The sequence below is a fragment of the Humulus lupulus genome, chromosome 1, assembly GCF_963169125.1.
Source record: "Humulus lupulus chromosome 1, drHumLupu1.1, whole genome shotgun sequence".
Lineage (NCBI taxonomy): Eukaryota > Viridiplantae > Streptophyta > Magnoliopsida > Rosales > Cannabaceae > Humulus > Humulus lupulus.
The window spans coordinates 273202834-273274922 of NC_084793.1; the positions used below are offsets into that span (position 1 = coordinate 273202834).

The 72089-nt window shown below is 39.0% G+C and overlaps 4 protein-coding genes, 1 long non-coding RNA gene and 1 other non-coding gene across 8 annotated transcripts; 1 reads left to right on the forward strand and 5 right to left on the reverse strand.

The window, feature by feature from the left end:
- Positions 1-2832: 2832 nt before the first annotated feature.
- On the reverse strand, positions 2833-3771 carry LOC133834738 (uncharacterized). Its single transcript, XM_062264450.1, has one exon. The coding sequence runs from the start codon at positions 3769-3771 to the stop codon at positions 2833-2835; it is 939 nt and encodes a 312-aa protein (XP_062120434.1).
- A 1083-nt stretch (positions 3772-4854) lies between these two features.
- Positions 4855-4961, forward strand: LOC133813152 (small nucleolar RNA R71). The gene has a single exon (XR_009884191.1). It is a non-coding gene; the product is annotated as a small nucleolar RNA R71 (small nucleolar RNA).
- Positions 4962-22625: 17664 nt separating this feature from the next.
- On the reverse strand, positions 22626-23624 carry LOC133834747 (uncharacterized). The gene is made up of 2 exons (XM_062264463.1): positions 23426-23624; positions 22626-23134 (listed from the first exon to the last, which is right to left on the reverse strand). Exons 1-2 carry the CDS (start codon positions 23622-23624, stop codon positions 22626-22628), a joined length of 708 nt encoding a protein of 235 aa, XP_062120447.1.
- Positions 23625-24305: 681 nt separating this feature from the next.
- LOC133834755 (uncharacterized mitochondrial protein AtMg00860-like) lies at positions 24306-24878 on the reverse strand. Its single transcript, XM_062264475.1, has one exon. It carries the CDS (start codon positions 24876-24878, stop codon positions 24306-24308), a length of 573 nt encoding a protein of 190 aa, XP_062120459.1.
- A 667-nt stretch (positions 24879-25545) lies between these two features.
- Positions 25546-27808, reverse strand: LOC133806826 (uncharacterized). Its single transcript, XR_009879084.1, has 4 exons — positions 27683-27808; positions 26902-27245; positions 26491-26597; positions 25546-26175 (listed from the first exon to the last, which is right to left on the reverse strand). It is a non-coding gene; the product is annotated as an uncharacterized LOC133806826 (long non-coding RNA).
- A 370-nt stretch (positions 27809-28178) lies between these two features.
- On the reverse strand, positions 28179-31288 carry LOC133806810 (probable cadmium/zinc-transporting ATPase HMA1, chloroplastic). 3 transcript variants are annotated; one of them, XM_062244907.1, is made up of 6 exons: positions 31143-31288; positions 30877-31061; positions 29989-30135; positions 29505-29607; positions 28444-28867; positions 28179-28318 (listed from the first exon to the last, which is right to left on the reverse strand). In XM_062244907.1, the coding sequence occupies exons 1-5, from the start codon at positions 31228-31230 to the stop codon at positions 28710-28712; spliced, it is 681 nt and encodes a 226-aa protein (XP_062100891.1). In that variant the 5' UTR covers positions 31231-31288; the 3' UTR covers positions 28179-28318; positions 28444-28709. The 3 variants fall into 3 exon arrangements, with proteins under 3 accessions (XP_062100891.1, XP_062100883.1, XP_062100887.1); XM_062244899.1 differs by having other exon boundaries at positions 29412-29607; XM_062244903.1 differs by having other exon boundaries at positions 28437-28867; positions 29412-29607.
- Between the last annotated feature and the right edge of the window lie 40801 nt (positions 31289-72089).

A 72089-nucleotide genomic window follows, 5' to 3' on the forward strand; every position in this document is an offset into this window, starting at 1 on the left:
TTATGGGTACTTGGTTTTCTGTGTATATCTCTCTGCAATATTCCTTCTCTCCTTTTGCAGCTGAGTTAATGTCCTTCTTTCTCAAGCATCTTTCAAGGTGACGGAGGTCTTTGTTCTGTCGACCTCCCCTCCAAATTAGTGTTTCAGACGCTGCCCATTCACTTTAAATACCCTACCGGACTGATCTTCTTTTACATCTACGGATCCGTGAGGGTACACTTTGACAATGGTGAATGGTCCCGACCATCGAGACTTAAGCTTTCCGGGAAACAACTTCAGCCGCGAGTTGAAAAGAAAAACTTGCTGTCCCTCCTCAAACACTCGATGTTGAATTCTCTTGTCATGCCATCTCTTGGTTTTCTCCTTGTACAACTTGGCATTTTCATAGGAAAAGAACCTCATTTCTTCAAGTTCATTCAGCTGCAACATTCGAGCTTCTCCAGCAGCATGGAGATCAAAATTAAGCTTCTTTATGGCCTAAAATGCTCGATGTTCCAGCTCTACCGGCAAGTGACAAGCTTTCCCATAAACCAACCGATACGGGGACATGCCTAGAGGTGTTTTATAAGCTATACGGTAAGCCCAAAGAGAGTCATCTAACCTTTGAGACCAATCCTTGTGACTAGGATTGACAACCTTTTCGAGAACACCTTTGATCTCTCGGTTAGAAAGCTCGGCTTGACCGTTGGTTTGAGGATGGTAGGCAGTAGCAATCTTGTGTTTCACATTGTATTTGGCCAACAAGGCTGCTAAGATCTTGTTCACAAAGTGGGTACCTTCATCGCTTATCAATGCTCGAGGGGTTCCAAAACGAGTAAACACTTGCTTTTGGAGAAACTTCATAACCACCTTGGAGTCATTTGTGGGACTTGCTACTGCTTCGACCCATTTAGAGACATAATCCACCGCCAACAAAATGTAGAGATTGCCAAAAGATGGTGGGAATGGTCCCATGAAGTCGATTCCCCAAACATCAAAGAGTTCCACCTCAAGAATGCAATTCAAAGGCATCTCATTCCTTGCTGAAATATTTCCAACTCTTTGGCAGCGATCACATCTCCTTGCAAAGTCATGAGCATCCTTGAAAATGGTAGGCCAATAGTACCCCGATTGAAAAACTTTAGCGGCTGTTCTTTGTCCACCAAAATGTCCACCATAGGGAGATGAATGACAGTGTTCTAGAATGCTTGAAACTTCCTCTTTCGGCACACAACGCTGCATGATTCGATCTGCACACTGCCTGTACAAGTAAGGATCATCCCAATAGTAGAATCTCACATCATGGAAGAACTTTTTAAGCTACTGCCTATTCAAATCAGGAGGCTGCAATCCACTCACCAAGTAATTAACAAAATCAGCATACCAAGGAGTGGTATCTTGAGTTACAACCAACAGCTGCTCATCCGGAAAGGTTTCTTGAATTTGCATCTCATCTTGCTTGTCACAACCTGCTTCAAGCCGAGATAAGTGATCAGCCACTTGGTTCTCCGTTCCTCTTCTATCTCGAATTTCTAAGTCAAATTCTTGAAGAAGAAGAACCCAACGAATAAGTCTCGGCTTGGCATCTTTCTTGGCAATTAGATACTTGATTGCTGAATGATCGGTGTAAACAATCACCTTTGTTCCCACAAGATAAGACCTGAATTTGTCAAAGGCAAACACCACAGCCAGCAACTCTTTCTCGGTGGTTGAGTAATGGATTTGAGCATCAACTAGTGTCTTGCTTGCATAATAGATGGAGTGAAAATTTTTCTCTCTTCGCTGCCCAAGTACTGCACCAATGGCGAAGTCACTAGCATCGCACATTAATTCAAAGGGAAAAGACCAATCCGGAGCAACAATGACTGGAGCAGTAACTAAAGCCTTCTTCAAAGTAAAAAATGCATCATGACATTCTTTGGTGAATTCAAACTGTCGGTTTTGCTCCAGCAATGAACAAAGAGGCTTTGAAATCTTCGAAAAATCCTTTATGAATCTTCGATAGAACCCCGCATGCCCCAAAAAGCTTCTAATGCCTTTGACCGTGGTGGGCGGTGGTAGCTTTTCAATCACTTCCAGCTTTGCTTTATCTACCTCAATGCCCTTGTGAGATACTTTATGGCCCAAAACAATGCCCTCTTTCACCATAAAATGGCATTTCTCCCAATTTAACACCAAGTTGGTCTCCTCACATCTTGTCAACACCTTCTCCAAATTAGCTAAACAATTGTCAAAAGACTCCCCAAATACCGAGAAGTCATCCATGAAGATCTCAAGAATGTTTTCTGCCATATCTGAAAAAATCGCCATCATACACCTTTGGAAAGTGGCGGGAGCATTGCATAATCCAAACGGCATCCTTCTAAAGGCAAAGGTGCCGTAGGGACAAGTGAATGTTGTCTTTTCTTGGTCTTCCGGAGCAATAGAGATTTGGTTATAACCTGAGTATCCATCAAGAAAACAATAAAACTCTTTTCCTGCCAACCGATCAAGCATTTGGTCAATAAATGGCAGCGAAAAATGGTCCTTCCGAGTGGCATTATTCAGCTTCCTATAGTCCATGAAAACTCGCCAACCAGTCACCGTTCTTGTGGGAATCAATTCATTGTTGTCATTAGTCACCACTGTAACTCCTCCCTTTTTAGGGACACATTGAACCGGGCTGACCCATGAGCTGTCTGAAATCGGGTACACAATGCCATAATCGAGCCACTTGATCACTTCTTTTCGAACCACTTCCTTCATGATGGGATTCAACCTTCGTTGTTGCTCAATAGAGTTACTACAGCCAGCTTCCAGCAGTATTTTGTGCATACAAAATGTCGGGCTAATGCCTTTTATGTCTGCCATAGTCTAGCCAATTGCCCTCTTATGCTTCTTCAACACCTCTAGCAATAAACTTTCAGCTTCATCTCCCAACAATGTAGAAATAATCACAGGCAGCGTTTCATTATCCCCCAAGTAGGCATATTTTAAGTGGCTTGGCAAAGGTTTCAACTCTAGCTTTGGTGGTTCTTGAATAGAAGGCTTTGGAGGCTTAAAATTCCCTTCTGATAGGTTTAGAGACTCAAAAGGCTTGCTGAATTTGATAGCTGGCTTGCTGGATTCTATCCATGTGACTTGGGACTCCTCCTCTTTGCTAAATTCTTCATCATCTTCAAAGATATTCACCCCCAATTCAGCCTTGCAAGTTTCCTTATGAAAAGTTTCAGCCACAAGTGACTCAATTACATTCATTCTAGAGCATTCTTCGATGTCATCCGGAAACTTCATGGCTTTAAAAACACTAAAGGTTACTTGTTGATCATTCACCCTCATGGTAAGTTCTCCATTTTGCACATCAATCAAAGTCCTCCCGGTAGCAAGAAATGGCCTCCCCAATATGATTGGTACATCTCTATTCGCTTCATAATCAAGAATGATGAAATCAGCCAGAAATATGAACTTGTCAACTTGCACTAGTACATCTTCAATTTTTCCTTCCGGATAAGCCATCGACCGATCCGCCAATTGCAAGGTAACAGTGGTTGGCCTAGCTTCTCCAATGCCCAATTTCTTGAAAATCGACTTAGGCATTAGATTAATACTAGCACCCAAATCACATAAAGCTCTTCCCACATCTCTCCCACCAATGGAGCATGGAATTGTGAAGCTGCCCAGATCTTTTAATTTAGGAGGAATTTTACTTTTCAACATAGCACTACAGCCCTCTGTTAAAGCAACTATTTCGAATTCACCAAGCCTCCTCTTTCTTGTCAAAATGTCTTCTAAAAACTTCACATAATTGGGCATTTGCTCTAAAGCTTCCACCAAGGGAATGTTGATATGGAGCTGCTTCAAAACATCCAGAAACTTCCTGAATTGGCCATCTTGCTGTTATTTTTTGAATCGTTGAGGAAATGGCGGAGGTGGCTTGTGTAAAGTCTTTTCTGCAGTAGAATGCTGACCCGATGCTGTATCAACTGGGGAGAATTCAGCAGCTGCACTTGCTGGTTTTTTACTCATTTCCCCCTCGGTTTGGATTGAAGTGGGCTCCTTGCTGCCCTTTTTTTTCTCCTCATTCACTTCCAGATTTTTCCCACTCCGTAGATTGATTGCCTTGCATTGTTCTTTGCCATCCCTCCTTGGATTCTCGGTATCACTAGGCAAGGAACCTTGGGGCCTATTTTTCAAATCATTCACCAAATGCCTAATTGAATTTCAAGATTCCAGAGAGAGGCTACTTGACTCTGAATTACAGCATCATTCTTGGCCATATAATCTCTCATTAAACTCTCCAAAGAACTTGATTGAGAGCCTTGAGGTTGGTGAGGTTGCTGAGCTCTTGGTTGTTGAGGAAACCCTGGTGGAAATGACTGTTTTCCTTGTGCTGGTGCTCCACTTGAACTTGCTCCTTGACCCCCCCATGACAGGTTTGGATGATGTCTCCATGCTGGATTGTAAGAGTTTGAATATGGGTTGTTGTTGCGATTGAAATTTTGATTACCCACATAACAAACCGAGGCTGGATTCGAAGGGCAATTCTCAAAAGTATGTCTGTCTCCACAATAAACACATGAGATTTCTGCAGTTTGAATGGCAGCGGCTGGCTGTATGTTCCTTCCCAAACTCATGTTCTTTAGAATGTTGGTCATTGAGGCCATTTGAGCGGTTAGAGCGGTTAACGCATCAACTTCAAGAACTCCCGCCACCTTTCGACTTGTAGGGGCTCTAGTGGTTGACCATTGATAGTTATTGCTTGCAATCCTTTCCAAAATCTCGAATGCTTCATTGTAAGACTTGGAAAGAATGGCTCCATTGGCTGAAGCATCCAATACCATCCGAGAGGCTGCATTGAGACCATTGTAAAATGTCTCTATTTGTATGCAATGAGAGATACCATGGTGCGGACACTTTCTCAACAACTCCTTGAATCTTTCCCAAGCTTCGCTAGTGGACTCATCTTCCAATTGCTGAAAAGACATAATCTCACTTCGAAACTTTGCATTTCTAGTGGGAGGGAAGTACTTCCTCAAGATTTTTTCAGCCAAGTCGTTCCAATTTGTCACCGAATCAGGAGCAAGGGTGTTGAGCCATGATCTAGCTCGATCCCTTAAAGAGAACGGGAACAACTTCAATCTTAGCACCTCTTCACTTACTCCTTGTAGCTTGAAAGAATCACTCACCTCCAAAAATGAGCGAAGATGGAGATGAGGATCTTCCGTTGGCAGCCCACTAAATTGACCAACTGTTTGGAGCATTTGGAACATGACAGGTTTGAGCTCAAACTGAGGTGCTTGAATTTCGGGCCTCACAATGCCCGGATTGAGCTCGTTGAACATAGGAGCAGCATATTCCCTTATTGCTCTGGCTCTATCATCCGCCAAGGCAATAGGATTAGCCATGTTATGCGCACCCCCTTCTTCTCCAACATTTTCAGCCATGTTGCAGCGGCTTTTAGACTTTTGTGCCTTTCTCCTTTGTCTAAAAGTGCATTCAATTTCGGGGTCAATAGGAGCAAGTTCAAATTCTTCTTGTTCGTTCATGCACTAGATTAATCCTGAAAAACACACAGCCCAAACAAGCAGAATTAGAACCAAACAAACAGAATAAATTGCAAAATAGTTGATAATACACAATTTTAATTTCAATCCCTGGCAACGGCGCCAAAAACTTGTTGTGAAAATTAATATACGCAAGTATACGCAGTCACACAAGTAATATAATGATAAGTAAGATCGTCTCCACAGGGATTGCAAACAAAATTCAATGTAAAACCAACTAATTAACAACTTAAAATAAATGGAAAATATGGGAATGATTGAGTAATGAATCTAAATTTAAATGACTGTAAATAAATCCTGCTTAAAATGTGGCTACAATTACTGGAAAAATAATCACAAGAAAAAGTATCTATGGAATGATAGACTTGAATAACTAAATCCCCCCTATGTCTAATCTGCCCAGTTGTTACAGCATTTTGTTCAGCAAAGTTGCACAGAGTTAACAGAATTCTAGAATTGCTCGTGAGATTTTTCCAAAACTCACTAATTATGTTCTAATACTTAATTTAATATATTCCTATATTTAATCAGGTTGCAGAACATCAATTAAACACCAATTCTCAAGTTATGCAAGGCAGTAAAATATTCCTATCTTACTTACTAAGAACAACCTAAACATGGAAACTCTCTTGCATCATCCAAGTTCTATCCACTAGATTTAGCCTTTCCAGAACCAGATCTAGCTTAGCAAATTGTTACTCATGGCCAATTAATAACAATTAAATAACAGTAAGCTCACTTGAATGAACAAAGGCAAAATTTCTAAACTCATGCATTCACATTAATTAATCACAAGCATAGGGGTTCATAGCTATTCAAATCTCAAAAGAGCTTAACTCATGTTCAAAACAGAAAATAAAATATAAAATAAAATCTGTTCTCCCATGGAAACTACTTTGTCTTTACAAAATTATCAAAATCCAAGTTTAAAAAGAAGGGAAGAAAATAGAAGAAGACAAATAGAAGGTGGACTAAATGAAGTTTTGGCCTCCTCCTTCTTTTCTCGATGGTTTCCTCTTTTGAATACTTGGTTTTCAGTACTATCCTTTTCTGTAACTATTTTCTCCTCTAATGGCAGCAGCACACATGTGTTCTCTTCTTTGAATGCATGATGGTGGCTGGTACTTCCTTTCCTTCTATATCTCCAGGGTACAATTTCATTTACCCTAATTAGAAAGCCCACTTTCTTCTCTTTGGCCCACTAGTCCAATCCACATCAGCCAGTTGACATAATTTTAAGTGACTGCCACATAGGCGCTGAATTAGATGAAGAAATTCTTGCTAGTATTTTTTCCACGTCATTTCCCAGTGCCCAGAAATGCTATAGCATTTTGTTTTCCAGCAAATCAGAAGCATTTCCAGCTTTAGTGTTCACTTTGGCCTCGAATTCCTTTCTTTCCCTTGGCAATTAAAAAATTCCTTTCCTAAACAACAAAACAAACATAATTAATTAATTAATTACATTTAACACTAACAACTTAAAAGACTCCTGAATTAGTACACTAACTAGAAAAGAAAGATAAAAACTAACCAAACTTACAAACAACATCACATTCATTACTCTTTTCACGAAAAATCAAGTTTAAAGTTAATAAAAATAACTCTATACCATAGAGTTATCACAGGGATTTATCTGTTTATATGAAATAGTTTGCCATTGGTTATCAGGCATAACCATAAGTTTGCTAGGATGCTTTTGCATTCTTGAAATTGATTGCGTAGGGTCCGGATGTATCTGGGACCCTAATTTTTGTGAGCTGTTGTTATCTGTGGATAGTAACTTGGTCAGTGACCACCTGTCTTCTCTGCATGCTTTTGTTTTAAAGTTGAACTTGCTAAGCGTTTTCGCTTACCTAGTTGTTTATGGTTGTAGGTAAGAACAAGGGCAAGGCAGAGCAGTGAGCACTGGAGTCTACCTTGTGAATGTACATGTGGACCGACCTTTTGGGAAGCCGTTTTGTTTCTTGGAAATGTCGTGTTATTTTCATAAACTAGGCTCACTTTACTCTTCATAAATTATGTTTGTATTAAATGTTAAGTATGGCCATACGACTTTTAAAAAGTTTTTTTTATACGGATTTTTGAGACATTTTGTTAAATGAAAACGTGTATATTTTCGCATTATTGAATCTTGAAAATTCGGGTCATTACAGAAAAGCTTTTAAATCCCAAACCCTAGTGTTTTATCTCTAGAATAAACTTAACAACTTGGAGCCTCTGAAGAATGCTTTGAATAATGAATGAAATGGCTGAGTACTAGGTCCTATTTATAGAGTTCAAGGAGTAAAACTAACTCCTTTTAAAATGAATACATAAATAAATAATAATTGAATAAATTTGAATTTTCGTTTCAACAAATGCCCAGAACTCGGTCAAAAACGTTCAAAAGCAAGTCCAAGTGGTTGAGGGCTGTTTCTAATTTATATCCACAAAGTTTCAAAAATGGCTCCAAGAGCCGATATATCGCCTACCCTAGGCGATATATCGCCCCTACTTATGCCCTGAGCTTTCATGGTTTTGTTCGTGCAAAATCGACGTGTTTTACGTATCATCCGTAGGCGACATATCGACCCCTATAGCTGCGATATATCGACATACGATGATATATTAAAAACATGTTTTTTCACACTTTCAACATATTTGAAGTTTGTTAAAACAACTTTGACTCAGTAAAACGTGATCCAAACAGCTATTAGAAGGTTCTAGAGTTTCTAGATTTATCCTTTATTAAATTATTCATCCAAAATGCTTAAATCCTCAATAAACGTGCTTGTGACAAGTGTCACGTTCTTATTAGTTCTATCTAAACCTTAAGTTATAATAAATAATATTTCTAGTACCAGCTATATTAATAAAACCCTATGTTATAATTAATATTTCAAAACTATAGGTTAAACTTATAAAATCCATAACTATTTCTATGATTTTCCAACTAAATCCCTACTACTACTACTACTACTACTACTACTACTACTGCTACTGCTACTGCTACTGCTACTGCTACTGCTACTGCTACTGCTACTGCTGCTGCTGCTGCTGCTACTTCTGCTGTTGCTACTGCTACTGCGGCAGCAGCTGCTACTTACTGCTACTGCTACTACTGCTACTAGTGCTACTCCTACTACTGCTACAGATGCTACTACTGCTACTGCTACTGCTACTGCTACTGCTACTGCTACTACTACTACTACTACTACTACTACTGCACCTACTACTGCTACTGCAACTGCTACTCCTACTGCTGCTGCGACTTCTACTGCTACTACAGCTACTACTACTACTACTACCCCTACAACTACTACTGCTGCTGCTACTACTACTACCACTACCACTACTACTGCTACTGCTTCTGCTCCTACTACTGCTACTGCTACTACTGCTACTACTCCTCCTGCTCCTACTGCTCCTACTACTGCTCCTGCTACTACTGCTTCTACTACTACTGCTACTACTGCTGTTGCTGCTACTACTTCTGATACTGCTGCTGTTGCTGTTATTGTTACTGCTACTGCTCCTCCTCCTACTACTCCTCCAGCTCCTACTGCTACTGCTCCTGCTACTTCTACTGCAACTGCTAATGCTACTACTGCTGCTGCTGCTGCTACTGCTGCTGCTACTACTGCTACTATAACTCCTACTACTACTACTGCTCTTACTACTGCTACTACTACTACTGCTGCTACTACTGCGACTGCTACTACTACTACTACTGCTACTACTACTACTACTACTACTACTACTGCTGCTGCTGCTGCTACAACTGCTGCAGCTACTGCTGCTGCTGCTGCTACAACTGCTGCAGCTACTGCTGCTACAACTACTGCTAATACTACTACTACAGCTGCTACTACTACTGCTACTGCTACTCCCACTACTGCAGCTGCTACTACTACTGCTACTGCTGCTGCTATTACTCCTGCTCCTGCTACTGCAACTTCCACTGCTACAACTACTGCTACTGCTATCGCTACGGCTACTGTTACTGCTACACGTACTACTACTGCTTCTGCCGCTGCAGCTACTTCTACTGCTACTACTACTGCTATTGCTACTGCTATTGCTACTACTACTGCTACTGCTACCGCTACGGCTACTACTACTGCTACTGGTACTGCTACTGCTGCTGCAACTATGCTACTACTACTGCTATTGCTCCTGCTCCTGCTATTGTTACTACTACTGCTACTGCTACCGCTACGGCTACTACTACTGCTACTGGTACTGCTACTGCTGCTGCTGCAACTACTATTGTTGTTGCTACTTCTACGACTACTACTGCTACTGCTACTGCTTCTGCTGCTACTGCTGCTACTACTGTTGTTGTTGCTACTTCTACTACTGCTACTGCTGCTGCTAGTGCTACTGCTATTGCTCCTGCTCCTGCTACTGCTACTGGTACTGCTACTGCTACCGCTACGGCTACAACTACTGCTACTAGTACTGCTACTGCTGCTGCTGCTACTGCTTCTACTGCTGCTGCTGCTACTACTGTTGTTGTTGCTACTTCTACTACTGCTACTGCTGCTGCTACTTCTACTGCTACTACTGTTGCTACTGCCGCTGTTACTGCTACTCCTACTACTACTGCTACTACTACTTCTACTACTACTGCTACTGCTACTACTGCTGGTATTGCTACTGCTGCTGCTGCAGCTACCTCTTCTGCTGCCGCTACTGCCCCTGCTACAACTATTAGTACTGCTACTACTGCTGTTGTTGCTACTTCTACTACTGCTGCTGCTATTATTGTTGCTACTGCTACTCCTACTACTACTACTACTACTACTACTACTACTACTACTACTACTACTACTACTGCTGCTGCTGCTACTTCTACTGCTATTGCTACTGCTACTGCTGCTACTACTACTTCTACTGCTACTGCTGCTGCTATTGCTTCTGCTCCTGCAACTGCTACTACTACTACTACTACTACTACTGCTACAGCTACGACTACTGCTACTGCTACAGGTACTACTACTGCTGCTGCTGCTACTACTGTTGTTGTTGCTACTTCTACTACTGCTACTGCTTCTGCTATTGCTCCTACTACTGCTACTGCTACTACTACTACTACCGCTACTGGTACTAGTACTGCTGCTGCTGCTGCTACTGCTAATGCTACTACTGTAGTTGTTGCTACTTCTACTACTGCTACTGCTACTACTGTTGCTATTACTGCTGTTACTGCAACTCCTACTACTACTGCTACTGCTACTGTTGCTGGTATTGCTACTGCTGCTGCTGCTACTTCTACTGCTGATGCTGTTGCTGCTGCTACTACTACTACTACTACTGCTACTACTCTTACTACTGCTGCTGCAACTACTGCTGCTAGTACTGCTTCTGCTGCTACTGCTGCTGCTACTGCTACTGCTACTGGTACTGCTACTGCTGCTGCTGCTACTGCTACTATTGTTGCTACTGCTGCTGTTACTGCTACTCCTACTACTACTATTGGTACTACTGTTGCTGCAGCTACTACGACTACCGCTTCTGCTACGGCTACTGCTACCGCTACAGCTACCACTACTGCTACCGCTACGGCTGCTACTGCTACTGTTGCTACTGCTGCTGCTATCGCTGCTACTACTGCTACTGCTGCTACTACTGATGCTACTGCTACAACTACTACTGTTGCTGCTGCTGCTGCTACTGCTGATGCTACTGCTACTACTACTACTACTGCTGCTGCTGCTGTTGCTACTACTACTACTGCTACTATTGCTACTGCTACTGCTACTTCTGCTACTAGTGTTAGTGCTGCTGCTGCTGCTGCTACTGCTGCTGCTGCTGCTGCTGCTGCTACTGCTGCTACTACTGCTGCTACTACTGCTACTATTACGACTACTTCTACTATTACTACAACTACTACTACTACTACTACTACTACTACTACTACTACTACTACTACTACTACTACTACTGCTGCTACTACTACGGCTACCTCTTCTGCTACGGCTACTGCTACAGCTACGGCTACCACTACTACTACCGCTACCGCTACAGATCCCGCTGCTACTACTACTGCTACTGCTGCTACTTCTACCATTTCTGCTACGGCTACTGCTACTGCTACGGCTACCACTACTGCAACCGCTACCGCTACAGCAACCGCTACGGCTACTGCTACTGCTGCTGCTGCTGCTACTGCTTCTGCTAGTGCTACTGCTGCTGCGACTACTGCTGTAGCTGCTACTTATACTACTGCTACTGCTGCTGCTACTCCTACTGCTACTGCTACTGCAACTACTGCTGTTGTTGCTACTTCTACTACGGCTACTGCTACTATTGTTTCTACTGCTGCTGCTACAGCTACTCCTACTACTACTACTACTACTGCTCCTACTACTGTTGCTGCTTCTACTGCTACTACTACAACTACTGCGGCTGCTGCTACTACTACTACTACTACTGCTGCTGCTATTGCTCCTGCTCCTGCTACTGCTACTGCTACTGCTACTGCTACTGCTACTGCTACTACTACTGCTACTACTACCGCTACTTCTACTGCTACTACTACTCCTTCTGGTACTGCTACTGCTGCTGCTGCTACTACTACTGCTGTTGCTGCTACTGTTGTTGTTGCAACTTCTACTACTGCTACTTCTACTACTGCTGTTACTGCAACTCCTACTACTATTGCTACTATTGCTGGTATTTCTACTGCTGCTGTTGCTGCTGCTACTGCTGCTGCTACTGATGCTGCTGCTGCTGCTACTTCTACTGCTGATGCTGCTGCTACTGTTGCTAGTACTGCTTCTACTGCTACTGCTGCTGCCGTTACTACTACTACTGCAGCAGCTGCTGCTGCTGCTACTACTACTACTGCTGCAGCTACTGCTATTGCTACTGGTACTGCTACTACTGCTGCTACTTCTACTACTGCTGTTGCTGATGCTGCTGCTGCTACTGCTATTACTATTGCTGCTGCTACTGCTATTACTGCTGCTCCTGCTACTACTACTCTTACTATTGCTGCTGCTGCTACTGCTGCTAGTACTGCTACTGCTGCTGCCGTTACTACTGCTACTACTGCTGCTACTACTACTGCTGCAGCAGCTACTGCTACTGCTACTATTGCTACTGCTACTGCTACTACTGCTGCTGCTACTGCTGCTACGACTGCTGCTACTTCTACTACTGCTGTTGCTGATGCTGCTGCTGCTGCTGCTGCTACTGCTACTGCTGCTGCTGCAGCTACTGCTACTAATGCTACTATTGTTACTGTTGCTGCTGCTGCTACTGCTGTTACTACTGCTACTGCTACTACTGCTGCTACTATTGCTACTGCTACTGCTACTACTACTCCTACTACTACTACTACTACTACTACTACTACTACTACTTCTACTACTACTGCTCCTGCTGCTACTACGGCTACCGCTTCTGCTACGGCTACGGCTACCACTACTACTTCCGTTATCGCTACAGTTCCTACTGCTACTACTACTGCTGCTACTGCTACTGCTGCTGCTGCTACGTCTACCGCTTCGTCTACGGCTACTGCTACCGCTACGGCTACCACTACAGCTACCGCTACCGCTACATCTACCGCTACGGCGACTGCTACAGCTACTGGTACTGCTACTGCTGCTGCTGCTGCTACTGCTATTGCTTCTGCTAGTGCTACTGCTGCTGCGACTACTGCTGTTGCTGCTACTTCTACTACTGCTCCTGCTGCTGCTACTCCTAGTACTCCTACTCCTACTACTACTACTGCTACTGCTATTGCTACTGCTACTACTTCTACTACTACTACTGTTGCTGCTGCTGCTATTGCTACTATTGTTGCTACTGCTGTTGCTACAGTTACTACTACTACTACTACTACTACTACTACTACTACTACTACTACTGCTCCTACTACTGCTGCTGCTGCTGCTAATGCTACTGCTACTGCGGCTGCTGCTACCACTACTACTACTGCTGCTATTGCTCCTGCTCCTGCTACTACTACTGCTACTGCTACTGCTACCGCTACTGCTACTGCTACTGCTACTTCTACTGGTACTGGTACTGCTGCTGCTGCTACTGCTTCTGTTGTAGCTGCTGCTACTACTGTTGTTGTTGCTACTTCAACTACTGCTACTGCAACTACTGTTGCTACTGCTGCTGTTAGTGCACCTCCTACTACTACTGCTACTGTTGCTGGTATTGCTACTGCTGCTGCTGCTACTGCTGCTACTTCTACTGCTGATGCTGATGCTGTTATTGCTGCTGCTGCTACTACTACTACTACTGCTACTACTCTTACTACTGCTGCTGCTGCTACTGCTGCTAGTAATGCTTCTGTTGCTATTGCTGCTGCTGCTGCTACTACTACTAATGCTACTGCTGCTGCTGCTACTGCAGCTGCTGCTACTATTGTTGTTGTTGCTACTTGTACTATTGCTACTACTGTTGCTACTGCTACTGCTGCTGTTACTGCTACTCCTCCTCCTACTACTACTACTATTGCTACTACTACTGCTACTGCTGCTTGTATTGCTACTGCTGCTGCTGTTGTTGCTGCTACCTCTACTGCTTCTGCGGCTACAGCTGCCGCTACGGCTACCACTACTGCTACCGCTACCGCTACATCTACCGCTATCGCTACTGCTACTGCTACTGCTACTACTACTGCTACTGCTTCTGCCCCTGGTATTGCTGCTGTGCTACTGCTTCTGCTGCTACTACTGTTGTTGTTGCTACTTCTATTACTGCTACTGCTGCTGTTAATGCAACTCCTACTACTACTGCTACTGTTGCTGGTATTGCTACTGCTGCTGCTGCTATAGCTGCTGTTGCTACTTCTACTGCTGCTGCTGCTACTACTACTACTACTGCTACTACTCTTACTACTGCAGCTACTGCTAGTACTGCTTCTGCTGCTACTACTACTGCTACTGCTACTGCTACTGCTGCTGCTGCTACTGCTTCTGCTGCAGCTGCTGCTACTACTGTTGTTGTTGCTACTTGTACTACTGCAACTGCTGTTGCTACTGCTGCTGTTACTACTACTGCTACTACTACTGCTACTGCTGCTGGTATTGCTACTGCTGCTGCGGCTACTGCTGCCGCTACGGCTACCACTACTGCTACCGATAGCGCTACCGCTACGGCTACTGCTACTGTTACTGGTACTGGTACTGCTGCTGATGCAACTGCTAGTGCTGCTAGTGCTACTGCTGCTGCAACTACTGCTGTTGCCGCTACTTTTACTGCTGCTTCTGCTGCTGCTACTCCTACTACTCCTACTACTGCTACTGCTACTTCTACTGCTACTGTTGTTGTTGTTGCTACTTCTACTACTGCTATAGCTACTATTGTTGCAACTGCTGCTGCTACAACTACTTCTCCTACTACTATTGCTACTGCTGATACTGCTACTGTTGCTGCTGCTGCTACTACTACTACTAATAACCACGAAAACTAAACTACTGCTACTGATACTGCTACGGCTACCGCTTCTGCAACAGCTACTGTTACCGCTACGGCTACCACTACTGCTACCGTTACTGCTACAGCTACCGTTATGGCTACTACTATTGGTACTGCTACTGTTTCTGCTGCTGCTACTGCTACTGCTGCTGCTAGTGCTACTGCTGCTTCTACTACTGCTGCTGCTGCTACTACTGCTGCTGCTGCTACTACTGCTGCTGGTTCTACTAGTGCTACTACTACTACTACTACTACAACTGCTACTACTACTGCTACTACTCTGCTGCTGCTACTACTACTAATAAGCACGAAAACTAAACTATTGTTACTGCTGCTGCTGCCACTGCTACGGCAAGCGATCCTGCTACGGCTACCGCTACCGCTACGGCTACCTCTACTGCTGCTGCTACTGCTGCTGCTGCTGCTACTACTGCTACTACTACTACTACTGCTGCTACTATTTCTGCTGCTACTACTACTACTGTTGCTGCTACTACTACTGCTGCTAATGCTGCTACTACTGCTGCTGCTACTGCTGCTACTGCTACTACTGCTACTGCTGCTGCTACTATTACTACTAATGCTACTACTCCTACTACTGCTGCTGCTGCTAGTACTGCTACTGCTGCCGCTGCTGCCGCTGCTGCTGCTGCTGCTGCTACTGCTACTACTGCTACTGCTGCTGCTACTACTGCTGCTACTGCTACTACTACTACTACTACTACTACTACTACTACTACTACTACTACTACTTGCTGCTGCTACTGCTACTGCTACTGCTACTGCTACTGCTACTGCTATTGCTACTACTACTACTACTACTGCTACTGCTGCTGCTACTACTACTGCTACTACTGCTACTAGTGTTACTACTGCTGTTGTTGTTGCTGTTGCTACTACTACTACTACTACTACTACTACTCCTACTACTGCTACTGTTGCTACTGCTGCTACTGCTGTTGCTACTACTGCTGCTACTACTACAACTGCTGCTGCTGCTGCTGCTGCTACTGATGCTACTGCTGCTACTGCTACTACTGCTACTGCTACTACTATTTCTACTACTACTGCTACTACTACTACTACCGCTGATGCTGCTACTACTACTATTGCTACTAATTCTGGGACGCTACATCCTCCCAGTGCATGGCAGTCGAGGAGCAATCTCCAAAAAAATTGAAGTATGAAAGTGAAACTCTCACTTTTACGATGGATGACGCCAGGAACATGAGGTACCCCCATAGTGACCCTATGGTCCTTACCATTAAAATCGCCAATGCCCGAGTGAAGATATGCTTGGTGGATATGGGAAGCTTAGTATATATCTTCTACAAAGCATCCCTCGAGAAGATGAAGCTCAAGGTCAAGGTCCTGACATCTTGTTCCCAAGTAATATATGGGTTCACAAGAGAATGCCTAGCACCAGTAGGAACTATTAGACTATCGGTCATGGTGGGGGATACCCCTAGGCACGAGACTGTGATGACAGAGTTCCTGGTGGTAGATTGCTCATCGGCTTAAAACGTAGTGATCGGGAGACCCCTCCTGACAGAGTAGCTGCCCTCAGTAGGTTCATATCGAAGTCTATAGACAAATGTGTCCCCTTCTTTAACTTACTTAGGGATAGCAAGAAGATCCAATCGATCGAGGAATGTGAGAAAGCTTTCCAAGCATTGAAGGAGCATCTCACTCAACCTCCCGTCCTAGCAAAGCAGTGAAGTGTTATTCATCAATTTGACAATCACTGAGCTTGCAAATAGTGCTACTTTGGTGAAAGCAGAGAATAGGTACAACACCATGTATACTATATTAGTAAAAGGCTAGCAGGTGCGGAGTCTAGGTATCTCCCTCTTGATAAGCTAGCCTACTATTTAGTAATCGCCTCTCGGAAGCTGCGTCCATACTTCTAAGCTCACTCGATCCGAGTCCTAACCGATCAACCGCTACGAAAAGTTCTTTAGAAGACAGAGGCCTCAGAATGGTTACTCAAATGGGCAGTGGAGTTAGGACAGTTTGATATCACTTATCATCCGAGGACTGCGATGAAAGGACAAGCATTAGCAGACTTCATAACCAAGGGCACCAACCTTGAAGACGATTGGCGATAAATTTGTGTGTTTGTTTAGATATTTTTACTCTGTCGTATATTTATATTTATTTTGTTCAAAAGGTGTCGTATACCGTACATGCGACCGTTGACCAATTTCTTAGGTCAACAACCTCCATACCTATAATGCAAAGACCACTGCTACCAAATCCAGATCATGAGTGGGGTATCTATGTTCATAGTCTTTCAATTGACGTGATGCACATGCAATCACCTTCCTCGACTGCATAAGAACACAACCTAAACCATGTCTTGAATATCTGAGAATAAAAAGGGGGAAGTGAAATTCTACGACCAACATAATAAGTGAGACTAAGATGAAAATTAATACAACTCGTGGATAAAATTTAAGGCTTTATTCGACGAGAAATATTTGAAGACAAACAGATTAAAATCTACGCACAGAGGAGGAAAACGTTCAAAAAGTAAAAATGAAAAGTTTTTCACATTCATTACAGGAGGGAAAAACCCAGATTTTCCCCAAAATCCCCAAATCGAATCTCTACTTCGATTTTATGCCCAAAACAAGTCATGATGCCGTAGTACAATATATCTAATGTATTTGTATCACTAAACACTACCTAAAATACCTTCAAGACTCAGAATTACACATATTTTTCACCAAAAAGTTTCAGTTTTTCAAGAGCATTAGCCGGGTTTCAAATGGAAGTTACAAAAACAAGAAATCATGGCAATTATCCGTGAAAATTGCTAAAAAAATAGAAGAATGTAGTCAAAAACCTTACTTTTTATGAATATTACTGAGGAAATCACTTCAAAAGTGCTTGAAACATCTAGAAGTCATCTCGGATTGATTGAGTATTGCTTGAGAAAGCTTGAGATTTCTTGAGGAAAGAGAAAGGTAAGGTAAAAAATAAGGAGGAAAGTGAAGGGCTATTTATAATGAGTAGGGAAGGTGAAAAGTCATGATTGAAAATGGGGTTTTATAAGCATTGGAAAGTGCAAAGTCATTAGTTTTCCCTTAGAAACCGTAAAATCATGATTATTTACCTTTTCAAGGAAATAAAAGTACAGCTGATTTGACAGGTTAGAGATTGTTGGTCGAGTAAGTTTATTTAATGTTGGTCGCATCATAATAAACTTAGGGGCAAATGTTTCCCTAATAATCAGCATGCTGACCATGCATAAAAATGGCACATGTGGAAGGCACATGATAACTCATTAACGAAGGACTGATCAACCCATGACCAGATAAAATAATGTGACTTATTCTTCTAAACGAGTTTAGAAACTAGGTAGAAAAGCTTGTAAAGTAAACTAGTCGCAGGTCACGACCAGATCTTCTCGATGGAACACAACAAAAGCTCAAAATCAGTTAAAGCCAAGATATTTATGTGACATTCAATTATTTTTTTTATTGTTTTATTCATGTTTGTTACGTAAATTATGTAAGGCCCATGGCCCATCTATGTACATTCTTGAGCCTATAAATAGATGATTCAATGAATCATTATTTTTACGTTGTAATTCTTTACTTTAGAGAGTTTATAGATTCAAGTGTTGTTATACGCATTTCTTGTATTCTTTCTCTTACTTGCGAAACTCGGTAGATTCTATTCTTCTGATCGCAGGTTTTGGAAACTTTACTTAAATAATGGTACTAACTGGACGTAGGTTATTACCGTTCATCGGGACTGAACCACTATATAATTTTTGTGTTGTTTGTTATTAGCAAGTTTAATTCTTATTTCATATCATTCATTTGACTCAATGTCGTTGACCAATTCGTGGGTCAACAGTATTCACCCATGATAATACCTGCAAGTGTTGTGCTCACACAAGCATCAGTTACATAGAACATGCATATATTCTAACATTCAAGAATGTAAACTATCTAACCATCCCAGCACTATTCTCATGCCAACAATACCATTGCAATATAACCAATCACATAATATAAGTACATAAAATAACAAACCATAAATCAAGGTTCTATGTTAAGACATACATTCTGTGCGCAGATGTCCACTCTTCTTACCTCAATTGGTAATAATTTCCCTTGTTCAACCTTGAACCCCTCGACGAGTTTCCTTGATGAGAACAAGACCCTAAGCACTCAACAGCACAACAACATACTCAAAACATATTCATAATTTCTATAAAGCTCTCAAACCCAATATCTCTATTTTCTCTCTCTAGAATATTCAAGAATGCTTCTTTCTACCACTGGTGCGACTCTCTCTCTCTCTCTTCCCACATTCTTGAACTGTTCAGAGGCCCTCTAACTCGTGTTTAAACAAAAAGAAATGAAGCCCCAACCACTTGGTTGTTGTTGGTCGATTCTTCTCCACACAATAGGGTTTTTCCTTTTTATTTATTTTTAAATAATGGAAAATACATTTGAATATAATTGACTTGGAATTCGAATTTGCATGATTTAATTGGAATAAAATCACAAAATAATCATAAGATAATGTCATCTAATTCCTCTCAACCAAACTCAAACTTAGAGATATTATGGTCTTTTCATAATTACGTTCAAATATTATTATTTAATCCATTCAAATAATAATAATGTAGTAAACCATATAATAAAATAAAATAAAATCATACCATATTAATACTATTATTATGCTCATAATAAAAATAATATTTACAACATAAATAAATAATTAAATTAATGGGATTTTATTTCGATAAAAAAGATTCAACGTAAGAAATCACAATTTCTTAATGTCATAGGAATCTCATACATAATCAAACTTACAATTTTTTTTATAAAAAAGACAAGAATACCCTCAGCTGTAAAATTATGAAACTGCCCTTTCAAGAAACAGATATTACAATTGTCCCCCTTATAAGGAAATTTCACTCAGATAATTCGAGATAATGTTATTGCATATCTGACTCTTGCTCCCAAGCTGCTTCCTCAACATCATTATTCCTCCACAACACCTTTACCAAAGGAATAGTCTTATTCCTTAGAACCTTATCCTTTTGATCAAGAATCTTCACCGGATTCTCATCGAAAGATAAATCCTCTGGCAAACCTAATGTCTCATAACTCATAATATGTGATGGATCAGACACATACTTTTGAAGTTGTGACACATGAAACACATTGTGCCCCCTAGATAACGAAGGTGGTAAAGCTACCATGTAAGCTACACTGCCTACTATGTCCAATATCTCAAAAAGAACAACATATATGGGACTTAAAAGATTCCTTTCTATGGTGTGACACGAAGAAATAAATGATCACCTACTTCAAACTCAACATGTCTCTGCTTCAGGTCTGCATAAGATTTCTGTCAGCTCATAGCTGTGATCATTCTAGCCCTGATCTTTTGAATAGCCTCATTGGTATGTTGAACAACATCTGGCCCAAGAAACTTGCTTTCTCCCAACTCATCCCAATGAAGTGGAGACCTACACTTTCTCCCATACAACATCTGATAAGGTGCTACCCTAATGGTAGACTGATAACTGTTGTTATAGGAAAACTCAATCAATGGCAGGTATCTACTCCACGATCCTTGAAAATCTATGACACATGCTCTCAACATATCCTCCTATAACACCCTAATTTTAACTAGGACATATTCTTTGAATAAAATTTCAAATGCTCAAGAAAATTAAACTTTATAAATAATTCGGATCCAAGTTTCCAAAAATAATGATAAAACATGAAATTTAATAAAATATGTCCCAACATTGATATCATAAGGTTCATTCCATAAAAAGAAAACTACTACGGTGTTCTAGAATCATCCTCGTTCATGCGGTTCCCTCAGAGAGTACATACACCTTCTTGGAACGGTCCCCAACATGCCATGTCATCAAATAATAAATTATTGCCTGTGGAAAGGAAAAAGGGGGTGAGCTAGAGCCCAGTAAGGAGAATCAAACCAAACAATCATCATATAAGCAAACCTTACAAGAAAACAATATACTCATATCATAACATAGAATCATCATACATAAAACTTATGTGTGCACTACGCACGTAAATGGGAGAGACAATACGAGGAAGCACTAGGGTCCTCTCTCCGACCACTATGGTCAAAACTGTGGCAACCTCTGTCCACCTTTTATCGTCCCAAGTACATGTTCAGAAACATTTAGCATACAATATGCATTCCATAAACATTAGCAATCAAGCAAACAGGTTTAACCTCATTGCCTTAGCGCGTGTGTGGAGTCATTGAAAAAGAAGAAAGTGATCATGTTTAACGATCAAAGCCTATTCATAAAATAACAATAACCTTATTTAGACAATATCATGCTTAATAGCTAAGTTACACGTTCATAAACCTCTTTGCATGAGCCATGCAACACGTAGCTTTATTCCATAAATCAATAGTATATCATTCCCATAAATCAAGGTTAACCTAATACCAACACTAAACAACCTTTATAAAAAAACCAAAAATAAATTAAGTTGATGTGTAGGTCGCACCACTAGCTTAGAGATTTCGAACCCTAGCCATAAGAATTATGTTCTCCAATAACCATAAAAAAAGAAGAAGAGAATGAACTTGAAGACTAAACCATAAAATTAATATTTTACCTTAAACCTTGCGTCCAAGCCCGAACCCCAGATCTTTGAGCTCCCACTCTCTCTTCTCTTTCTTTCTCTCACGCTCACGTCTCTTTCTTTCTCTCTTATGTTGTGTGAAAATGAGAGCTTCACCTCTCTATTTATAGGCTCCAAAACTTCCAACAACAAATAACCCAATAAATGTTAATTGATCTTAATTCTAATTACCATTCAAACACTTGATTCCATTCCCATTTACTATCATAAAAATTATGAAACTAGCTTATTCCTTGCACAAAGTTCATGATTCCATATCCGATCACCATGATTTCAAAAAATCCTCTCCTTCACCCTCTTAATTTTGAAAATCACCCATAAATGGAAAGAACAATCATCATTTGACCATCTTTCATTGTCTTGACATAAATCACACTAATGAGTAGCAATACCTTAATTAATTTAAAAAAATTGCATAGTAAGATACCTTGAGTTACCAAATTAAGCTCTAAGTCAACTAGAAAAATTCCCAATCAAATCGCAATCACCTCAATTCCTCAATTGATGTTGAAATCACCAAGATTGTCATCCTTGATTCTCATTGATTATCAAACAAATCAATGTGATCACCTCTTGATCCTTTCACACCACACACCCAAGGTAGGCTTGGTCACACACACACATGTGCACACATTTATCACTTATAATTAATTCAAAGCATAAATAAGTAAATAAAATAAATAAATAAATAAAAAGAATAACCGATATGGTAAATAAGATAGTAAATAATTAAAATAAGTAAACAAGACAATAATAAAAGAATAACCAAATAAAATAAATAAATTAAATAAGACAATAATAAAAGAATAACCAAATAAAATAATTAAATTAAAATAAGTAAATAAAACAATAGTAGAAGAATAACCAAATAAAATAATTATGACAATAAATAATTACAATAAAATTATGTGTGTCCGGATATTGCAATCTACCCTCTTTAAAAAGGAATTTCATCCTCAAAATTTGACTCACCAAAAAGCTCGAGATACTGTTTTCTCATGTCTTCCTCCAATTCTCAGGTTGCTTCCCTCACCGAACAGTTCTTCCATAGGACCTTAACTAGTGGAATCTTCTGGAATCTCAATTCCTTGATTCCCTTTTCTATGATTTGCACTGGCTGCTTGTCATAGCTAAGGTCCTGCCTTAACTTTATTAGCTTGTAACTCAACACATGGGATAGGTCTGACACGTACTTTTGCAGCATAGAAATGTGAAAAACGTTGTACGTATCTGTCAGCGCTGGTGGTAAAGAAAAATGATATGCAACTTGTCCAACCTTGTCCAATATCTCGAATGGACCTATGTATCTTGGGCTTAGTTTACCCCTCTTTCCAAAACACACCATGCCTTTCATAGGTGATACCCTTAGAAACACAAGGTCACCTACTGTGAATTCAACTTCTCGGCATTTTGAATCTGTATAGCTCTTTTGTCTACTCTGGGCAGTTAGCATCCTCGTTCTGATTTTCTCCACCGCTTCACTGGCTTCCCTAACTGCTTCAGGACCTAGTATCTGCTTCTCAACTACCTCATTCCAATGAAGAGGTGACCTGAACTTTCATCCATAAAGCATCTCATAGGGCGCCATCCTAATAGTAGACTAGTAACTATTGTTATAAGAAAACTCCATCAGCGGTAAATAGCGACTCCAAGACTCTGAAAATTCAAGCGCACATGATCTTAGCATGTCTTCTAAGATCTGAATCGTCACCTTAGATTGGCCATAAGTTCGAGGATGAAATGTGGTACTAAAGTTTAGCCTGCTACCCAGGGCCCTTTGTAGACTATTCTAGAAATTTGAGGTAAAAATTAAACCTCTGTCTGATATGATAAACTTTGGTACTCCATGAAGTTGCATAATTTCCTTTACATATAGCTCTGCATACTGATATGCAATATAAGTTGTCTTAACCGGAAGAAAATATGCCAAATTCGTGAGTCGATCAATAATCACCCAAGTTGAGCCGTGTTGCTTTGTGGTCCTTGGAAATCCCACCACAAAGTCCATGGCCATGTTTTCCCATTTACATTTTGGGATACTAATAGGTTGTAGCAACCCATGTGGTCTCTGATGCTCGACCTTAACTTGTTGACAAGTCAAGCATTTAGCAACATATTAAGCTATGTCCTTCTTCATTCCCAGTCACCGATATAGCGTCTTCATTTCATTATACATCTTGGTTGACCAAGGATGTAGGGAATATGGTGTGGTGTGTGCCTCTTTCATGACATTGTCCTTAATCTCCTTATCATTAGGCACACATATCCTGTCCTTGTAACACATCAATTCCCCACTAGACATAGTGAAATTACTGTCGCCATTCTTTTGAATAAGTGCTTTTTGCTTTACTAGTGCCTCATCACCTTTTTGTTTCTCCATGATCTGCTCCAATAATGTCGATTGTAGGGTAAGGCTTGACATACTCCCAGTCACTAGCTTGATTCTTGCCCTAACAATCTCCTTTTGCACAGGCATCTCTATCCCTCTAAGTGCTAAGACGCTCCCATAACTACGCTTACTCAGAGCATCTGCCACCACATTGGCCTTTCATTGGTGGTATAATATCTCGTAGTAATATTCCTTTACCAGCTCCAACCACCTTCAATGCACTTCTCTCCATAAAGATGGTGCCTCCAAATCTTAAGAACAAAAACCATGACCGCTAACTCCAAGTCATGAGTAAGGTACCTTTGCTCATACTCTTTCAGTTTTCTCGTGGGGTACCACTTTATCTTCCTGCATTAATACACATCTCAATCCATTCTTAGAGGTGTCGCAGTATACTTCAAATTTCCCTTCTTCTATTGGCACACATAAAACTAGAGTGAATACCAATCTTTCCTTCAGGCTTTGAAAACTTTCTTCGCATTGTGCAGTCCAAACAAACTTTTGTTGCTTGCGTGTCAGATTCGTCAAGTGTGTTGCAATCTTAGAAAATCCTTCAAAAAATCTTTTGTAGTATCCCGCCAATCTCAATAAACTATTAATCTCAGACGCGTTCTTAGGTTGAGGCCAATCTCTCATAGCCTCAATCTTGGCTGGATCCATCGAAACTCCATCCTTTGACATGATATGGCCCAAGAAGGCTACTTTCTCCAACCAGAATTCACATTTCTTGAACTTAGCAAGTAATTGGTGCTCTTGTAATCTCCTTAATGTCAATATTAGATGCTCTGCTTCAAATTTTGAGTATATGAGAGTGTTTTCGATGAACACCACGACAAACTTTTCCAAAAAGTCATTGAATAATCGATTCATTAAATCCATAAAGGTTGATGGGGCATTAGTGAGTCCAAACGACATCACTAAAAATTCATAGTGCCCATATCGAGTCCTTAATGCAGTCTTAGGAATGTCCTCTTCCCTCACCTTCAACTGATGAGCTCCCTTTGATCAAATAGGTTGTCAATTTGTGGTACACTACAAGAAAAAATGCTTTTAATAACATCGAAAATGTGTTATCAAAACATACGATAACACTTTCTGATGTGTTAAGACCGACTATGTTATCGTAGGTCAGGGTACTTTACATAACACTTTATCAGTGTTATATAGATGTGTTATTGTACTGTCAACGATAACACCATTTATGTGTTATTTTAATATATAGATAAGTGTTTAATTATGTTATTTATAATCGATTATATAACACTTTTTTTGTGTTATACTACACTTTAGTATAACACATTTTTTGTGTTATATAATGAAGTTTGCATAACATAATTCTTTGCATAAAAAGTGTTATTGTAATAAATATTATAACTCAATTTTCGTATTATTGTTATATTTAGATATGTTTAAATTCTCATTATATATTTTATTTATATATCACTAATTTATTCTATTCTATTTTAATTTTTTTTATATAATTAAAATTAACTTTCTAATATATACTAGCATCATCAAACGAACTTGATTTTCAAATAACAAAAAGTAAGAACATTCAACATTGTATTAACAATCCACAAATTAGTTTAAAACATTCAACACTATCATCAACAACAGTGTACATAAATAATGCTCTCTCTTTAACTCCAACCTCTACAACTCACTGAACTCTCTCTTTCTCTCTTCTTTTTCTCTTAGTGCTCTCTAAATCTGTGTACATAAATAATGATGCAAGGTTCACTTATATACGTGCACCAAAATACAAAAGAACCAACCCGAAAACAAAACTAAAAAATCAACTTAACTAACTCAGCAGCTGAACCAAAGTAAGTGAACTTGAGGAATCTTGTTAAAAGAGTTATGGTCACTAGCTGTTTTAACCACTTTTTGATAGCCTAGATAACCACATTGTGAGACATACACAACAGATATGTTATAGTGATTCTTCTTATTACATGTTGACATAATTCTTTAGTACTAATAGTTTCTGCAACATGAAGTTTCTCAAATTTTCAGAAGCAAATAATGCAATGATAGCCACAACTCAATCATAAGAAAATAATGCAATGATAGCCACAATCAATTGCTTAGCATCTGACTCGGTACACCTTTAGCAATGATAGCCTGAACTCGAACGGTTGGCTGATTTAGTGCAGACATTGAAGAGGCAGCAGCACTGAAAATGAGAAATAAATAATGCATGTTCATTAAAAAGTACTTGTGTAGGAGTTCAAAATACCAATTGTTAATGAATATCAGGAAATTTCCTGCCTTACATCTTCTATGAATTTGCATTTCCTTGAGATAGAGAAAAAAGAGCAATCGTCACAGTAATAAGCAAGTTGGAAAATGGAAATCATTGAAAAGAAAAAAAGAAAGAACATTGAAATATGAATAGATAAAAAGCTGCAGTAGTGGCTCAGATAGAAACAAATTCAGTCATCAAGTAACAAATATATATATGAAAACACAATTTCCCAACATTTTCTACCTGATTAACTGCAGAATAAGCAGAGAGAGTCTAGATACCATTTGCCTTCAGGATCCCATATACATGATCCCTTTGCCTCAGAGAACACAACTGGTATTGGGTGATAGCTGCATTTCAACAGTTAAAAACTCTTAGACAAGTACTGTATTAGCATTTAGAAATTGCTGCTCATTAGGTTGCTCTAGCAGAAGAAATTCAATACAAGGAAAACTGTACACAAGATAATGTAAGTGCAAACTTCAGACATCAAAATGACATAAGTCGAAGAACATCAAAAGTAAAGTTTCTCTCTCTATCGCTCTCTCTCTCTCTCTCAAACAAAGATTTGGCACTCGTACAAATAAAAATTACAAAAAATCATATATTGGTCATCACTTGCCAAAGTGAATATCTTAAACATAAGAGAATTACCTCACTTCATCCAGCAACTGAGTGGCTATTCATTTTCTTCTGTTGACAGGAGACACCAAAATTGCTCTAATGCCACAGACAGCCGGCACTGCTACCTCCTCGCAAACAACTGCACTACCAAGGTCTCCATCCAACAGGTTAGTATTACTAGCAGAATGAGATCTTTTCACTGTCTCCCTCTGAAAACTAATATCCCCAAATTAGAGGATGGTTGGTTTGGTTCGTTGTTCTTTTGTGTTAATAGCATCATTGTCTGCTGAATTTGAGATGACTTTGAATGCCTTCTCTATTGGTTCGACAATTAGGCATCCAGCTACCCTATTGGATAGAATGAACAGTAAGACCTGCAAGAACAGTAAAACAAGTCTAATATCATGTTTAAACAAAACAACTCTAATTGCACATATCACTGACATTGAATATTTCTTTAAAAAAAAAATCATAAAAGAAGATGAAGCCTATTTAAGCTAACCTACTACAAAGCACATGCTTGGGTCCAAACAAATGCAGAACAACATTAGAAAAACCTTATAAGCAGAGGAAACTAATCACATCTTAGTACCAGAAACAAAATAAGAAAGAAAAAAATAGAAAATAATTTAAACAACATATCTAGACAAACTCTGGAAAATACAAATAGAAAACTAAAAGACATCATCAAAATATATGTATCTTCAAAGACAATCATTTCCAGGTACTAAAAATTAAATCCATTATAGCCTTTGATTAGAACAAGCTATATAATTATATAAAAAAAAAAAAGTATGAGATCTCTACCAACCTGTACAGTAAAGATTCAATATTGGTATTAGAACATATACAACACATTCCTTTTCTAACATGATCCCACTAGGTGTCATCCTCGGCCAAACTACCCTCACCCTCACCCTCACACAACTCTGCTGGAGCAGCTGGGAATGATTTATATGATTATGGTTCTTTCAAATTATATGTTAATCTTAATGGAAAAAAATATTATTTCCAAATTAATTATAAGCAAAACTGGATCTAAATTTGTTGGTGTACCTTGTGAACAAGCTGGCCTATTCAGGGCAGCAGAGACTTCTTGCCTTATTGAGCGTTGCAACTCAAGTTGCATGTCCATGCAAGTTTCCATCATTCTTTGCAAGTTATTCATCCTCTGTTGTAGTCTAGCCATGTCAATCCTCATGTCATTGATGATTTCCCACTCCTATATAGGAAAAAAAGATTAGCAACATAAACATCATATGTAAAAGAACCAAAATCCAAGAAGTGTCGAAGAGACATACACATACAATTCCAAATCGTTGATGCATATAAGTTATTTTCTTGAGGTTCTCCATTTAGATTTGAAATATTATCCTCGTTAGATGTATCAGAAAGACTGCTGCTTGCTTAAGCACAAACAGAATTATCCAGTCTGGAGAACCCTTCCCTAATTGAAAGAAAAGGATCCAAAATGTTTGAGCAAAAACCATTCATATCTTATACTATATATTTATTCAAGAAAAAAGAATAAAAATAAAGTTATTGAGCTCTGAATTAGAAAATACCTCAGACCGGAGACTGTATGCCTTTGCCTCAATAAGCCTAATTCACTTTCAGCCACAGAAGATGAAAATTCTCTATGGATTCTTGTTGAGATCGTGTATTATGGAGATCTTGTTTATTCATTTCTCTCAACCAATGCAACCCCACAGAGCATGGATCAGAAAATCGAGATAATAAATGATAAGGCAGTAGTGATACAGCCAATATGAGTAAATAATTTAAAGATTACAGACCAAAAAGCTACTGTGAAAAGTAAATTCTATGGTCCAGTGACGCTACCTTTCGATAGGATGAGTGGTACCCTTCTCCATGGCAGCTGCGACTGCAAGAGCTTCTTTCTCACAGTTCGGGATACAACAGGTAGTCAAATTTGAGTTATTGTTTCCAGCCTGATGTCCATAAATTGGTTCAATTGCTTTGAATGCTAGTTTCCCTGACAGTGCAAATTAGGAAGGAAAAAAAAGAGCTACATGAATATGAATTCACAAGTTAACTCGAAAGTCAACCATTAAAAAACAGAAGATGAAAATTTCCCTGACAGTGCAAATTAGGAAGGAAAAAAAAGAGCTGCATGAATAGGAATTCACAAGTTAACTCGAAAGTCAACCATTAAAAAACAAGAAAAAGAAAGAATATACATGTAACAGATCAAGTATTTGAATATTTTTTATCTTGACACCTTCTAGTTGGAAGACCAACTCAACATTTCTTTACAGTATATATATGCATGTAATATGTATTATATATGAACAACAAGAAGCAATTTTTTGAAAGTACTGAAAATTGGAGATGTTACAATTTTTTTTTTTAAAAAAAAGTTAAAGCTGAGCTCTAATTGAAACCAACAAATAAAAAAGGACCATTTTAAGGTAAGAGTAGGTGTTTCATAAAATTTTAAATCCCATAATGGGGTACGTCAAGAGAATGTAATAGATAGTATTAGAGTTAATGAGGGCACTGTATAAACTAAATACTACCTGATGTTCCAAAGAATGGCCACTTGAAGAGAAATGGACCAATGAGAGCAATAGCTACAGACAAGACTATGACAACCTTGCTGTATTGCTCACCAAATTGGTCAAGCCACCTTTGAAGCTTTGGTTTATTCAAGCGTGCTTCTTCAGTCAATTGTACTATCTTGCTGAGTGTTGACTCTTTCCACGTTTTTGTAGCCTGAATCAGAAACGATTTTAACAAATTAAAAAACAACAAAAGGATTTTTTTTAAAAATATCACCATCTCATTTCTTTCAGCACCCAAGCACCTTCATCATAAACAAACAGACTACTGGCACCATAATCTTTATAAATTTAATAAAATTGCCAAATCCTCCTATATTCCTATCAAACATCATGCTTGCATTCATTTTCATGAGGTATTGGCAAATCAGTAAATTTCACTAAAGATTATAGAATAAGACATTGTATAATGAAAAACAATCGGTTTAAGCTATGATTTACAAATCCAATTATCAGAGGAAAACACACACATAAACATTGACACCAATTCTCCCTTCATTGTGTTATATATCTATGAGAAAGTCCATAAACACACCTTCACAATTATCCTACCATCCAAATTTCTTGCTCCACCAGGAATCCTGTCTCCAACTTTAATCTCTAAAGGTTTGACTTCATTCGTCAAGTGTTCGATAGTAATGGTTGCATTGCCTTGAAAAACTTCACAGTCTACAGGCACAGACTAATCACAATAGCAGCTTCTATTAAGTTGCTTTCATTCCAAGTATCAGTTAGTCATAGTTTCCATATAAGATCCCTGTTATCTACTAATTAACATGATGAGTTAAAAAAAAACGCTTTGTAACTTACAATGGCAAACTAAAAGAAATGATTAAATTAAGTGAAATGAAAAGAACATAGACAGAGCTAGATCATCGCTAAATGAATTTAGAAAGCTACAAATATGTATATATATATATTTATATACGTATGTGTGTTTGTGTATTTTTCTTTCTTTTTCAATAACATCATCCAAAAATCACAATATTGATGAGTAACCACTTGACATCTATTACAACAGAGGATTAATGTTTTCACACCATAATTCTTAAAGATAGATAAACCCATTCATTTGATAGTCCATCACATTGGCAACATTTTCAGTCTTGAAATTGTTTTTAGACCATCATTCAAGAAGCAAAAAGCCATCCACATGATAGTCCAGGCACATGGATAGATTTTTTAGTGTTAAGAGACAGAGTAGTGCAAGTCAAGAACTCACATTAATGTGAAAAGTTTCAGAACATAACATGCATTTAAAGTTAATTGATCAACAGCTAGACTTTCACTAGGTTCAGAGAATATAAATCCTAAGAAAACAATAATCAATTCTATATTATACTCCTTTCACCTCAGAATTTGAACATTCTAGCTTACTATTCCAACAAACAAAACTGAAATGAATAAAATTAGCATCACATACCTCACCAGCTCCAACCAAAACATAGGATCCCACTTCTATATTATGTACAGGAACCCTTTTGTATGCCAAATCGGTTGTGTTAGGAAGTCTATCTTCATTCATATCCAGCACAAGAGCAGATTCGGGATGATTTTCCTTCAACTCTTTAACATCAATCATTGAACGGCTGGTGAAGTACTCTTCAGCTGCAGTCATCCCAGTGTTATATAATCAATTTTTTTTCCAAAACAATAAGCTATTCTTAAACGTGGTTGTGCATGGCTTACCTATATGAGCCAAATTAAACATGGCAAGAAGTAACCCTCCTTCTAAGGCATTCCCCATAAATACTGAAGCAAATGCCGCTAGAGCCATTAATACATGGATGTTAACTTTTCCACCACTAATGTCAATAAGAGCATCAAGTACTGTAGAGACCTACATCCAAAGTTGAGTATATCGTAACTAATTGCTACTATAATCTTATATTCTTACGAACTAGGAAAACAATCAAACTCATATATAAACATACATAGTGTTTTTCACTTAAAAATACAACTGTTTCTACAAAGACAGGTTATCTCAAAATCAGTTGGCATTCTGCTGTGAGAAAACCCCAGATGGTATAGCATATTGCCACCGATTAAATTTCAATTTATAACAACATTGCAATGGATTCTGTAAAGACAACAGTCAAATGAAAATCCCAGTTGATATAAACGTTACAAGTTATAAAATTATGCAAGACCAACACAAAAATTGTGTCAACGGTCAACAAAATAATGCCAATACAAGCATGTTATAAGTTCAACTATAAATAGTTTTACTCAAAATTCACATTTTACCCCAACGAGAGGAAAAGCAACGAGAATGAAAGCATTCTGTAAAGGCTTCGCAACCGTCTTTGGAAGCAAGTTTATAAATTAATTATGTTCTTTTAACTTGTGCTGAAAAGCAACATAACCACAGTAAAACAAAGACCAAGGCAAGTGACTTGAGTGGAACTTGGAATAGTCCAAGAGAATGAACAGGTAAAAATTGGTACATATCACATATATATACAAATCTCTTAAACACACAAACAACGACATTTTTAATTTCACAATAGCATATTATCAAATAAGCCGAATATAAGTTTATATCAATGAAGCAAGTCAATAAAAAATCAAAACTAAGTTCTCATCCAAAAATAAATGAGAGAAAACGAACCCAAGTAAAAAAAAAAGATGAGAACACTTACACACTTGCGTCCTCGCAACCCAGAAGCTTTACAGGGGTACCCGATCTCGGCGAAACTAAGCAACTCTCAGACAACTCATCGAGACCCATTATCCTACCAGGCCACCATGACCTGTTTCTGCGGCGGACCCAAACCAACCCGCCTACCGACGGGTCAATGCCCTTGTTACTGGTCTCACCGGCGCTTCCCATCTCAACCAAACCCTCCTACCCAAAAAGAAAAACCCAAAAGAAATCGAACCCTGATTCACCCAAACAAAGAGCCAATGTCAACCCTCCATTTTCAACCGCCCCAAAGTCCCAAAAATCTCCCAGAGCCAGCGCCTAGCCTTCACAAAAAAATGCACATCTTGTTTCTTGAACCTGAAGGGAACCAACCAAAAAAATTTAAAATAAAATAAAAGAAAAAAAATCAAATATCGATCTCGCATACAGCGAAACTCCAACAAAAAAAATAATAATAAGCAAACCAGAAAAATAAATAAATAAAATTTTCAGTTCAGTGGAAAAGAAATGACCTTATACGGGGGTTTATAGCAAAGAAAATATGTATTAAAACAGGGAAAGAAGATCTGGTATCTCCTTCCCTGAAAACCCAAACCTTGCTATAGAGAGAGGATATAGAGAGAGGGAGAAAGGAAAGATCGGGTGGGAGAAAATTTCTTTCTTCTTTATTTTATTTTATTTTACATGTGAAAAAAGTAGAGAGACTATATTATAGTCAGACCAAAATCTTGCTATTTCAATTTAGCGGGAGTTGGTGCCGCCTTTTTTTCATTTGGTTTTGGACTTTACCATTTTTTAACCATACTTACTATAATACTTTTTAAATAGTCTTATCTTCTTGTGTTATGGTAATAGGTGTTTGGTGTAGTGGTAGAGGGTACTTGTTCTTAATGGTCACTTTGTTGAGCTCCCTATAGTCTATGCATATTCGCATGCTCCCATCATATTTCTTCACAAAAAGTCCTAGCGTGCCCCAAGGAGAGTAGCTAGGCCTTATGAATCCCTTATCTAATAGCTCTTATAGTTGTGCTTTTAGCTCCATTGGTGCCATCCGATAGGGTTCTTTAGAAATGGGTGTCGTCTCTAGTGCATGCTCAATCACAAACTCAATTTCTCTGTTTGGTGGTAAGCCATGTAGATCTTCTAGAAATACATCTGAGAACTCACACACGATTCTAACATCCATCGACCTTAACTGAGAATCCTTGGTGGTGTCAACTACACTTGCTAAAAAGGCTTGCCATCCTTGTGTCAGCATCCTTCGAGCCTTTAGTGACGAGATTATCGGTGTTCGGAGTTCTGATGTCTCTCCCATGAAGACAAATTGCTCACCCTTATGTGATATGAATACCACCATTTTCCTTCTGCAGTCGATGGATGCGACGTACTTTGTTAAGCAGCCCTGCCAGTGAGGACAAACTTTACAGTGGATCACTACGCTGATCTCTGTGTGAAAGAGATAGTACACCTTCATGGGACTCCTAGGTCCATTGTGTCATATCAGAACCCTATTTTTACTTCCAAGTTTTGGGGAAGTTTGCAGGAGGCTATGGGTACACAAATGAACTTTAGTACTGCCTATCATCCTCAGACAGATGGACAATCTGAGAGGACGATACAAATATTTGAGGACATGTTGCGAGCATGTGTGTTGGACTTTGAAGGGTCCTAGATTAAGTACTTGCCATTGGTTGAGTTTTCCTACAACAACAACTACCAGTCATCTATTGGAGTGGCTTCTTATGACATGTTGTATGGTAGGAAATGCAGATCACCCATCCATTGGGATGAAATGGGTGAGAGGAAATATATGGGTCCTAAAGTAGTTCAGAGGACCAATGAGGCTATTGAGAAGATTAGAGCTCGGATGCTCGCTTCTTAGAGTAGACAGAAGAGCTACGTTGATCCCAAGCATAGAGACATAGAGTTATAGGTTGAGGACTATGTTTTCCTCCATGTTTCACCATTGAGAGGGGTGAAGCGGTTTGGGAAGAAGGGCCTAGATTTGTGGGATATTTTGAGATCCTAGAGAGGATTGGTAAGGTAGCCTATATATTGGCTTTACCCCCATCGCTGTCAGGGGTTCATAACGTATTCCATATTGCGATGCTTCAGAAATATGTGTCAGATATAACTCATGTGTTGAGTTAAGAGAATCTGGAGCTACAAACAAATTTGTCCTATGAGGAGCGACCAGTTCAGCTCTTGGATAGGAAGGACAAAGTATTGAGGAATAAAACCATACATTTGGTTAAGGTATTATGGAGGAACACCAAGGTCGAGGAAGCAACCTGGGAATTAGAGTCAGGCATGCAGGATCAATATCCTGAGTTGTTCAGGTAAATTTTGAAGGCGAAATTTCTATAAGGAGGGAATAGTTGTAACATCCCAAAATTCCAAATAAGATTAGGGGCCCAGGAGAGGAATATTGAAATATTATGTGTTTATATGTGAATTAATTGAATGTTTACGTGATTATGTGAATTGCATGGGTTATATTACTATATGATTGATTACACATTTTTAAGTGTATTAAATGTGTGAAACAAGTCTACTTATATTTAAAGCAGAATATTTGTAATTTTGACCCGTTAAGGTTATATTTGTGATTATATGGTATTATATGATTGGAGTATGAGTCGTATTTTTGGAAAAGTAGTGATATTCTGGGTTTGGAAGAATTATTTGGGAACTATAAGTGTAATGTGAGACGGGAGAGTAAAATGACATTTTTTCCCTTAGTGAGCTTTGAGTGGGAAGTTTTGCCTTAAGGGAATTTTGGTCTTTTGGACCCTTAAGCTATCATCAGCTGAGTTTATCAACTCAGGAAGAAGGGAAAAGCAGAGCAAAAACAAAACACTCTCTTTCTCCCATTCTCTCTCTCTCTCTCTCTCTCTCTCTCTAAGTGATTGGTTTTTTTTAAAGAACTCTAGACCCTTGAGTTTTGAGGTAAGTGTTGGTGGGATTGGAAGCTTATGAGCTCAGGGGACCTAGCTGGATTCAAATTCTAGCAGCGGTAATTCAAGTTTCATTTTAGTTTAGTTTAGGTTTTTAAGTATTTTGTAAGGTTTTATTGAATTATAATTTTGAAGGATTTTTGATTGATTTAAGGTTTGTTTAGATGTTTCTGAGCTCCTGGGACCATTATTATGGTCGAAAGTAGTTAAAATCGTGTTTTGGGATGATTTTGGATAGGTTTGCGATTCTTAAAATCGATGGTTTTCTGGGTTCACAGGTCGTGTCATGGCGCTATCCTTGGAGTTGTTGGGAATAGAGCCCTTAAAGCAATTGTAGTTGACAATTTTTTTTAAATGAAATAAATAATTGAATTGAATTATTACATATATATAGACTATGCTTAATATTATATTGATAATATTATGTAAGTCTCAGAAAATTCCAAAGTTTATCTATGTGGTCTTATCTCATATATGTATGAGAGGATCGAGATTAAGATAATAAACTTAAAACAGTTTGTAGTTAAATAAAGTTATGGAATCTTTAGATTAATTACTGATAGTACGGTCCACTAGTATTATGAATACATGTGACCTAAATTCAGGTTACTAGTGTAACGCCCTGGTTACTCCAAGATCGTTACTGTGAACTTTGAACCATGCTTAACTCGCTAATCGAGTTCTTTGGTTATAACCGTGCATCTAGGTGTCATTAATAGGTTAAGGTGAAAAACCAATCAAAAGGAAAGGATATATTTTATATAAACATAAAACTGTTCATGGACCCATACAAACGTTTACAAGTTATTTACAATCCAAAATGGTCATTCAGTTTAAAATTTACAACTCGCCGACCTAAGCAGCAAAAATAAGGCAAACCCCCTAGTTCCTCTGAGAAACTCCTTGGCCGTGATGGTCAAGCGGCCACATATATACACATCACCACCTAACCTCTCCACTCAAGACTGGGTGAGCTTTTCTTTCCCTTTACCTGCACCACATAGCACCCATGAGCCAAAGCCCACCAAGAAAACTCAATACTGCATATAAATATTATCTAATGATTATCATTATAATCATACAGAGCTTATAGCCCTGAACAGATGAGTGATTTAACACTTGAGGTTCTGGTAAACCATAATGAGTGACTGATGAACAAGTCACCACGGGGCTCGGCACCCATAGCCATGTGACAATTCAATCACTTGGACCTTCTGGCCCTGACTCAAATCAAATGAGTGACTGCTAGGTAAGTCACTAAAGGCTCAACACCCATAGCCATGTGACTAAACAATCATTGAGGCTCTCTTGCCTTGGCTCTAAGTGACTAGCCTTAGGCTAGACAAGTGCTTTTAGTTTTCATCGAACTTGAGGTCAGTCCGACATTAATGCTCATTTGAGTCATTCAATGCAGATGTCGATTAGATCTAATCTTTGTCGGTTTGCGTTAAACACGCTAAAAATCGCTCTTGACTTATTAGTCAATACCATGTGACCAGTGCTCAGTACTACTGGCGAACTTGACTAATGAGTCACAGCTTCACAGTTAATACTGACACCATTGCAAGTTATGACTATTTAGTCAGTGCCATGCACAAGTGAGCAAGATTTTCTAAGCATTCGATATGCAATCAATTTCTACATTTAAACATTCAACATGCCTCAAGTATAACCATGCAAGTCACATATGGGGTGCAGTTTTCTTACCTCTGGTTCGAGCGAGAATTAATAAAAGAACGACCCTTGAGAACGATCAACCTTTTAGTTCCTTGACGGTCACCTGGTCATAACCAATTATGGGATTCCATCAATAAAATGAGTAATAAAATGTTCCCGGACCAAGACCTAGCCTCCGGGACATCGAATCCTACTAAACTGGGTAGTAGGAACGATCCCGAGGCCTAAGGTTTGAATCCCCAAGTCAAAAACACACTTTTGGCCAAAATGCCACTAAGGGCCGCGACCCTCCCTCACCATGCCGTGGCCCACCTCCTTAACCAGAAGCGGCCCCCTTAAATTTCCCCAACATGGGCCGCGATCCTCCTTCTCTATGCCGCGGCCCAACGGCCCAGCAGCTTCTCCCTTCCTCTTCCTCAAGCTTGGGTCGCGGCGCTCTAGAACAGAGCTGCGGCCCCACCTGAAACTCAGCCAAAAACCCCTATTTTTTTTCCCTTCGAACTCATTTCAAAACCCCATAAAATCTCTCCCAATATCACCAAGCAAAACCACCAACCGTTACCATAACTTATCTACCATATAAGCATCAAAACCCAAGCCTTACACCAATCAAAACTTCACCAAATTCCCATTTCCATGATCAAACTCCAAACCTTAAAACCAGCACAAAACAGGTCAAGGTACTAGAAAATGGAACTAAAACCTTACCTTAAGCTTAGGTTGAATCCTCTTCAATGGCTGAACACTAGTCTAAGACCTCAAGCTTCAATCTCTAAGCTTGAATCCCCAAACTTGCTTCAAAATTCAAAGGAAGGAGAAGAGAAAGATGATGATCATGAGGAAGGAAACAAGGCTCTATTTTTGGTTCTATTTTTACAGCCTTCAACCTTTATATAACCTAGGTCAAATGACCAAAATACCCTCCATGCTTAAATCACTTCTTAACAACCCCCAAGGGCAAAATCGACCATTTCCACCTATCTCGTTAATCATAATTAATGCTCTCCAATTCCAGTTATTCTCAAATACTAATAAAATTATATCCCATTACTATTTAATTCTCGTTAATGCTCTAATCATCAAACCACCCAGAGACTAACCTCGAGCCCCGAACTTAAACCTATTATGACCAAACCGCTAACTTGTTACTCAAAGATCGTCTCATGTCGAATTTCTCGGAAAAATCCACATTATTATGTGGCCTCAACAATAGTTCATCAACATGCATGAAAACACACAATTACGCCCTCAACGGGCCAGATTACCAAAATGCCCTTATAATTAAATGTGGACCCACCTGCATGCATTTAACATCATATTATAATATAATTCACATAAACATGCATATAATAGTTTAATGGCGCAATAAATCAATTATGGCCCTTTTGGCCTACTAATCCAACTATTAAACCGCATTAGGGATTTTAGGGCATTACAACTAGTGTAATAGGACACTTTAGTGGAGGTACATTGTATGTTGAGAGTATGTAGAACTGGATCAGATGTGATTTGTTAATACTTATTTTAACACTATTTCATAGTATTAATCAAACACATAAAACGATGATCATATACAAGATGATCTTAATCCCGAGGTTGCTATGAACTCATATATATGTCATTTGATCCTTTGATTCATGCGTTAAGGTTTGTCAGAATGATCAGGCTAAGAACAATTGTTTTGGGGACTCAATGATGTATATGGTTGGGGATGTAGTTTAACAGATATAGAATCTATACCTTCTTATAGATTGAATAATAGTTCCCTATTGGGTTGGCTTTTGGAATTGAAAAAGTTATGAGCGCTCACATCGCAAACTTGTTGTGACACAACCTTCTCTAGTAAAGTCAATGGTACTCTAGGAATAAGATATAGCTAAAGGGTAAAACGGTAATTTTATTCCCTTTTAATTATGAACCATTAATAGAGGATTATCATTGTATGTAATGATTATATCAATGGACACTTTATTCTTTAATAAAGTACTCAGTAAATATATGTTTGTAATTATCAAGAGTTCAATCTCATAATTATAGTGGAGTAATCGTGAGATTAATAAATATGATTATTTAATGAACGAGCTTTGATTAATAATGTAATATTTATTGGAGCTTGATATTATAGGTCCATAGGTCTCCAGGCTGGCTCTATCAACACCATATCAAGGTAAGAGTTGATACGAGGGTATAACCGTAATTTGGGAATTTGAGAAGAATTTTATTCTTCGGGTCAAGTATACAATTATGTGATAATTGAGGTTGAATAATTAATTTAGAATTAATTATTAATTTTCAAAAATATGTTTATTAATTTAAATATGTAAAATTTCAAAATTCATATATATAAATAAATATATAGATTTTTTAAATTAATTATTTTATTTGAGTGGGAGAAAATAAAATTGGTAAGTCAAAAATATTGTTTTGATTTATTGAATTTAAAAGATGATGATAATGATGATCATCAATTTGAATTTTGAATTTAAAATTTAAATCTTGAAATATGGTTGTCATCTTTTCCACAAAAAGATAAATATCTTATTTTGTGGAAGATCGATTTTAATTAAATAAAAGAAAAATACAATATCCATGAAAATGATATTGCAGTCCACGCATGACACAGTCCAAGGACTGTGTCATGCGTGTATGACTACACTGATATTGTATGAGTTTTGTTATTATTTTATTTATTTAATTATTTAATAATTTGAAAATAGTTTTTCAAATTTGGTAAGTTAGATATTTACATAAATCAAATCTTATCATCATTATGATATTATTATTATATTACTATTATTATTAGGAATAATGAGGTAATATAAATCTCTATATATATGATATAGAATAAGAAGAGAACACACACAATAATACAACACAAAACACAATTCAGAATAGTTCTCAGAGTTTTTGTCAGACAAAACTCTTTCTTCTTCTTCTTTATTCTATCCATTCTCAGACCATAATCAAAGTTCTCATGTGTTGAGAAATACTTGTGATTCCTAAGATTGCAAACCCATGTTCTCTATGTGCCCACACACATCATCAGGTGTAGAGAACACTCTAGAAGATCGTGGTTTGAGTGCTCAAAGCTTTGGATTGGAAGATCAAAAAATATACAAAAAGACTCAAGGAAACTTGATAGGCTTCAAGTAGTAATTGTTTATGTTCTTGAATTTTTGTGTTTTTATGTTTCTGGATTGTTTTCTTAATCATATAAACTATTTACATGAGTGATGAAATTTTTTTATTGTTGTTGTTCCTAAAATAATGGACTCACCATGCCAATTTCGCTGAGTGCTCTGAATGTTTTTCCAACAGGAGTGTTGCGGCCCTTATGAACTCAGAGGGGCAAGGAGGTGTCTCGAACTGCCTTGACACTGAGGCGCTAGGCGCGTTGCACCATGACCCTTAGTGGGGGGCGTGGTAGCTCTAATTGGGGAAGAAATTGGAAATTTTGTTCTTGGGTTATGGGAACCAAAACCTAAAGGCTTGGGAAAGGTTCTACTACCCGGGTTAGTAGAACTTAGGTTCCTTGAGGCTAGAACTCAGTCTGGAAGCCTTTATCAATTTTTTCCTTGTAATGGTTGTAATGGTTGTGACTATTCCTTGTAATGGTTGTGACTAGGGTGAGCTATTAGGCTCGGGAGTAAAGGACCGTACTCAGGGCTGTCATACGCTATTTACTCAGGACCTGAGGGAAGAAAACTTCACCCGGTCTGTGTTTAGGGCTTGGCCCAGTTATAGAACATGGTTATAACCATGCTTAGAATGTTTAATTAAACATGTTGATTGCGCTGTGCTTATCTGTGTTATGTAATGATTGCTTATGTGCATGTCAGTCTGATTGAAAGGCTCAGCTTATAAGTTGAAGGTTATCTGTTATATCTGGTTGAAAGGCTCGGCTTATAAGTCGATAATTTATTGATTAAATTTGACTAAAAAGCTCGGCTTATAGGTCAAGGATCTATCTATTGTATCTGATTAAAAGCTTAACTTATAAGTCGAGGATCTATCTATGATATCTGATTAAAAGCTTGGCTTATTAGTCAAGGATATATCTAGTTACAAGGCTCGACTTATAAGTCGAGAGTTTACAAGGCTCAACTTATAAGTTAAGGGTTTAGAGGGTTGGCTTATAAGTTGGGGGGTTAAAGGCTTGACTTATGAGTCGAGGGTGGCAATATCATGCAGAACATCGGTTAATGTGGTTAAGCTAACATGGAAGCGTAATATATGCTTGAACGACCCTATGGCCGCCTAAAATAATAAGCACTAGGAACGCTTGGCCAACTTTAAGGCTGGCTATACATGGAATTGGGCAATGAGCCCTGGTGTGGCCTTATAGTCACTTATCTAGATCGAATACATGCTTGAGTAGGATTATTACTGCTAGACATGTTAATTATGATTCTATCATCTGACAATTTACTGCTTTTGAGCATGATTATTTTTTCATGTTGAACCTCGGTTCACGGGTGCTAAATGGTGCACATAAAGGAAAATAAAAACTGGACCATCCATGAGTTGGACAGCTTCAGGGGTAGGGTGTACATTTGTGGTCTGCTCGACTGTCACAACTGAGGGTATTAGTTGGAATTAGGGTTGGACCCTGATTTTTCCGCTTAGGTTGACTTTTGTATTCATTTTGAGTTTGTAATAGTTTTAAACTCTGTTGGGATCCCATGTATTGAACTCAAACTCTATTAATGAAATGGTTGACTTTTGATCGAAATTTTTAGTACCTAAACCTAGTGTTAGTTTCAATTACACGATTTAAGTCCAAATGACTTGTTTAGCGAGTTAAGCACTATTTCAATTACATAGTGTAATGGTCCTGGATTTGGAGGATCTTACAACTTGGTATCAGAGCGGCTTAGGTCTAAGGGTTCTTGAAGATTGGCTTGGCATGTACACCAGCCGCTGAAGACAAGCTCGACTCAGGGTTCGGTAACTATTGATATGAATATGTGTTTACCTGCCTATTTGATATATGAATGTCTTATTTGCATGCTTGATTAGGAAGCATGAGTTATACGATAGGGCCTGGCCCTTGACTATTGTGTGAATGATAAAAGACATGCATATTAGCATCATTGCTACTATGAATACGGAAGAAATGCTTATTAACTTCGTTATTTGTTTCTAATTGCTAAGTGTATGCTTATTAGCACTATTGTTGCTCCAGAAAGCTATATTGTGCTTATTAGCCTTGTTATATGCATATGAATACTAAGGATGTGCTTATTAGCACCTTGATTGAGCATGAATATGAATTAACTTGCTTATTAGCATGACTGCTACATGTGAAAGCTATTGAACTGCTTATTAGCACTGTTATTGCATGTGTATGCTTATTTGTTCGGTCTTTGACCGTGGGGTGGTGTTGGGCACCGTTATTGTTTCCTGATGTGCCAAGTCATTAATTATAGATAGACTTGGAAGTAAGCTTCTAGGGAAATCAAATGAACTAGCCGGTGCTGGAATTTAGGTCAGAGATAATGATCAGGATCAGAACCCTCCGCTAGCTCCTAAGAACTGGCAACAGGCGCTCACTGACATGCAAGCTAGATTATAGAGGTAGGAAGAAGAGATTTGCCTACTGAGACTGCAACAGGTTCCAGCAGGAGACGTTGCACCAGTTGTGCCACCAGTGTTAAAACAACAGCCAGTGGCTAAGAACAGGTGGGAGCCTCTTTATGAGCGCTTCAGGAAACAACACCCTCCTACCTTTGAGGGAGGGATAAATCCACTACAAGCTGAGAAGTGGATCGTTATGACTACATCCATCCTAGACTTTATGGAGGTGGCAAGTAATGATAGAGTGGCATGTGCCACATTTATGTTTCGGGAGGACGCCAGAATTTAGTGGGAAGTGGTATCCCAGACCAGAGATATGAAAACTCTAAGCTGGGAAGAGTTTAGAGAGTTGTTTAATGAGAAGTAGTATAATGATGCAATCAGAGTAGCAAAGGCAGATGAGTTCAGTCATTTGGTCTAGGGCACCATGACTGCTACAGAGTACGCTCTGAAATTTGATAGGTTGGCCAAGTTCGCTTCAAACTTGGTGCCAAAAGATGTCATAAGAAAGAAGAGATTTGTTCGAGGGCTAAATGTTATAATAGCACGAGATGTTAAAATTACTTCAGTACCTAGAGTGACGACTTATGCTCAAGTAGTGAAAAAGGCCCTTACAGTTGAGGGTGTAGAAAACAAGATCTGGCGCGAGAACACGTCCAGAAGGAACACAAGGAGGGAAGGACCTCCTTTTACTGGATCTGGTAGGGGCGGAGGCCCTAGTGACTAGAAGAGGAAGACCTCAGAAACTGTTACAGTTTCAAGCCCAAACAAGAGGCCACGGGGTATACAGGTTGGCTGCTAGGGTGGCAATGAGAGCTGGGGGATTTATCTAGAATGTGCTAGATGCGAGAGACATCATCTAGGAGAGTGACGGGCGAAGGCATGCTTTTTATGTGGTACAAATGGGCACCTTGAGAAAGATTGCCCAAGAGTGAAGAAGGAGGAACCAAAGAAGGCGGATAGCTTGGCTCTAGCTTGATTGTTTGCATTCACGCAGTGAGAGGCTGAGGCTTGTCCCTCAGTGGTGACGAGTCAGCTCTCTAGTGTTGGCACTTCTTATATTGCTTTGATTGATTTTGGGGCTACACATTCCTTGGTATCTAGTAGAGTGAATGATAGGTTGTGTAGACCATGTGAGTATTATGCAGTGGGATTTGGGACTTTATTGCCTACTAGGGATCCGGTAGTCTCTAGGAGATAGGTCAGATCATTACTGATAAAGGTGGATAGTAGAGAGTTATCAGTAGATCTGATTGAGCTTATCATGGATGACTTTGATATGATTCTGGGCATGGATTGGCTAGCCAAGTATGAGGCAACCATAGACTGTAAGAAAAAGATGGTAACCTTTTAACCTGAGAGTGAGGACTCGTTCGTATTTGTGGAAACTGTGCACGGACCTGTATTCCTATGATATCAGCATTGATGGCTAAAGACCTATTGCGAGGTGGTTGCATAGGATTCCTAGCTAGTGTGGTGGATACCACTAAGGTTGTGCCAATTGGACCCAAGGAGACCAGGTTAGTTAGTGAGTTTCTAGATGTATTCGCAGAACAGTTACCAGGATTGTCGCCCAACTGAGAGATATAATTTGTTATTGAATTGGCATCGAGGACAGAGCCAATGTCTAGAGCACCATATAGGATGGCTCCAACAAAATTGAAGGAACTGAAGGTTCAGTTACAAGAGTTACTAGACTCGGGGGTTTTCAGGCCCAGTTTTTCTCAATAGTACCATATAATTAATGAATCATCATTCAACCACACATTCATAAAACAAAAACATCCATTCAATATACATCTCATCATACATATAAAAAATGCAAGAAACCCACATAACATTTAATGTATACATATATGTAGACCACTCTAGTACCAATTGTTGGTATTAATTTAGAAAATCAGGGATGCAGCAGAAGGGGGTGGTAGTTTTAAAAATCATTAATACCGAGCCAGGATCAATACATATATTTATAAATTAAATCTATACATAGAATAAGAATAGAAGAATACCTATTGTAGCCTATCAAGATTCCTTGAGTCTTTTTCTATAATCAAACAATCTTCTTATCCACTAGAAGACTCACACCAAAATCTTCCAAGTCGTTCCTCAAACACATAAGGATGTATGTGGGCACGTGAGAATCACCGATTTAATTATTTAGGCTCTCTAGATGCTCTCAACACATGAGATCTAAAGAGTTTGGCGAAGATAAGGCTTTAGAGAGTTCTAGAGAATTTTTCCAGGCTTGGAAAATTCTATCGAGTTTTATGACTTAAGCGTCTGATAAAGATCGCTTCTTTTAAAGATAATAAAAAAAAATTATTTTCTTTTAGTTTAATTAATTTAAAACGGATATATTAGATTTTTATTTTAATTATTTATTTTAATATTTTTTAAAAAATAATTAAATATACAAATAATATTTGAATTTTAAACAATTAAAATCCCAAGGACATGTGGCACAAGAGTGTGGCGCCACTCACTGTGCATGGACAGTGAATGCATGTAGCACACTCATGCTTGCCCTAATTTTTCTCATGTGTTTGCTTAATTAAAATTAAGAGAATATATTGATTAAAAAATAATATAAATATTATTTCAAAATAAATATCATTTAATTCACAATTAACCTTATCTTAAATTATTAGTTTTGAATAATTATCTTTTACTAATATAATATTAAACTCTCTATAATATTCATACAAACACTGACTAATATTAATTTCAACTAATATAAAGTTTTTCAAATAAAAACTAATTAATCAATTACACATAATTATCACTTAGCCTTGGAAAATTAATTCATTTGCAATTTAGTTATCTTCTCCACTAATCTTGCCTGTGACATCTTTACACTTGACAGTGTGTACAAAGGCGACTCGGGGACCATGGACTTATAATACTATGCTCCAATAAACCATACTATTAATTAAACTCTTTAATTAAATAATCTTATTTATTAAATATATTATTACTCCACTATATATACTTAATTGCACTCTTAGTAATTATAGAATTATATTTACAGAGTATTCTCTTGCAGTCCATTGGTGTAATCAATATATGTAGTTTTGTCATCCATTTATTGGTTCGTTAATTAGAGCTGGTCAATAATTACCGTTTTACCCTTCTAACTACCTCTTGTTCCTTAAGTTCCATTAATTCATCAATGAATAATTAATCTATAATCATATTATAGATTTGAGCTTAATAACTATTCAGTCAAAGAATTAATCCTTTAAGGGAACCAATATTTTATCCGATAGGAAAGCATGGATTCCATTATTGCAATATCATGTTCCTGCCCATTCAAGATATTGAATCTCAAAAAAAAAAGTCACTAGCATCATTATGTTAAGAGACATTAATGAATGAATCAAAAGATTCAATAAACATGAACATAAGTTCATGACCACTCAGGATTTAGATTAATGACAAACAGTAAGTTTATAAAGAAATTAATTCATATCGATCATGTCATATATAATCGTAATTATAAAAAGTAATTTTACAAAGATGTTTATCTACATCAGTAATCTGAATCTAGATTACTTGCATCCAATTATATGCTTAGTAAACCGTACTAGAAACCATTGATTAAAGATTTCATACTTTAATATGTTGCTGACTATTTTATTCATTATATATGATCTTAATTCTCTTGTACGCATACAAGATCATATCCTCATAAATGAATATGAAATTTTCTTATATTTATATATAAATTATTCAAACAATAATTTCGATAATCAAATATAACAAAATTGTCGGTTAAGACTTGTTTGAACCCATTGCAGTCCATGGTACTCATATTCTGAGATTGTTGCACCATTTCCCGCCAAATACAAGCATTTTCCTCAACATATAAGATGTGTAAACCACCCGTTCATTCCCTTGAACCCCCATCATGTTTAGTATCCTTTCCATACCGTTGATCCACTCTTCTGCCTCCAAGGGATCGGTGCTCCCCTCATAGACAGGTGGGTGTTGCTTCCGGAACCTTTCAAACAACGATTCCATTTTGTTCTCAGCAGTGGGGACCATCGCTATGGTTAATGATTGTCTGGTCACTTGCTCAACCAGCCCTACTGGTGACCTAGCTTGCTACCTTAGATGGTTAATCTCTGCATTCTTCCTTTGAATGGTCTCCTCCATTCTAGCAAAACACTTTTCCCATCCTTGTGGTGGTTTGGCCAGTGATGCCTTAGCCGCCCCTCTACCTCTACCTCGACCACATCCTAATTTGACCGATCTTCGAGTAGGCATTTTCTAACTCCTGAACCACACACCAATAAGATATAAAGAAGAAAGTTTATCACTAGAAAGAGATCACCTTACGTAAAAGGCCATACATCAATGCACATATAGTAAAAGGAAACAATTTATCATAAGTAAATATAACCTCTTAGAGTATAGTGAGTCGAGCTTGTCCTCGGTGATGAACTTTACATGTTAGGGCTTACCAAAGACTCTTTAGGACTGAAATTCTCTGATATCATATTGTAATGCCCGATTTCCCGAGACATTACCTATAAAAGTATGTTTTAAATCGATACACATTTATGATAGAAAAGGCTCAGTTATTGAAATAAGACTAAGCATGAGATCTCATTATTTAAAATAAAAATATTCGATACCAACATAAAACCATGACAACAGTAGTAATCCTTTCAAAGTTCAAAACCAAAAATTAAACGTTTAAATCCAAATTAAAACATTTAAAAACTTAAAACAATGCCCTTTGCTAACATGTAAGAACCATTCCTCGAGTCCGTACCACTCACTGCTTTGCCTTGCCTTTACCCGCACACACAGTATACGTGAGCTAACGCCCGGTAAGAAGGTCTATGTAGGACATAACCCCTATCCAGATAACATAAACATAAAATGATAACTTCACAGTTAACCACATGCGATATAAACATAATACCACAGAAAAAATCCTAAGACTGATGTACTCACACACATAAATCACGATCACATATCGCACATTGTACTCAAAGACGATACTCAATGCCCATCCATGTTAATCACAAATGAAATGTATGTTGCCTTGCCTTCCATTATACTCACACTTGACATTCCCACGGGGTATCTAATTATCATGAATTGTACTCACCCATGATAATACTTGCAAGTGTTGTGCTCACACAAGCAACAGTTACATAGAACATGCATATATTCTAACATTCAAACATGCAAACTATCTAACTATCATAGCACTACTCTCATGCCAACAATACCTTTGCAATATAACCAATCACAATATATAAGTACATAAAATAATAAATCATAAAACAAGGTTTTATGTTTAGACATACACCCTATGCGCAGATGTCCACTCTTCTTACCTCAATTACTAATAATTGCCCTTGCTCTACCACGAACCCCTCGTTGAGTTTCCTTGTTGAGAACAAGACCCTAAGGACTCAACAACACAATGACACACTCAAAACATATTTAGAATTTCTATAAAGCTCTCTAAACTCAAATCTATCTTTTTCTCTTTCTAGAATATTTAAGAACGCTTCTTTCTACCACTCGTGAGACTCTCTCTCTCTCTTCCCACGATCTTGAACCGTTTAGAGGCCCTCTAACTTGTGTTTAAACAAAAAGAAACAAAGTCTCAACCACTTGGTTGTTGTTGACTGATTCTTCTCCACAGAATAAGTTTTTTTCTTTTTATTTTTTTAATAAAGAAAATACATCTGAATATAGCTGACTTGGAATTCGAATTTGCTTGATTTAATTGGATTAAAATCACAAAATATCATAATATAATGTCTTCTAATGCCCCTTAACCAAACTCAAACTTAGGGACATTATGGTCTTTGCATAATTACATGCAAATATTATTATTTAATCCATTTAAATAATAATAATGTACTCAACCATTTAATAAAATAAAATAAACTCATACCATATTATTACTATTATTATGCTTATAATAATAATATTCACAACATGAATAAATAATTAAATTAACGAGATTTTATTTCGATAAAAAAATTCAACGCAAGAAATCACAATTTCTTAATGTCATTGGAACCCCATCTATAATCCAACTTACAAATTTAAAAAATAAAACATGAATACCCTCACTGGTAAAATTACAAAACTACCCTTCTGAGAAACAGATATTGCATATTTAACTAATCCAAACAATTGCACCATGTAATCACCAACTTCTCCTCCTCATTAGCATATGCAGAGCCAAAGGTCAACCATGACAAATGGACCTACTACCCCTCAACAAAAGCAAGCGAAGACTCCTCCTTAACATGCACAGGAAACAAAGAAGGTTTAAAGAAAGATTTGGGTATGGGTTGAAGCTTGGAGCAGAGTGAAAGAGATGGACAAGATGCAAAGAAGAATATGAAAGGAAAAATGGCATAAATGGTGTAAAGTTCGAAACTCTTTTATTTATTTTTTTATGAAGAATTTTTCTGTATATTAAAAAAATGATATTTAGGATTTTTGCCCCCGAACTATGATCTATACACGATCATGCCCCCTGATTTTTTCTATTTGTTAAAAATTTCCCCAGAACTATTTCATATGTTGAAAAGTGGTACTTCTGTCCAATTTCGCCCCATGTGTCTAACAGAATGCTGGCGTGACTTTTTACTTGTTGATGTGTATTGGCCACGTTAGTGCCACGTGTATAATTCAAAATTAAAAATAATTTAAAATTTAAAATCTATTTTCTTATTACAAATTAATAAATTAATTCAAATAAATAATTTAAACCTTTTAAAAAATCAGAAATATATTTTAATTTCAATTAAAAATAAAAAAATTATCTTAATCTTCTTTATTACGATCTCAATTTAAACATGTTTAAAAAAATTAAATCTATTTAAATTTAAATTTGAAAATATATATGTGTTAGTGATTTAATAAGGGAGATTAAGATAATAATTTTTTATTTTTAATTGAAATTTAAATATATTTCCAATTTCTTTTAAAAGGTTTAAATTATTGTTTTTGAATTAATTTATTATTTTTTAATAAGAAAATAGATTTTGAAATTTTAAATTATTTTTAGTTTTAAATTACACACGTGGCGCTGACGTGACCAATACACATCAACGAGTAAAAAGTCATGCTAGCTGTTACACCTTGATTTTGAAAGTGGAAATCTTGATCTCGAAATTCAGGCTCATGAGGTGTAAGCTTGAAATAAGCATAGTCGTCATATAATCAACATTAATGAGAAAGTAAAAAACAGTATCGCTAAGCAGTAAATGTGATAACATTGGAATTAGTGAGCTCGGAAACTACGTAGTTTCGGAGGTGTTCTGAGGTCATAAATTAGGCTCAAAGCTCACAATGGCAATAGCTCAGCACTAGTAAAAATCTCCTGATTTAGTTCCTACCATCACGCAAGACAGTTCGAGATCGAGCGTTGTAAGCTCGGAGAGGATTATATTGACAACGTTACTCGTTGAGAACATAGGCGAACCAAGGTGTCAAGCTCTGAAAACTCAAAGGCGTGTGAGCCTAGTGTCCAAGCTCGCAAGTTGTGTGTGAACATGTTTATTGTTGTAAAATCCCTTTGTTTAAGGGATCAGATATAACCTGTTATTAAATCCCAAATATCATGGGATATATACGCGTACATAGTAACTGTGTGCATTTAATTGCATTTATTTAATTGAATTGTAGAATAATTCCCCGAAATATATGGGAAGAGATTCGGTAAACCACTCTATAAATAGAGTGGAACAATTCATTTGTAGGGATTGAAAAACTGGTACTGGGAAAACTCTGTATATTTTCTTCCAGAAAGCTTTAGGAGAATCCCAAAATAGTGAATAACACAGACTCGTGGACTAGGCAGATTTTAACTGCCGAACCATGTAAAAAATCTTGTCTATACTGTTTGTTTCCTTAGGTATATTTTGTTTAATTGCTCTTCTTTTCTAAGTTGATGAAAAATGGCTTCAATAGTTTGGTGCTTTCATTGAGTGCCATTAAACTAGACGTGAGCCTGTTTAATAAAAAAGTCTCCTGAATCATCAATGGCCGCTGCAAGTAACCCCAGTACTGGTGAGCGACCATTGCCCCAGATACTTGAGGATCAGATTCCTCATGCTGAGGATTACCCTCGACGGCCTGGAAAGCAGCCCATGGTGGACCCAGATCCCGAAGAGAGGAGTGATTCGTCCCACTCTCGGGGGCCGCTTGCCCCCAGGCCTGACGAGGATATGTATTACTGTAATGCCCCGAATTTCCTAATAATTAGGAGGCCGGGAGGGCCATAACTGAATTATGATGCTATTTAGTGATCATATGCATGTTTATGTGAATTATATTATTATATGATGATAAATGCATGCATATGGATGTGTTTATAATTATAAGGGCATTTTGGTAATTTGGCCTGTTGAGGGCATATTTGTATATTTGGGTGCATATTGAAATTTGTGAATGAGATTTCATTATTATGGAGATATATTCGAGCTATTCGGCATGAGGCGATCTTATATTATGAGTTAGCGGTTTTGTCATAACGGGGTCGATTATTGGGTAATAAGAATGTTTATTTGATGATAAATTGAGAGTATTTGAGGTCAGGAGGAAATTCTGGAAGTTTTCACTATAATGTCCCCGGGGTGTTTTCGGGACCCCGAGCACTAGGTTTTATTTGAGGTTACTTAAGCTTGAAGTAGCTTGTCAAATAGAACATACGTTAGAAAACATTTCCTCTCTCCTTCGTTAACTCATTTTACCGTTCGAAGCCTTTTTGAAGAAATCTCGAGTTCTAGGAGTCAGAATCAAGTGAGGATCGAGGCATAACGATCCTAGGTAAGATTAGAAGCTTCTTAATTGAAGGATTTGACGGAAAACAACCCAATAGAAGGTAATCTAAGTTTAAGTTTTGAGTTTTTGGAGTTTCTAAGCTTAGAATTGGATTTTGTGAATCGTTGAGTTTTTGGTTCGATTGAGCTTTGGGTTTTGATGATTTTGGACCATTGGAAAGCTTGGGAACTTTGATTTGATGATTTGGTAATGTTTAGGCATGAATTTGGAGGCTTTGGGATGTTAGAAATCGTGTTTGGGGATGGCTCTGGGTTGGGGGCCGCGACCCTGTTCTTGGGCGCCGTGGCCCTAGCTCGAAGAAGTAGGTGGAGCAGTTTTGCCTTGCTGGGCGCCGCGGCCCTTACTTCTGGAATGGCTGGGGGCCGCGACCCAAGGTGCTAGGGCTGGAGCCCTTGAGCAGGGTTGAGCTCGTTTGTGCGTTTTGACCCCGGGAACATGGTTTTAGGCCTCGGGATCGTTCCTACTATCCGGATTAGTGGGGATTGATGTCCCGGAGGCTAGATCTTGGTTTGGGAACCCTTGATTATCATTTTATTGATGGTGTCCCATATTTGGTTATGACTAGGTGGCCACTAAAGGACTAAAAGTTTATCGTTCTCAAGGGTCGTTCTTTTATTCATTCTAGCTCGAATCTAAGGTAAGAAAACTGCACCCTGTGTATATATGACATGCATGGTTATTATTGATGCATGTTGGACTATTAAATGTGGCATGCATGACTATTATTGAGGCATGTCAAGTGGTTAAATACGATGCATGTGATGCACGAGAAATATGTGATTAGGGCATGCTATGATTATTGAATATGAGAATGTCAGAGCTTGAGCCTCTGTGTTTATGAATGGTCCTAATTATGATAGTAATTGTTGAGTAAGCATGTTGAATGCCCAGTATTTGAATATTGGATATATGTGATATATGTTTGGTGGCATTGCTTACTTGTTTATGGCACTGACTAGTCAGGGATACTGACCTAAGAGTCAGAAATGGCAATAACGTCCTGAACGCAGAGTCGAATGAAGATTAGATCTAATCGATATCAGCGTTGAATGGCTCTAAGGCATTAACGCTGGACCGACCCTAAGGTCGATGAACTTATAAGCGCTTGCCTAGTCTAAGACTAGTTATTAGAGCCAGAGCTTAAGGTCCAGGTGACTGTTTGTCACATGGCTAGGGAACGATGTTCCAAGGTTATGACTCTTTGGTCATGAGGAAGGTTATGTTGGTGACTAGTCACCATGCACCTATCCTGTTTGAACTGATAAAATTTCACTTGTCTGTTAAGCCCCGGTGACCCTATCGTCACAAGGCTAAAGGGAGCTATACCCAACTCAGTGACTTTTGCGACTGTCACCTATTTGTTTGGACTGAAAGTCCTGGATGATTATTATGATCATTGGTTGATGTGTTATACTCAACATTACGTTTCTATATTGGGCTAAAAGCCCTGGATGATTATTATGATCATTGGTTGTGTGTTATACTCAATATTACGTGAACTCATTTGCCTGCTGGAATATGGCTATATCTGCTAGGCGTGTGCCTTATGATCTGATGACATGTTATAACTGTTCATGAGCATATTAAGTTTTCTTGCTGGGCTTCGGCTCACAGGTGCGATGTGGTGTAGGTAAAGGCAAAAGAAAGCTGGACCATCCTTGAGTTGGAGAGCTTAGGTGATGATGTGTACATATGCAGCTGCTCAACCACCACGGCCGAGGTTTGAAGAGGAACTAGGGTTAAACCCTGTTTTGCCGCTTAGATCGGCCTGTTGTAAATACTTTCTTGTAATAGACTTCTAAATTATATTTTTGGGATCCCAATGTATATAATAAACGTTCTAATGAGACGTTATATCTTAACCAAAATTTTTAATCCCTAAACCGCTAATCATAATTAGTTACACGATATTGGCCAAATGACTCGATTAGCGAGTTTAGCACTATTTACAAGGCACACCGTAACGGTCCTTGGAGTTAGGGCGTTACAATTACAATCTTGAAAGATATGTTCCAATTGTTGAACTTGAAAATCGCCAACTGCGCAAATAGTTAGCAGAGGCAATGAAATGCAATGAAGAATTAGCTAGACAGGCTGCTAATGCCCAGGCACCTCCTCGGAGGCCTAAGGGACGTCCCCGTGGGAGCATGGCCGCCAGAAGGGTGGAGCAAGTGCTGCCACCAGTGTCTCAACTAGATTAACTAAGGCCTCGGAGGAGTAATCGGGAGGAGGCTATTGCCAACCCGACTGCAGAAGTACTAGCAGGAACGGGTAATAACTGAGCCCCCACGGCGACTCGGTACCCGAATCCTGATGTAGCACAAAAGACCCTGGAGCCTGACCGGGCAAACTCTGGACCGTCTAGGCCCGGCAATGGGAGACAGCCACCATCACCCATAAGGCATCCACCATCACTGATAAGGCACCCCTCGCCAGTTCAAGAGGTTCCAAGGCCTGGACATTGAGATGGAAACCGACAGGCTAGGCCTGGACAGGGGAACGAAAGAGAGGCTACCCGAGATCGCAGGGCTCATCAGCCTTTGGGAAGCCAAATGTCAAGATCACAATCTGCTGGAACAAGGAGGCCAGTAGGAGACCCACCTCGTATTCATTGAGCCACATATCCAGAAAGGGCTATGAGTTACGTAAGTGAAAGCTTAGATTACACTCGGTCCGTGAGCATTTATAACACGGAACCAAGGCATATAGGGAATCAAGGGAATCACCCCGATCTGCGGGATCATCTAAACCATAACTGGGGTCAAGATAATCTCTCGAACTCGAATCTGCGCGACCATCTGAATGGCCGCAAATAGTCAGGGTATAACCCTATACCAAGATAGGGAGTTGGAGTTTTATTAACGATAACCAGCCCCTCAGGTCCAGGCTCGACCTCCAGTGGATTTAGTCCAGGAAAGGATTGACCAATTAGAAAGAGCATTCAGGCTCTTACAGAACGAGCGCAGCAGGGACAAGGCTGAAGAATCCGATGAAGAGCTTGAGCCTTTTGCCTCGCATATCTCCAACACTCCGTTCCCTCAGGGGTTCAGGATACCTCATGTCCCACCATTTGACGGAAACTCAAACTCGTATAGTCATATGAGTACCTTTAGCACCATCATGCGAGCTAGCAATGTTGGGTACGAGCTCAGATGTATGTTGTTCCCTGCCACACTCACGAGACCGAAAAAAAACTGGTTTGAAAAGTATAAGAGGATGAGCGACCCCCTCCGATTGATGGAGAGGTTGTAATAACCATCTCAGGGGGACCTCATATTGCAGGATCGGGTAGGAACAACCAAAAGAGATACGTGAATGAGCTCATGCCTGGAGATGGATCTCAATACGAACCCGAGCCGTGAGCTCCAAAACAGTAGAGGGTTGAGACTCAACCTATAACATTTACTGAAGAGGATGCGTCACACGTCCAGTTTCCCCATAATGACCTTCTGGTCATAACTCTCAAACTCGCGAACAAGAGGGTACGTCGTGTCCTAATTGATAACGGGAGCTTGGTGAATATCCTTTATAAAGCCACTCTAGAAAAGATGGGACTCGCGCTTCACGTCCTAAAAGCGTGTGCAACAACATTGTACGATTTTTCAGGAGAAGGGATAGCCTGTATGGGATCCATTGAGCTCCCTGTGACCTTGGGAGACTATCCAATATCAGTAACCAAGATGATGGAGTTTGTTGTGGTGGACCTCCCATTAGCCTACAACGCACTGCTTGGGAGACCTGCCCTAGTTGGGCTGGGGGCAGTATCCTCTGTTAGGCATTTGGCCATCAAGTTCTCGACTTCTAGTGGCATTGGGACGTTGAAGGGGGACCAGATCGTGGGAAGGGAGAGCTACAACATCTCTATAAGGGGAAAGAAGCAAACTAGTGCACAGACACTTGTGGTTATTCAAAACAAAGATGGGATGATCTTCGAAATAGAAGAAGAAATCGACTCCAGAATAGAAGAAATGACTGACCTCGAATCTCTGGAAGAGCTCGAGGAGGTCAAGCTCGAAGAAGTAGATCCCACGAAGATGGTGAAGGTGGGTAAGAATCTTTCAAAATAAGAGAAATATCAATTAATATGCTTTTTAAAAGAAAACCAGGATGTATTTTCATGGTCACACTCGGACATGATGGGAATCAGTCTGAATGTCATGAGCCACACGCTTAACATTGACAAAAGCTTCCCTCCGAAGCAGCAAAAGCGAAGACTCCTGGACGATGATAGAAATAAGTCCCTCAAAGAAGAAGTCGACGGGTTAAAGGCAAATTGATTCCTCTGAGATGCCTTCTATCGTGATTGGATTTCCAATCCAGTGTTGGTTTTGAACCCCAACGGCAAATGGCGAACCTGTATCGACTACTCAAACCTTAACAAGGCATGCCCTAAAGATGGTTTCCCCCTACCTCGGATAGATCAGCTTGTAGATGCCACGGCAGGTCACGGCACCATGTCATTCATGGATTCTTATTCTGGATATAACCAGATTGCCATGCACGCGCTGGAATAAGAACATACGAGCTTTGTAACCGATAAAGGGTTGTACTGCTACAATGTCATGCCTTTCAGGCTCAAAAACGCTGGAGCCACATACTAAAGGCTGGTGAACATGATGTTTTCTGAACAGATAGGGAATAACATGGAAGTTTATGTTGATGACATGCTTGTGAAATCCAAATATAACAATAGCCATGTGGATGATCTTGCCGAATGCATTACTGTGCTTCGAAAGTATAACATGAAACTTAACCCACAAAAATGCTCTTTTGGAGTGTCTTCGGGAAAGTTTATGGGCTTTATAGTAAATGCATGAGAAATAGAGGTTAATCTAGGCAAGATCCAGGCATTGATTGATATGCCCTCACCTCGAAAAACATAAGGATGTCCAGAGCTTAACTGGATGGATGGTGGCACTAAGTAGGTTTATTTTGAAATCTATAGACCGTTGTCTTCCCTTTTTCAACCTTTTAAGAGGGGGCAAAAAATTTGAGTGGTCGGAGGAATGCGAGCTTGCGTTCCAAAACCTAAAGAAGCACCTCGCCGAACCACCATCACATGAGAAATCTTGTATTTATACCTCGCTACAACCGAGCATGCCATTAGTGTCGTGCTCGTTCCATAAGAAAATAAGGTACAAAAACCAGTGTACTATGTCAGAAAAAGGTTACTGGGGCAGAATCGAGATACCCGTTAATGGAAAAACTAACTCTCATCCTGATCCACTCATCTCAAAAACTCTGACCGTATTTCCAAGCACACCCTATTCATGTGCTAACTGACCAACCACTACGACAAGTTTTGTCTAAACCAGAAGCCTCTGGAAGATTGTTAAAGCGAGATGTTGAACTCGGACAATTAGAGATTACATATCACCCAAGAACAACCATCAAGGGACAGGCCCTGGTGGATTTCATTGTGGAGTGTATTGGAGTATCTAACCCCAGCCCGTGAGCTGTGGAAACTTTACGTCGATGGATCCTCCAACGAACATGGATCGGGGGCAGGCATTATACTAATCACCCCAGCGGGAAATCGATTTCACTCAGCCTTAAGGTTCAACTTCGAGGCATCGAATACCGAGGCTGAATACGAAGCATTACTAGAGGACTTCGAATAGCCAAGGAACTCAAAGCAAAGGCTATTAACTACTATAATGACTCACAGCTGGTGCTCAACCAAGTTTTGGGGGAATATTAGGCTCGTGGCGTAAAAATGGCTGCGTACCTAGAGAAAGCCAAAGCTGCGCTTGGACAGTTCGAGTTCTACGCTATAGAACAAGTTCCCAGAGAACAAAATTCGAATGCAGACGCATTGGCCAGGCTCGTTACCACCAACGAGGTCGATACGTTGAACGTGGTCCCGATAGAATTTCTATCGACTCCCAGTATCAATGAGCCTGATTAAAAAGATGTATGCATGATCGACTCTTAACCTACTTGGATGACCCCAATAGTTGATCACCTCGAAACCAAAATTCTCCTAGCAGAACGGAACGAGGCTCGGAAACTGATGTATCAGATCCTGTGGTACACTATTGTGGAAGGAAGGTTGTATCAAATAGGGTATTCTTTGCCATTACTCCGATGTGTAAATCCACCCAAGGCAAAGAAAATTATGGAAGAAATTCATGAAGGATTTTGTGGAGATCACACTGGGGGGTATAGTCTATCTAAAAAGGTGATAAGACAAGGATATTTCTGGCCCATGGTCAAGGCAGATGCGTTCGAATATGTCAAAAGATGTGATAAGTGCTAGCTCTTTGCCTCAATTCCGCGAGCTCCGCTTACTAAACTTACCATGTTGACCTCCCCATGGCCATTTGTGGTGTGGGGAATCGACCTTATAGGATCGCTACCAACAAGCAAAGGCAGAGTGAAGTACGCTATGGTCGCTGTCGATTATTTCACAAAATGGACCGAGGCCAAACCCCTGGCCACAATTACCTCAAAAAAAGTTTTAGACTTTGTGGTCAAGAATATCATCTGTCGATATGGGATGCCCAGGAAGATAGTATCAGACAATGGTACCCAGTTCGAGAGTGACCTTTTTACCCATTTCTACAAGAAGAATGGGATAATAAAAAGCTTCTCCTCCGTTGCTCATCCCCAATCAAATGGCCAGGTCGAGGTAGTCAACAAAACCCTAAAAAGCTCCATAAAGAAAAGGTTGGAGGAGGCAAAAGGAAGGTGGCCCGAGGAGTTACCTTAGGTTTTGTTTGCTTATCGAACCACAACTCAAACTTCAACAGGGCATACTCCTTTCTCCCTAGCATATGGAGGCGAGGCTATGTTGCCAATTGAAGTCGAAATACCTACAATATGGAGTCATGCCTACAATCAGGCCTCGAACCAATCTCAGCTCGAAGAAAGTCTAGACCTCATTGAAGAAAGATGAGATGAAGCTGAATTGAAAAATGCTGCATACCAGCAATGAGCTACTAGATATTTTAACAAGAGGGTTCGAGATGGAAAATTCGGATTGGGAGATTTGGTATTAAGACGTGTATTTTTGGCTACATGAGACCCATCTACTGGAGTACTCGGGCCTAACTGGGAAGGACCTTACCAGATAGAGTCTATAATCCGGCCTGGGGTGTATAAATTGGTGAGACTAAACATAGAGTTGGTGTCGGGAGCTTGAAATGGTGAACATCTATGACCTTCTTACCAATAATGTAGGAAGGGTGTTTTGTTGTAACCAAGCTTGTTTATTTTTTAGAAATTTTGCTAATAAAATGTTAAACTTTGCTTAAAAATTTATTTTCCTTATTAAATGTTGTATTTTTTGCAAACTCTCTTAATTCAATAACCTATGGTCACACTCATAGGATATTAAGGGGGCATCAGTGGTATACAATCATACCATAAGTTTGAAAAAATAAATAACATAAAATAAAAATGTCTGGATCATTAACCTGACATAAAAAGTTTTAAGTATACACGTAAATTAATAACGTCTGGATCATTAACCTGACATAAAAGTTATAAGTGTATACATGAGCTAAAGCTATCTGGATATAACCAGATTCACGAGTTAAGATAGTCTGGTCATAACCAGACTATAAAAGTTATAAGTGTATGGATTAATAACCAAACACGCGAGCTAAAGCTATCTGGATATAACTACATTCGTGAGCTAAGATAGTCTGGTCATAACCAGACTATAAAAGTTACAAGTGTATGGATTAATAACCAAACACACGAGCTAAAGCTATTTGGATATAACCAGATTCACGAGCTAAGGTAGTTTGGTCATAACCAGACTATACAAGTTATAAATGTAAGGACTAATAACCAAACACACAAGCTAAATCTATCTGGATATAACCAGATTCACGAGGTAAGATAGTCTGGTCATAACCATACTATAAAAGTTATAAGTGTATGGATTAATAACCAAACACGCGAGCTAAAGCTATCTGGATATAACTAGATTCACGAGCTAAGATAGTCTGGTCATAACCAGACTATAAAAGTTATAAGTGTAAGGATTAGTAACCTAGCACGCGAGCTAAATAAGTTTGGAACAAACCATCTAAAACTAATTGACAAAAATTTGGAATGTAAATAAACCTAATTCGAATTAAGTCGAGTCCGAGGTTGGAAAATTTTGCAAAAATTAGTTTTGACCTCACAATCTTGAGGAGCTACTCGAGGATGAGAAAAAGTGACTAGAGGAGCAAAATATAACTAAACTACTAAGATTACATGCCATACAAGTACTTTCGAGTGCATGATAAGAGTAAACTCCGACCTTGACAATAACGAGGTCAGACATGGATATATCGAGTAAACGGTGCATGAATGCATTGAAACTCGAGCTTAAATCCAACAAGTTTGTTTGTACGAATAAACGAACATAAAAGCAAACCTTTAGTATGAAATTCTTGAAATATTTTGACCTAGAAATGTAAAGCAAAAATATTAAAGTAAAAGATGAATGTAAAATTAAATGCATAAATGTTTCTGAGCTAGAAAATTGCGTGCATAAAGATTAAAATTACTGTTTAAAAAAACATAAAATAGCCCTAAACGAGCTATGTATTGTCTTTGCCCCAAGGGAAAAAATATAAAAGGTGTTACAAAAATATTTATGGGACGCAACCCATGACCTCGCTTCTATGAAGCAAGCACATCCCCGTCAACAGCACTAGACTTTTCTGCCACCTCCTCTGCCTCGTCCATGGCATCCTCCTCGTTGAGTTGAGCTTGCCACCTCTTAAGGAACTCATCTTCGAGGTTGTCCAGAAATCTTATGTCAAAATCAGCGTTGTTGGCCCAGATATGGTACATGGCCATGTCAACAACATGATCCTTCTTCTGCTTAAACTCCTCGAGGAGGCGAGCCTTCTCACCCTCGATTATCTCAAAGGTGGCTTTCTTCTCCTCCCCAAGCTTGGCATTCAGCTCTTCAAGCTCCTTGAGTCTGGAGTCTCTCTCCTTGATTTCAGAATTCTTAGCCTCTAGCTTTGACTTGAGCTCAGACATTGTCAACTTTGCAAGCTTAAGCTCGTCTGCGAGCTTTACTGGAGGTTCTTCGCTTCCTGAGCATAGGACAGGCTTGAGTGAACTTCGTTGTTCAGCTTGTAATTAAGCTAAGCAAACACAAAAAAAGCCTGTACACAAGCAAAAATGGGTTAGTAAACATACAGGATACGTCCAAATGAGCAACATGACATATTAAAAGGACTTACTGAGATGAAGAGCTCGCTGCCCTTGTCATAAAGGGTGTTGTTGTCTCGGCAGGAGGTGAGGAACTGCCATTGAGGCATGCCAAGGTTGCTGAAACTTTGGCCAACTCGGGATAGTACATTCGAGCCCAGACTAGCTTTCTGTTTCCCCACAGAGTTGTCGATCACATACTCAGCTACATGGGTCAAAATCGACAACAAGCATTCCCGTGTGGGAACCTGCTTCTTTGGAGTTGGAGCAGTTTGTTGAGAAGTCTGTTGGGAAGTTTTGATTGCAGGAAGAGGCGGGGGAAGTGAGATCTCGATGGATACTCTGACCTCGAGGTTTGGATTAGCGGGTAGGCTCAGGCCATGAGTGTCCGAGAAAGGAGGTGTTGCCTCGGATTTCTTCAAAATTTTGGAAGGGCGTCCCGCTCTTTGCGACGCCCTCGGGCGCTTGCTCTGCTTGGATCCCGAGCGATGGTTGAGTACCTTGTCTAAATCAGACTCCATGTTGCTTGCACATACACAATATACACATTAGTGATCGAGCCTAAACTACAATAAAAGAAACAAGGCTGAAGTAAAAAGAAACCTAACTGGTACTCTTACCTGAGCTTGTGCTCGGCGAGCAAGTAATCCCCCTATTTTCAGAGGATGCTAGGGGGAGTCCCTTCCCTATATATAGGGGATAGCCTCAAAAGGTATCTATAGTCATTGGTCCCATATTGAACAACGACCCCATCCCAAACTTTGTTTAAACTATACATAGTTTGGAATTCGCCTAACCAACTATCGAACTTATGTACCCTATGATCTACCCAGGACTAAACATGAAAGTTATCTCTGGAATCCAGGAATAGGATCAGAGTGTCGGGCTTGTGCTTAAGCATAGAAGGAGACCACATAGCCAAGCTAAGTATTACTTTACCTCCACCACTCGAGCTCGAGGCCTCGTCTTGGGCTTCATTTACCGAGGTGGGTTTGTCGTGACGGCGAGCCACAGAGGGACGGGCCTGCGAGCTCGACGACCTCTGTCTTGGGGGAAGCTCCTCAGTGGGAAGTGGCACATGCTCCCACTTGAATTACTTCCAGTAGGTAGTGTCGTCCGTCAACTGATCTTGCTCCAAGAGACCATAGGCTCGGAGCCGTTCTTCATGGAGAAGATAGGATATGGATCGTTGACTATATGACAATTGGAGCAGGGCTACCTTGTGCTCCACCATTGACTCTGTGGGCGTGGGATGGTGATAGTTGGCTGAAGAAATGGATGTGTTATTATTTCGAGCTTAGTCATTAATCAAGCAAGAAAAGGAATATGTATGATTACTTACGAATTCGTTGGAATGAATAGAATTTTGAAGGAGCAAGGTCGTCCGTCCAGAAGAAGGCCAGTTTGAAGTTTGGAGGATGGTTCAGCATATCCTTGAAGATCTTCTTCTCCTTTGGGTAGCTCGACAAATAGTAGAAGCCATCTCCTCCACGAGCTCGAGAGGGGTTGATCTTCAAACAAAAGAGATATAAGATCTCTCGAGGTGAGGGTCCTACCCACTTCAGTTCGTGGTACAGGGACTTGAGAGCAGACATAACCCTATAAGAATTGGTTTGGAGTTGGAATGAGGCAAGGCCAACAAAGTCCAGAAAATCCTTAAAAGAAAGGATTTCAGGGGCAGTAGGGCCAACTCCAGGCCGCAAGCTTAATCTTGCTATCGGGTCTGCCATCACCCGGGGTGTAGCAGCTCCACTCGTTCAGAGTTGCGGGTCGACACATCAGCGTGCCAGAGAGCTTTAGGCCGTGGCGAGCTAGAATGTCAGAAATTTGGCCTGTTGAAGTGACTGAGCTCCAATAATGCTCAGCCTCAAAGAATTCCTCCTTGGAGGTAGGAATGGTTGCAGCTTGAGAATTAGAAGGGAGATATGAAGGGTCCTCCATCAGTGAAAAGGAAACTGCACCAGGCTCGTAAGCAACGGTGACTTTGAGTTTGCAATCGAGTGGGATAGGTCTGATCTCAGGGTCCAGATCTGGATAAATTGCGACCCGAAGTTTTTTCCTTTTTTGTCCTCGACCTCATCCATCTGACGTCGGAAATGGGCTCGGATGTCCTCTTGTTTGCACCTCATGTGGTGTTTGTGTATCAGTCACTGGTTCCGAGTGAAGGGAGACTCTAGACTGGGAGTTGATGGAGAATAAGGAATTGTGAGCACTGACCCCCACCGATTCTTAGAGTTCTGCGACATCTAGCAAGAAAGAAAAGGGTGAGGGCCAGGCATACAAGAAATCATAGTATAGTTTTGGTGATTCGAACTCGAAAGCCTGAGATCATGAAGTCAGCTTAATTGAGACCGAGGTCTCAAAAGGACATATCGAATTCAAAGATAATCCCCCAAACTATTGTAAAGTTCGGGCTTCGAGCGTATACTTAACGCGAGAGTGGGAAAGTTTGGATTCATTTTAGGAATTCTGAATTTTCAAGGATAAAGTTGACAGTTGCCCAAAAAGGTGATAATTTTGGGATTTGTGCAATTAAAAACCCTAATTCACAACCCCCATTTCTTGGCTTACACAATACACTACCTATAAACTGAAAAAAAAAACCCTATGTTCGTATTTTTTGCACTAAATCTGAGTTTTAAAACTATGTTGTCAAATACTTTGAATCGACAGTATCAACTAAGAAGTGCGACTAAAACTACCAACTACAGCATGCATTCATATGGGGATGAAGAACGTAAAAATGCATGAGGAGATAAAAGAACAAGAAACTTACACACGGTGGCTGGCAGATACATTGAGATCGATGACTGTAGGAGTGGTTGCAAGGAAGCTCTCACGGAGTCGAAAATGTCACGGTTGTTATGTCTCTTCGGTTTGGAGAACATGCAAAAAGGAAAGGAGAGTTTACAGCTCTGGTTTTTTCTTTTTCTCTGAAAATTGGAATGTAAAATGAAGATGATGAAGGAGGAGAGAGAGCTCATATATATGACCCCGTGGGATGTCAAGGGTTGAGTATATCTGGGCCTTTGGTTTGATCTTGAGTGTGATCTGATGGATGGGGGGTAAATGTGACAATGGCAACAAAAAGCTGAATGCGAAAAAACGTGGACATGTTGGAAAAATACTCAAGTACTTTGTTTGAGCAATCCGTGGCTGACGCGTGTCCACACTCGAGTGCAGTAGGTGGTCCGATCTTCGAAGGTGGTAGTTCAAAAGTTTCCTTCTCATAGGATTCGAACTGATACTTTTGAGGGGGAAAATGTTACACCCTGATTTCGAAAGTGGAAATCTTGGTCTCGAAATTTAGGCTCGTGAGGTGTAAGCTCGAAATAAGCATAGTCGTCATGTAATCAACATTAATGAGAAAGTCAAAAACAGTCTCGCTAAGCAGTAAATGTGACAACATCAGAATTAGTGAGCTCAGAAACTACGTAGTTTCGGAGGTGTTCCAAGGTCATAAGTTAGGCTTGAAGCTCACAATGGCAATAGCTCAACACTTGTAAAAATCTCCTGATTCAGTTCCTACCATCATGCAAGATGGTTTGAGCTCGAGCGTTGTAAGCCCGGAGAGGATTATACCGACAACGTTACTCGTTGAGAACATAGGCAAACCAAGGTGTCGAGCTCGGAAGTCTCGAAGGCATGTGAGCCTAGCGTCCAAGCTGTGTGTGAACATGTTTATTGTTGTAAAATCCCTATGTTTAAGGGATCAGATGTAATCTGTTATTAAATCCCAAATATCATGGGATATATACGCATACGTAGTAACTGTGTGTATTTAATTGATTTGTAGAATAATTCCTCGAAATATATGGGAAGAGATTCGGTAAACCACTCTATAAATATAGTGGAACAATTCATTTGTAAGGACTGAAAAATTGGTACTGGGAAAACTTTGTATATTTGCTTCCAGAAAGCTTTAGCAGAATCCCAAAAGAGTGCATAACACAGACTCGTGGACTAGGTAGATTTTAACTGCTGAACCACGTAAAAAATCTTATCTATACTGTTTGTTTCCTTAGGTATATTTTGTTTAATTGCTCTTCTTTTCTAAGTTGACGAAAAATGGTGTCAACACTAGCATTATGTTGGCTACATGGGACGGGAGTCCCACTTTACAACACGGCGAATAATTCAGGTGGAATTTTTAACGGCCCAAAAAAATTAGATGAAACGCAGAAAAATCAAAGAAGATAAACAATATGATAAGTAATGAACTAAGTAAAAGAAAAACAAAGATAGCACTTAAGAGATCACCGAAATAGCAAGTTAAAGAAACATTATGAAATTACACACACAAAAAGTTCATGTAGAAATATGACAAGAGTGAGAACGATGCACATGCACAAATGTACGCTGAAAATATATATAAATTGAGAGAATCCCAGTAATGGCATTAGTAATCTCTATGTTTATAATTGGTTGTGTGAGGTACTTGTTGGTATCAAATGTGTAAATTAGAGTACGGAAGAAGTATTGCAAAAAAAATATTTTTAATGTTGAGCTAGGATTAATATATATCTATACATTAAATCATAAACACAAATATAGATTCATATCCAATACTTCTTGTAGCTTATCAAGTGTCATCACTATCTTTTAGTAAAAATAAACGAACATCCAATCGAAGAGAATGCTATGAGATCCACACCACCATATTCCAAGTCAATCATTAACACACTAGGGCATGTGTGGGCACACAGGATGTATAGGACGATTTTTCTGTCTCTTGATGTACTCAACACATGAGATCAAGATATATTGAAGAAATGATAAGGCTAAGGGAATGACAGAAGAAGAAAGAGAAGTATCACTATATTTTTTAGGCTTTTGAAAATTTGTCTTGCAGATAACTTAGAAAATTATCTATATATAATCTAAAACTCTAATTGATTAGGGTTAGGTTTTATTTATTTAATTAACATTTTAATCAAATCAAAATTCCAATTAAAAAATTAATTAATAAAATAAAATATTCAAATTGTAACTGATACAATTGAATGATTCAAAATTGGGCCAAGCCCTAGGCTTGCGCCAATCACTGTGCATGCACAGTAACTGGCGTGTAGCACCACATAATGCTCCCCAAAATTTTCTCATTTATTTATTCAATTAAGTAAGACAAAATATTTACGTATTTATAATAACATAAATGTAACTTCCTACTAATCCAAGACTGTTACATCACGTGTTTAGAACAATGCTTAACTCGTTAAGCGAGTCATTTAAACTCAAAAGTGTAATTAAAATTAAACGATGGTTTAGGTACTAAAAAGTTTGGTCAATAAACTTAAACTTTTTATTAAAAAAGTCTGACTAAATACAAGGGATCCCAAAGGATTTTAATAAAAAAATAAAGATTTATCATAATTACAAAATTAGCCGACCTAAGCAGCAAAATCAAACTATTAACACATGTTCTTCAAAAGTATCTCATCAGTGGCAGCCGAGGAGGCTGGGCATGTACACGCCGCTCCTACAGCTCTCCAACTCATGGCTCGTTCATCATTCCTTTGTCTTTACTTGCACTACAAAGCACTTGTGAGCCAAGGCTAAGCAAGAAAACCCAAACAAGTAAACAAATTTCTAGATAGACATTAACATGTACAACATAATTTATAATCATCACAGGAAATAAATTCTCCAATTAGTATACGACTGTGTTGAGTAAATGTATATCACGCCCTTACAATGGCCCCGCCATAGTGGTGCATATTGCACTCCTGTAATGGCCCCCGCCACTACGACCTACATTACGCATGTAATACCTATAACGATTTCATGACCGAGCGATCATGATCACTGTCAATCAGTATAAGCAGTAATAACCACAAAGGTTTATACAAAGCTGATAATTAACATTAAACAAATTTATGACACAGTCATCCATGTGGCCTATAATCGAGGCCCATGCCCTACACTCAGTGCAAGTACTGGTTTTCTTACCTCGAGTCCTAAGCAATTTAGTTTAGCGACCCTGAGTGTGATCATTTCCCCTCGAGCCCAGCAATACACACTAGTCACAACCATAAACAAGGATAGCCATCAAGGAATGAACCAATAAAGGCTTCTGGACCAAGGCCTAGCCTCCGGGACCTTGGATTCTACTAAACTGGGTAGTAGAACCATTCCCGAGCCCTTAGGTTTGGGTTCCCATAACCCAAAACTTATTTTTGACATTTTTCTAATTTGAGTCGCGACGACCTAACAAAACAGCTGTGGTGCCTGACTTGGAAGAGAGCCCCGACCCAAAATCCCCCACACTTACACCGCGGTAGTTAGCCAACTCCCGTGGCACTAAGGTGGTTCGAGGCACCCCTGCCTCGACTGAGTTCATGCGGGCCGCGACGCTACCCTGCGAACCAAGAAAACATGCGATTTTCAAAAATCGCAAGTCTCCCAAAACCATCCAAAAACACGATTTCAACAAGAATTGACCACCAAAATGGTCCCAATACCTCAGATACACAACAACCAACCTTCAAAACCTCTAAAACTCAACCAAAACCCAAAATTCAAACTCTCTCCTTAAACTAAAGAAAGAAAACTTAAAAAGCTTCAAAAACTTAACTTACCCCTGCAAATTCTAGCTTCCCAGATGGTTCTCCTAGCTTAACAACTCTTAATATTCCCAAAACAAGCTTCAATCCTACCAAGAACAATCCATAGGCTTAGAATTCAAGAACTCACCCAAAAGAAATGAAGAACACTTATCAACTTGAGAATTCCTTACCTTAGCTGGACAATTTAAATTTCCTTAAGATGGAATTAGCTCAACCAGTTTCAATCCTTCACTTTTTGAGTCTTATATTCTGCATTCCAAGCCTCTAATCCCAAGTGAAAGCTCAAGTTTTGTTCCTTAGTTCCAAAACCCCTCTAAGAAGGTCACCAAGAGATAGAGTGAGAGAGGGAGAGAGAGTATACTACGTGAATGGCTCAAAGTGCTTAGCACTTAGACTCCATTTTGTCTAATATCATGGTCAAAAGACCAATTTACCCCTAGTTATACAATACCCCTTGACCAAAACCAAGGGCATTTTAGTCTTTTCCCAAAATTCCCATTAATCCTCGAATTTTCGCCACCATTTCCCAATTAAACCTATCAACCAAAAATACTCACCAATTAACTCCTTTACTCAATGAACCCCGGTAATTTACCAAAATACCACTAAGCTCACCCCGAGTCGGGTATTTAACCTCGTTGTGAATTTTCCGCTAAATTACTCACTAGGATCGCCTCATGCTGAATTTCTCAAATATATCAACATAATAGTGTGGTCTCACTCATAAAGCATATATCATTACAGATATACCCTCAGGGGGTCAAAATTACGAAAATGACCTTTTTAACAGAAATGGGCCCACAAGCATATTTAATACACTTAAACTTGCATAAGCAGTCATATTATAATATAATTCATGTAATTCACATAATCACGTAATATTCAATATTATCACGTATAACTCTAGTTATGCCCCCTCCCCCCCGGCACCCTAATCAAGGCACTAAGCATTATTAGGAATTTTGGGATGTTGCAACTATCCCTTCCTTATAGAAATTTCATCCTCGAAATTTATCTAAATAATTCAGGATACTAATTCTGTATATCTGTCTCAAATTCCCAGGTCGCTCACTTGACCTTACTATTCCCCCATAATATCTTAACCAGGGGAATAGTCTTGTTCCTCAAGACTTTATCTTTTCTATTCAAGACCCGAATCGATCGTTTCTCATAGAATAAATATGCCTATAGCTCCAGATCCTTTCTAGGATCTCAAAAGGTCTCACTAATCGAGAGCTCAACTTACCCTTCTTCAAAATCGTTTCACTTTCCATAAAGGTGAAATTCGGAGGAAGTCATAGTCCCCAACCTGGAACCATATATCCCGATGCTTAAGATTAGCGTAACTCTTTTATCTTCTCTGGATAGTGAGCATCTGAGTTCTAATATTCTCAATAACCCCATTGGTCCTTTAAACCATTTCAGGACCCAGATATTTTCTCTCACCCATTTCATCTTGTTATATGGGCGGTTTATGCTTCCTACCATACAACATCCTATATGGAGCCACTCCAATCATCAACTCATAAATGTTGTTTTAGGAAGACTCAGTCAATGGTAGATACTTACTTTAAGACCCTTCAAAGTCCAATATGCATGCCCGAAGCGTGTCTTCAAATATCTGAAGTGTCCTCTCTGACTGTCCATCAGTCTGAGGATGATAGCTGATACTAAACTTCTATTGTGTACCCATAACCTTCTATAAACTTTCCCCAGCTTGGAAGCACGGGTGGAGTCCCGATCTGACACAATAGACTTTAGAGCCCCACAAAATCACACAATCTTTTTCACATACAACTCTGCATATTGATCCACAATCATTAAAACTGAATCATGCTGACCTACTGCCTTGGGCAGTCCAACTATGAAGTCCACAATAATGTCCTCCCATTTCCACTTAGGAATATCCAAAGGTTGTAATTGTCCTGCTAGTCTCTATTACTCAGCTCTCACCTACTGACATGCTAGGCAATTAGCCACCTAGCCGATTACATCTCTCTTCATCCCAGGCCACCAATACAAAGTCTTTAAATCTTGTTACACCCTCACAGTGCATGGATGCAATGAAATGGCATAGTATGGGATTCATCTAGAATTTCTGGTCCAATAATCACGTCTATCGGAACATAGATCCAACCCTTGTTCCCCCAACAAATCCATCTTTAAGACTATATAGTCCTTAGTCGCTCCAGCTAGGACGTCCACTCTCTCTCTCATCACTGAGGATCACTTAACTAACCTTCTCTTATTCCCTCCAAACAAGTGGGCTGGAAGATAACGCTGCCTAACTGGGCCACCGCCAACTCAATTCCCGCTAAGACCATATCCTTTACTAATTCTCTAGATATTTGTTTTAACTGATTAATTGTTCTGGACCTCTCCATTTAAAGCATCTGCCACCACATTGGCTTTCTCAGGATGATAGAGAACTCACAGTCATAATCCTTCTGAGTAAAGATATACTTCAAAGTCTCATAACCAGTGAAAATTTCACACTTCTCCTTCAATGCCAATACCATTGCTGCTAGTCCCAAATCATGTGTAGGGTACCGTTATTCATATTATTTCAATTATGATGTCGCATAGGCAATCACCTCTCCCACCTGCATAAGGACTCAACGTAACTCCTATCCCAATACATCACAATATACCACAAATTGTTCTTTATCTGATGGAAGACTCTCAACACTGGAGTAGTAATAAATCATCGCTTCAACTCCTAGAAGTTGTTCTCATATATGTCTGACCATACAAACTTTAGATTCTTGTGTATCAAGTCTGTCGACAGTGTAGCAATTCTTAAGAACCATTCCACAAAACACTGGTAATACCCTGACATTCCAAGGAAACTTCTAACCTCAGAAGTATTCCTTGGCTTTGGCCAATCTCTAATTGCCTCAACCTTGCATGGATCCACTTCAAACCCATTCTTACTAACAATGTGACTAAAGAGTGTCACCTAAAGTAACCGAAACTTTCACTTCTTAAACTTGACATACAATCAGTGATCCCTCAATCTCTGTAATACCAACTAGAGATGTTGCCCATGCTCGGTCTTTGACTGAGAGTTAATTAGTATACCATTGATGGAGATCATCGTAAATCAGTATAGATAACCATTGAACACTTTGTTCATTAAATCAATGAAAGCTTGTATGAAAAGTTGTCTTCGACATGTCTTCCTCTTTGATCTTCAACTGGTGATAACTAGATCAAAGATCAATCTTTGAGAACCATGTTTTACCTTGCAACTGATCAAATAGGTCATCAGCCCTTGGTAGCGGATACTTACTCTGGATGGTCAACTTGTTCAACTATCTGTATTCAGCATACATCCTCAATGTCTCATCTTTATTTTTCTTCAAACCTAAATTGGTGAATCTCATGGTGAGAAGCTAGATCTAATAAACCCCACATCCAAAAGTTCTTGTAACTGTACTTTCAATTATGTCCATTCTGCTGGAGCTATTTTGTACGATGCTTTGGATACCGGTTCTATCCCTATGACAGACCCGTAGCAGAATCAATCTCCCCACGTGATAACAATCCTAGTAAATCCCTGGGGAAACCCATTTGAGGCCTCATTGGCCAATCTAGTTTTCTCCGATATACCGATACAACCCTAGTGGTATCCACCACAATATCAAGGAATCTTGTGAACACAAATGAGTCATTTCTTTCAAAATCAAAGTTCACCACCTTTGTTCTTACAGTCTATGGTTTCCCCATACTTGGCTAGACCGTTCAGGCCTAGCATCATATCAAAATCTTCTATAACAAGCTCAATCAAATCCATTGATAATTGTCTACAAGTAATGATCTGACCCATCTCTTGAAGACTGCCAATTCCCAGTAGGAAATCGGGTCCCAACCCCATAACGTGATAATCACATAATCTCCACAATTTATCTATGCCTCTATTAAATGCAAAGAAATACATAATACCAAAACTAAACAACAGAGTATAGGAAGAACATGAACTAGAAAGAAGACATGTCACTACTAAAGGGCTAGCCTCACCTTCTGACTATGTCAGAGTGAACATTCGAGTTAGAGTCTAGATGTCTGCCCTCTTTCGTTCTTCCTTCCTCAGTCTTAGGCAATCCTTCCTAAGGTGCCCAACCACTCCACATAAGAAGCATGCCCTCACTCAACATACTCCCAGATGGTGCCTCCTGCACCAAGCACACTCTGGGCAAGTCTTCCAGTCCTCACCCTCACCCTGACGACCTATCTAAGTGCCGCAGAACCCCTTCTCTTGTCTAGGGGTGCAAAATGTGTCTGTAACTTTTCTTTTTCTGATCACTGGGGCCTCCGCCCCTATCTAGCCCAGTAAACGGAGGTATCACTGTCTGAGCTTCGCACCCCACGGTGCTCTCCCTCCATATCTCAATTTTTGTGCCCTCAACAGCAAGGGCCTTCCTTACCACTTGAGCATAGGTAGATATTGTTGGGGTTTTACGCCCTAATTAAAACTCAATTTCTTTGTAATCTCATTTTATTATCAATAAAAGAATAGAAATCATTTTTGACTTGGTCAATCACTTTACTCACATATTTTATTTTTATGATTATTTTTTTAATATAAACTTTTATTAAATCTCAAGCATATAGCTAATCATATATGTAATGGCGTATTCACAAAGGAATATAAATATGATTATATGCTCAAAAATAAGTTAGTCCGAAGATTAGTCAGTGCACAGGATTTACACTAACTTGCCAATCTATGATATAATCTACTTACACATTGTAGTGTTATGTTCTTTCCAGAACATTAGAAAAGTAGATATGATCGGATGTATTTGTTACATCAGACTGGACTGATATTGATTTTAGATAGATAAGTAAATGTACTGTTATTATCTAACATAGTCATATCATAAAGTTGAACATATGTCAATTCAATCTCAATTCTGAGTGGTTAGTATTCTAACTGATTGTATTATTCAAGTCCTTTGATTTGTTCGTTACCAACTTACCCTACGGACTAGCCCATACTTACATCTTGGGGACTTGGTAATATTATTGAGTGGGATCATATATATGAACATCTATAGCTTCTAGCAAGAAGTGAAATGATGATCACCTTATAGCTTGGTTCAACGAGTTAAATAATTGAGTACTCATTTCTGTGATTAAAGTTCACAGAAATATCATTTACAAGGATCTTTGTAGTATTTAAAGATAAAATACAATGAGGGGTAAAACGATAATT

Coding starts and splice junctions, on each gene's coding strand:
- LOC133806810 (XM_062244899.1), bottom strand. CDS start 31,230: ATGGCTCTAGCGGCATTTGCTTCAGTATTTATGGGGAATGCCTTAGAA. Junction 29,608..29,988: donor ATGGTAGGATAATTGTGAAG/GTGTGTTTATGG, acceptor TTTCTGATTCAG/GCTACAAAAACGTGGAAAGA. Junction 28,868..29,411: donor GCCATTCTTTGGAACATCAG/GTAGTATTTAGT, acceptor TTGCACTGTCAG/GGAAACTAGCATTCAAAGCA.
- LOC133834755 (XM_062264475.1), bottom strand. CDS start 24,878: ATGGATTTAATGAATCGATTATTCAATGACTTTTTGGAAAAGTTTGTC.
- LOC133834747 (XM_062264463.1), bottom strand. CDS start 23,624: ATGGCCATGGACTTTGTGGTGGGATTTCCAAGGACCACAAAGCAACAC. Junction 23,135..23,425: donor GTTTATCATATCAGACAGAG/GTTTAATTTTTA, acceptor GGAATGAGGTAG/TTGAGAAGCAGATACTAGGT.
- LOC133834738 (XM_062264450.1), bottom strand. CDS start 3,771: ATGCCCAATTATGTGAAGTTTTTAGAAGACATTTTGACAAGAAAGAGG.